Below are 72089 nucleotides of genomic sequence, written 5' to 3'. Positions count from 1 at the left end.
ATCTGTATGCTGAAAACTATAGAAAACTTATGAAGGAAATTGAAGAAGAGACAAAGAAATGGAAAAACATTCCGTGCTAATGGGTTGGAAGAACAAATATTGTTAAAATGTCAACACTACCCAAAACTGTCTACACATTCAATGCAATCCCAATCAAAACTGCACCAGCATTCTTCTCGAAACTAGAACAAGCAATCCTAAAATTCATATGGAACCACAAAAGACCCCGAATAGCCAAAGTAATTTTGAAGAAGAAGACCAAAGTAGGAGGCATCACAATCCCAGACTTTAGCCTCTACTACAAAGCTGTCATCATCAAGACAGCATGGTATTGGCACAAAAACAGACACAGAGACCAATGGAATAGAATAGAAACCCCAGAACTAGACCCACAAACGTATGGTCAACTAATCTTTGACAAAGCGGGAAAGAATATCCAATGGAAAAAAAGACAGTCTCTTTAACAAATGGTGCTGGGAGAACTGGACAGCAACATGCAGAAGATTGAAACTAGACCACTTTCTCACACCATTGACAAAAATAAACTCAAAATGGATAAAGGACCTGAAAGTGAGACAGGACACCACCAAAACCCTAGAGGAGAAAGCAGGAAAAGACCTCTCTGACCTCAGCCGTAGCAATCTCTTACTCGACACATCCCCAAAGGCAAGGGGATTAAAAGCAAAAGTGAATTACTGGGACCTTATGAAGATAAAAAGCTTCTGCACAGCAAAGGAAACAACCAACAAAACTAAAAGGCAACCAACGGAATGGGAAAAGATATTTGCAAATGACATATCGGACAAAGTGCTAGTATACAAAATCTATAAAGAGCTCACCAAACTCCACACCCAAAAAACAAATAACCCAGTGAAGAAATGGGCAGAAAACATGAATAGACACTTCTCTAAAGAAGACATCCGGATGGCCAACAGGCACATGAAAAGATGCTCAACGTCGCTCCTCATCAGGGAAATACAAATCAAAACCACACTCAGATATCACCTCACGCCAGTCAGAGTGGCCAAAATGAACAAATCAGGAGACTATAGATGCTGGAGAGGATGTGGAGAAACGGGAACCCTCTTGCACTGTTGGTGGGAATGCAAACTGGTGCAGCTGCTCTGGAAAACAGTGTGGAGGTTCCTCAAAAAATTAAAAATAGACCTACCCTATGACCCAGCAATAGCACTGCTAGGAAGTTACCCAAGGAATACAGGAGTACTGATGCATAGGGGCACTTGTACTCCAATGTTTATAGCAGCACTTTCAACAATAGCCAAATGATGGAAAGAGCCTAAATGTCCATCAACTGATGAATGGATAAAGAAATTGTGGTTTATATACACAATGGAGTACTACACGGCAATGAGAAAGAATGAAATATGGCCTTTTGTAGCAAAATGGATGGAACTGGAGAGTGTGATGCTAAGTGAAATAAGCCATACAGAGAAAGACAGATACCATATGTTTTCACTCTTATGTGGATCCTGAGAAACTTAACAGAAACCCATGGGGGAGGGGAAGGGAAAAAAAAGAAAAAAAAGAGGTTAGAGTGGGAGAGAGAGCCAAAGCATAAAAGACTCTTAAAAACTGAGAACAAACTGAGGGTTGATGGGGGGTGGGAGGGAGGGGAGGGTGGGTGATGGGCATTGAAGAGGGCATCTTTTGGGATGAGCACTGGGTGTTGTATGGAAACTAATTTGACAATAAATTTCATATAATAAAAAAAATTAAATAAATAAATAAATAAAAATTTGATTCTCTGAAAAAATCAATAAAATTGACAAATCTCTAACAAGACAGACAAAGGAATAAAAGAGAAGCCACATATTACCAATACCAGAAATTTAAAAAGGGATATCATGACAGACCCTGGATAGTACAGGAATACTGTGAATAAGTGGACACACATAATTCTAACAATTTACAAGCAATGGACCAACTGTTTGAAAAGTACAAAGCACCACAACTAACCCACTATAAATAGATAATTTGTATTGTCAAACAATTATTCGGTAAATGGTTATTTCATGATCTAAAGATTCATCACTTAAAAGTGATAAAAAAAATAATAATTAAAAAAAAATAATAATTAAAGCTAAAAAAAAAATCTCCAGTCCTGGGGTGCCTGGGTGGCTCAGTTGGTTAAGTGTCCGACTTCAGCTCAGGTCATGATCTCACAGTCCATGAGTTTCAGCCCCACGTCTGGCTGTGTGCTGAAAGCTCAGAGCCTGGAGCCTGCTTAGGATTCTGTGTCTCCCTCTCTCTGCCCCTCCCCTGCTCATGCTCTGTCTCTCTGTGTCTCAAAAATGAATAAAAACATTAAAAAAAAAATCGCCAGTCCTAGATGTTTTCACTAGAGAATTCTTCCAAATATTTATAGGAGAATTTAAAAATGTTTTACACAATGTCCCAGAAAACAGAAGAGATGAGAACCCTCTCAAGTAAATTTATGAAGCTAATATTAACCAAATAACACACAATGTGAGTATAAGAGAAGAAAACTACAGGCTAGTATCACTCATGAAAATACATGTAAAAGTCCTTAAGAAAACATTAGCAATTAGAATTCTGCAATAAATATAATTATATACCATGAAAAAGTAGAGTTTATTCCAAGGATGTAAGGTTACTTCAGTATTTGAAAATCAGTGCAATCTGCCATATTAATAGTCTAAAGAAAAAAATTATATGATCATATCATTTGATGAGAAAAAACATTTGAGAAAATTCAACACTCATTCATGAAAGAAACTCTCAGAAACGTAGGAATAGAGAGGAACTTCTTAAACTTGATGAATTTAATATTACACTGAATGATGAAAGGCTAACTGCCTTCCCTCAAAGATTACGAATAAGGCAAAGGGGGCGCCTGGGTGGCTCAGTTGGTTGAGCGTCCAACTTCGGCTCAGGTCATGATCTTATGTTTCGTTAGTTCGAGCACCGCATCAGGCCCTGCGCTGATAGCTCAGAGCCTGAAGCCTGCTTCAGATTCTGTGTCCCCCTCTATCTCTGCCTTCCTCTGCTCGCACTGTCTCTCTCAAAAATAAATAAACATTAAAAAAAATTTTAAAGATTAAAAAAAGGAATAATGAAAAGAAATATGTACTCTTATTCAACATAATAGTGGAAGTTGTAACCATTAAAATAAAGAAAGAAAAGGAATTAAAAGGCATACTGATCACAAGGAAAGATTAATAAGACTATCTCAATTTGCAGATAACATAATTATCTACATAGAAAATTTCAAGAAATTAATAAGAAAAGCTTTAATCATCAAGACAGTATGGTACTGGCACAAGAACAGACACTCACATCAATGGAACAGAATAGAGAACCCAGAAATGGACCCACAAACCTATGGCCAACTAATCTTTGACAAAGCAGGAAAGAATATCAATGGAATAAAGACAGTCTTTTCAGCAAGTAGTGCTGGGAAAACTGGACAGCAACATGCAGAAGAATGAACCTAGACCACTTTCTTACACCATCCACAAAAATAAACTCAAAATGGATGAAAGACCTCAATGTAAAACAGGAAGCCATCAAAATCCTTGGGGAGACAGTAGACAAAAACCTCTTTGATCTTGGCCGCAGCAACTTCTTACTCAACATGTCTCTGGAGGCAAGGGAAACAAAAGCAAAAATGAACTACTGGGACCTCATCAAAATAAAAAGCTTCTGCACAGCGAAGGAAACAATCAGCAAAACTGAAAGCCAACCGACAGAATGGGAGAAGATATTTGCAAATGACATATCAGATAAAGGGTTAGTATCCAAAATCTATAAAGAACTTATCAAACTCAACACCCAAAACACAAATAATCCAGTGAAGAAATGGGTGAAAGACATGAATAGACACTTTTCCAAGGAAGACATCCAGATGGCCAATCGATACATGAAAAAATGCTCAACATCACTCATCATCAGGGAAATACAAATCAAAACCACAATGAGATACCACCTTACACCTGTCAGAATGGCTAACATTAACAACGCAGGCAACAACAGATGTTGTCAAGGATGCGGAGAAAGAGGATCTCTCTTGCATTGTTGGTGGCAATGCAAGCTGGTGCAGCCACTCTGGAAAACAGTATGGAGGTTCCTCAAAAAACTAAAAATAGAACTACCCTACGACCCAGCAATTGCACTACTATGCATTTATCCAAGGGATACAGGTGTGCTGTTTCGAAGGGACACATGCACCCCCATGTTGATAGCAGCACTATCAACAATAGCCAAAGTATGGAAAGAGCCCAAATGTCCATCGATGGATGAATGGATAAAGAAGATGTGGTGTGTGTGTGTGTGTATGTATATATATATATATATATATATATATATATATATATATATATGCAATGGAGTATTACTCGGCAATCAAAAAGAATGAAATCTTGCCATTTGCAACTACATGGATGGAACTGGAGGGTATCATGCTAAGTGAAATTAGTCAGAGAAAGACAAAAATCATATGACTTCACTCATATGAGGACTTTAGGAGACGAAACGGATGAACATAAGGGAAGGGAAACAAAAATAATATAAAAACAGGGAGGGGGACAAAACCCAAGAGACTCATAAATATGGAGAACAAACTGAGGGTTGCTGGAAGGGTTGTGGGAGGGGGGATGGGATAAATGGGTATGGGACATTAAAGGAATCTACTCCTGAAATCATTATTTCACTATATGCTAACTAATTTGTATGTAAATTTTAAAAAATAAAAAATAAAATTAAAAAGGATAAAAAAGAAAACTTCTAGAAATACTATGTGAATTCAGAAAGGTCACAGGATACAAACTTAACATTCAGAAAATCAACTTCATTTATATGTACAAGTATGAACACCAAAATTATAAATATACAATACCAAGTACAATCATTCAAAAAATGACATACTTATGTGTAAATTTAACACTATGGTACTGTATTGTATTTGTATTTGTATGATGAAAATGGTAAAATGTTGATTAAAGAAATCAAAGCAGATTTAGATATATGGAAAGACATACTGTGTTCATGGACTGGAAATTGCAACATAGTAAAGATGTTACTTCTTAAATTCATACACAGTTGATCCTTGAACAATGCAGGAATTAGGGATGCTGATTCCTTCCACATACAACTTTTAACTTTCCAAAAACTTAGCCACAAATAGCTTACCGTTGATAGGAAGCCTAACCCATAACAAAAAGAGACCATTAACAAATATTTCTATGCTATATGTATTATATACTATATTCTTAAAGTAAACTGGAGAAGAGAAAATGTTATTAAGAAAATCATACCAAAAAAAAATACAGTTAGAGTACTATACTATCTTTATTAAAAAAAATGTGTCTAAGTGCATATGAGCAGTTCAAACCCATGTTGTTCAAGGGTCAACGGTATAGGTTTAATCCAATTCCCAGACAGAATTTTTATAGATACAGGCAAGCTTATTCTTTATAAAATGTATGTGAAAAGACAAAGAAACTAGAATAGCTAGAAAACCAAAATTTTAAAACAATAATAATGGAGGATAAATCAATCTACCCAATTTCAAGATTCATTGTGCAGCTACAATGAAAGTGTGTGGTCTTTGTGGAGTGACAGACACACAGATTAACAGAAAAGAATAGAAAACCTAGAAACAGACTCACACAAATATGTCCAGCTGACTTTTGACAAAGGTGAAAAGCAATTTAATGAGAAAAGGAAAGCCTTTTCAATCAATGGTGCTGGAGCTGTTAGACATCTATAGGAAAGTAAATAAATAAGAACTTTGACCTAAACCTCACATTTTATACCAAAATTAACCCAAAATGGATGATGGATTTAAATGTAAAATCGTGTTACCTTTTCTTTTTAAAAAAAAGTGTATTTATTTATTTTGAGAGCTAGAGCATGAGCACCAGTGGGGGAGGAGCAGAGAGAGGAGGAAGAGGGAGAATCCCAAGCAGGCTCAGTGCAGTCAGCACAGAGCCCATTGCAGGGCTCGAACTCACAAACCATAAGATCGTGACCTGAGCTGGAATCAAGAGTTGTACTCTTAACTGACTGAGCCACCCAGGCACCCCTGTTACCTTTTCATTGTTAGTAAAAAACAGGAGAAAATATTTGGGATTGAGGTCTAAGTAAAGAGTTCTTAGGCTTGACACTAAAAGTACAATCCATAAGAGGGAAAACTGATAAATTGGGCCTCACAAAAATGAAAACTTTTGCTCTGCAAAAGACCACATGGGATAAAAAGACAAGCTACATACTGTAAGAAAATATTTGCAAATTATATATTTGGCAAAGGACTGGTAACTAGGGTATATAAAGAACTCTTAAAACTCAACAGTGAAAAAACAAGCCATCCAATTAGAAAATGGGTAAAAGACATGAAGATGTTTATCCTTGTCACAGCAGTTGTTTGCAGAAGACTTGAATTTAAAGACTATAAAAATTATATGCAGATATGAACTTCACATGCTGGACAAGAAACCAAAAAAATAAACAGGCTCTACACTGGAATTCCTAGTAATGATGTTATTTAGGACTAAATAATTCAGACTGTTTAGATGCTGAACTAATAAATTATAGGACAATTTCTGTGGGTAGACTAGGGTCTTCCACATATGGCATTCCCAGTGTCAGTCCCAGGAGGGGTCTGAACTAGAAATGTGGGGACTCTGGAGAATGACACTTTTACTGGAGAGATGAAAACCTCTCTTCTCCCTTGAAGCTTCTTGGGAGAATTCAAATATTCCCAGACTGAGCTAGCAAGTGAGAAATCATCCCTTTAGTCATCCTGAGACATGGCTGGTCCTAGAAGCTCTGCCATAGATATAAATTATACTTCCCAACATCACTCTGGTCCACTCCCATGTTGGGTGAAGTTTGTGGAAACTTGCAGCCTGGTCTCTGCTGTGTAGAATTAGAAGAACTGGTTTTTGCTTTGGACTGAGTAGCTAAGGGTACAGAAAGGACCCCTGCCTTCCAACAACAGATCAGAAAGATGGTTAAACATCTTTGTACATCAATTTCCTAATAGTCACTGACAACAGAGGCAACATGTGGTGGCTTTGCAGAAAGCCCAAATGAAAGAACACACAAGACATGCTCCATCCTGCATATCCTCAAAACGGCACCCTTTGGAACACAGGAAAAGTCGGTGGAACATTTGAGAGTGGTACCAATTTTGAGGCAATCAGGCTGTTCTGTGAGACTAGAGCTCACATCACTTGGGTTATTTAGGGGAAATAAGATAATATTTTGTAGTCATTGGTTGTTGAGGCTGGTACATTTGGGTTTCACTAAGTTAAGAGAAAAGCTCACTCTCCCCTTTTCAATAACATAATGTCTTTTCATTAGAAGCCTGAAATAGCCGGGTTTTTCTCTGCTCTTCCATTCCTTTGAAACCCTACTCATAATTAGCTTCCCACAACTCCTAGGTTTCTTCCACCATTACTCATCATCCTGGTCTATTTGTGTTACAGATTATGATTTTCAACCTCCATTGGCTTCACCAAGGTTAGTACCATTTTGTTATTTTAAGTCCATATTGCTAATCTTTGGGGAACATACCTACTTCTCCCTTATTACTATATTTAGAACTTCAAGTAAGTCTGATAATCAAGAACAGACGTTCTTAATCTGAGGTCTTGTCGCTATGGAGATGCATGGATAAAATTCAAGCTATCTGTGATTTTGGAGCAGAAAAAAAAATCTCATCTTTGTTTTCATTAGCTTCTATTAACTTCTATTCATTAACTTCTATTGAGCATTTTCTATTATTAATGCAAGCAACAAATTACAATGAAATAAATGGAACATAAAAGCTACTTTTATACTGCATTCTAATTGTTTCAAGTATCTCAAAAGTCACTTAATGTTCTTCACTAGTTAAAATTATGATTGTTATTAGATGTGCCAATAGATCCTATTATTTAATATGTTATACATAATATCAAATATATATTATAAATTGAAGAAATATTTTGGTAACTATTTCAATCAACATAATTGGTTTCTTCTGTAACCCTATAGTTTTATCCAAAAAAACAAAAAACACCCTTATTCTGGGAAAGGATCCACAAGTTTAACTGTCCAAGGGAATAACAATAGCACAAGAATGATTTAATAGTTTTGGAATAGCCAAATGTCTCTACAACACAATGGCAAAAAACTGAAACCAACCTAAATGCTCAATAACAGAAGATCGGTGAAATAAATTATGATACATACCTAGAGCAGAATATGATGCAGTTACTCAATGTAATATTATAGAACACTGTTTAATGGCATACATGGGTAGGTAACACAACATGTTATATAAAAGAAAAAGTTGTACATGTGATTATTTTTTTGTAAATCAAACACATATATAGTGTATTCTACTTATACTACACATATATAGAAAATGGGTGTCAAGACACACAAAAAAAATGCAAAGGGTTATTTACAGATGGTGGGCATTATCGGTAACCTTTCTATTCTACTCATTTGTGAAAATTTTCTATCAACTTATAATTATTTTTTGCAAGAAAAATAAATAAAAATTATCTTTCAAAGAAATGAAGTCCTGAGAAACAATCCAAATGAAATGTTAATTTCTACCTTTGATCGGCTGTACATTCATTCATTCAGCAAATAAACTTCAGCTCAGTGGTTAATGTTACAGAATGAAGTAATGTTATCTACAGGATCCATTATCATAATGAAAAAAAATCTACTGATTTTCATACAAATCATTTAGCAGCTGAACCAGTAAAAATTTTAATTAATTTAATTAAATTTAATAAATTTATAAATAATATGAATTTATAATATAATAATAATATATAATATAAATTTAAATTAATTTAATGATTTATTAATTTTCTAGGCTGTGGGACCTAAAGTCCAGTCTGTCTTTAGCACAAGTATCAGATATTTATTTCTTTCAAAATTGTGTCCTACCTACCAATAAATAATTTTGTCTTCAGAAAATCCTTTCTGTTTTGTTTTGTTTTTGTTGATTTGAGATTTTGTTTTTCAAGTTTCCTATAACAAATAAAAATAAATTTAGATTCTCATCATACAAATCCTATTAAAAAAAGCATATTTTATAACAACATATGTTTCTGAATTCACAAGGCCCACAACAAAAACTTCTCTTGTTTTCATAATTGTGCCATACTTTAAAATTTTGAGTAATTCTGAATCTTACTGTCACTGGAAAAGATATTCAGTTATTTTATTTTTATATCTGGGTGTTAGGAATTCCAAAATGCTACTGAGATAAATATGCCTATCATACTCCTTATATATTAACATTTTGCTAGCATGTTATATGATAACATTAGCTGGGAAAAATATACTAAGTTTTAAAAATGCTCCTAACTACAGGTTTAAACCTTTACTAAAGGTTTAAAATACAACTCTTCTAAAATTAGACATTGATCTAACATGAAAATGTGAATATAAAGTAATTGGCCTGATATTATTGTTTTTGTTCATAAAAGCACCAGAATTTACATAAGAAATGATGTCATCCCCTCTGAGTAGTCACCTTGGGAGACCACAGGCTAACTTCCTTGACATTTGCCTTTGCACACAACAATTTTAGCATCTTTCTTTTGGACTTATCTTTAGTCTGTTCCTTTTTTATTTTAAAGAAATGTCTTCAAAGGCAGCCAAATTTTGTCTTTTAAAGTTGGATGTGATCTTCATCGATAGCTAAAAGTAATCTAGGAGATGGGGCCCTGGATGCACCAGCTAGAATGAAGTAGATATGAAAGAAGGATTGAGGAAACACAGTGTGACCCTTTATGTTAGGGGTGATATTCCAAGTTTCCAACAAAAGGTATTTCAGGACACAGGCCAATAAAAACAGATGTTACTGGAGCAAGGTCCTGGAGTACCGTAACCAAGATCCAGATAGTAACTTTTTAGTAGCTGGGTTGTGCATTGCTCTAAAGAGTCCTGGAAGACAAAATGTGGCAGTGGGGATAAGTGGGCATTTGGGAGTTTCTGAGCTGTGGCATTTACCAGACAACAAAGATATTTAAGCTATTTTAATGTCCACTGAATACTCCAAAAAGTGAAGAGGCCACTGCTGTTTCTGTATGTCTGGGGCATTGACTCTGAAGGCACTACCCAAGTGTTGTTTGAAGGTGTTAAGAGTGATAGTATTGGAATAAATGTGCAGGAAACCAGGATAACTATTTTGAAGGGCATTGCTTATCTGAATATTTAGAGTCTCTAAATTCTTTAGAACAGGCACCATGTCTTTTTCACTTTTTCTCCCTAGAACCTAACATATTAGCTTGGCATATAGTGGTTGCTTAATAAATATGTGTTTAGTGAATGGCATGTTTGTTAAAGAAAAATAACTTCAAAGTAATATCTCCTATTTAATACCTTTTACAATTTTTATTTTTTAAACCTGTAAACTCTTCATTCTATTAGAGATAACTCTTTTTTGTTTGTTTATTTATTTATTTTGAGAGAGGGCGAGTGAGTGGGGAGGGGCAGAGAGGGAGAGGGAGAATGCCAAGCACAGAGCCAAACATGGGGTTCAATCCCACGAACCACAAGATCATGACATGAGCCAAAATCAAGAGTTAGACGCTTAACCAACTGAGCAGCCCAAGCCCCCCTATTGGAGATAATTCTACAAATTGCTTTAAAGAGAGAAATCTATCAATATTTATTTCTGACTCAAAATACTTTGGATAGCTGCCTAATTCTCTCTGGAAAGCAGTCCTTTTTATTGCTCCTCTAATTCATCACATGAGTTTAAAAGCCACAGGTAAATGGGAACCTGTCTCTAACTTCTTGACCTTCCTGTCATTTCTAGACACAAAGAATTTTCCTTTTAGCAGACAGGACTTGAGGCTTTCTCAAGGCTAGAGTTGCTATACCATGCTGTCAAATATTTACAAGGCTATGGGTATCTCGTATTATGTACTTAATGCATCATTTGCTTCTCCTAACATCCCCTTTTATAGCTGAGAAAATTGGGTTCTGGAGGACCTAAGCAACTTCCCCACATTTGCACAGTTAGTAAGTGGTGAAGATACATTCTGAATTCAGGCAACTTGATTCCAAAATTGAGCACCCTTGACCAACAAAATATAAGAAGGAACAAGAGCTTATTTACCATTAATCAACAGGGTAGAAATTGAAGGATTTCCCATACCTTAGAGCTCTCATTACATTGACTCAAAAAAAGTAGGTTTAGGAAGGGAGATTTCATTTTACATACATTTTACAAGTGATACTGAACACATATGATGTTGAGGAACCGTTCTAGGTTCTAGGAGGGCAGAAAAGAGACCCAGTCTCTTACTGGTTTTAAACATAGTACCTAGAAACTTACTCTAGTCTTCTAGGGCTACTTTTTTCATTACTCCAAATGGGGAGGGAAAAAAAAAAAAACTGAACTCCTGTGTTCAGTTTGAATTTTGGATCCTAAGCAATAATCATCCTTGATGAATTGCATAATAGACATATCTCTAGAGGGGAGGACATCTACTGCTTTCTTCCTTCTGGATTCCCTGGGTGAATATCTGATCACCTTTGACACCCTATGCTTATAACAATAGCAACAGAGGAAGGAGGAGATGGAGGTCACAGTGAAACATATAGACTGTGTGGAACACAAGTACCATATGATCATTCCGTTAATGTGGGCAGCATTTTTCTGTTACTCTGGGATTACCCTGTATAATGATGGTATTCAGAGTCAGTTCCCCACAGGCTAATTATTTCATATATGAATTTTAGGTTTTAGGAGGCATTTCAAGTTATACAGTGGCCTTATGTATTATCATAATTTGGAATAATAGAAACATTAACTGAACTTTGTACCTTCCTTGAATGATTAAGTTGTACTTTAAAGGGAGGTTAATAAATAACCAACAGGAATGCTACTAAAGAACTAAACCATGAATAGTAACCTGTACTAAATGCCTTAAGCAAGCTGAAAAATATAAGAAAACCCTTTTTATTTTATTTTTTTAAATGTTTTTATTTATTTTTGAGACAGAGAGAGACAGCATGAGCAGGGGATGGTCAGAGAGAGAGGGAGACACAGAATCTGAAGCAGGCTCCAGGCTCCGTGCTGACAGCTCAGAGGCCGAGGCTGGGCTTGAACCCACAGACTGTGAGATCATGACCTGAGCTGAAGTCGGACGCTCAACCAACTGAGCCACCCAGGCACCCCAAGAAAACCCTTTTTAACCATAAAGTATCTAAGATGTGCTGTAAGATTGGTCTTTTTTTTTTTAATGTTTATTTATTTTTGAGACAGAGAGAGACACAGCATGAGCAGGGAAGGGGCAGAGAGAGAGGGAGACACAGAATGTGAAGCAGGCTCCAGGCTCTGAGCTGTCAGCACAGAGCCCAACGCAGGGCTTGAACCCACGAACTGTGAGATCGTGACCTGAGCCGAAGTCGGACGCTTAACCGACTGAGCCACCCAGGCGCCCCTAAGATTGGTCTTTTATAAGTAGAGTTGGTGACTCCATCTCATGTCTGCCCTGCTAAGATTTCAAGGTAAAATAAGAGTTAGTAACAACAACAAAACAGTTCTTTTCCATTTTCCTCTAAAACCCAAAATTATCAATATTAAAGTCATCCTAATGTTCTCAATTATTTATTTTTAATTATTTTTTATTCTATGATGAATAGCCTTAAATCTCCGTTTTGAAACAAAGTACAATATAAACTTAAAAAGAAAAGCAAACAGGGGCGCCTAGGTGTCCGCTCAGGTCATGATCTCACAGTTCCAGTTCGTGAGTTTGAGCCCCGCATTGGGCTCTGTGCTGACAGCTCAGAGCCTGGAGCCTGCTTCAGATTCTCTGTTTCCCTATCTCTCTCTCTGCCACTCCCCTGCTTACACTCTGTCTCTCTCTCTCTTTCTCAAAAATAAAATAAGACATTAAAAAAAGATCAGACAAATACATAGGTAAATCATAATCAGGAGATTTCTTTCTTTCACCTGAAGATTTGGTCTGTGGTAAACTAAAATTTTCTTTGGGAGAGATCATGTTTAAGTGACATCATATCACTATGATGTGAAAGAGTGCTTGACTAACAGCATATTTATCTATAAAATAAAAAGTGAGATCTGCCAGCCTTTTCTGAGAGCCAAACGTGCCAGAACTTTCCCTTGTTCTAATTTTGGCCCAAGAACAAACAAGAACCTTTAAAAAGCACCAAAAGCTTTGTCTTTCAAAAGCAAAATGCTGAGGTACATCCATCTTCTACCTTCTGGGAGATAAATCATGTTTAAATCTACTATTTGAAAGAAACCTCTCCCTCACACTCTTATTATACTGCAAGGCAAATAATCAAGTTAGTCATCCAGTAGTCACATAACCCATAAGAATAACATGTTAAAGGAGTTTTGTCAAAGGTATTAGAGAAAACCAGCCCGTTTGTCTCATGGATTGTTTTTGATTTTTCTGATCCTTTAAACTTCCTCTCCTGTGTTTCAGTCAGATCATCAGATCAATAATACCTGATGCTCAAACCTTGAGATTTCAGGCTCAGGAGTGATACAGCACATGCAAAATAGGCATTGCAACACACAGTTGGGCTTTGCGGAAACTATGGCGTAATATCCTGAAAAAAATAGTTTCAAGTCATAAAAATGCAGTGCACTGACCCCCTGGAGAGAATTGTGTCCACGGGTCCGGGAACGATGTCTGTTGTCCAACACCCTCACCCCACGTCTGAGCCCTTGTGCTCCATGTGGTTTTTCCCTCAGGGATCATTATTGGGTTTCATAATGATTAGTTTGTGTATGAAAAAGGAAAGCTCAAGACTATAATTTCATACATACTTAAAAAAAAGCATATAAAGAAAATTCAGTAGTGAGACAAGTAATCTCCTGGAGCCTGCTGTGACCAAAAGTCTACCTGCGAGAAGGCTGAGCTGATAAATGAGTGTCTCTACATGTATGGGGACAAACCACAGAGAGGAAAGCTTTGTGTCCCTTTGGCCTAGAGAGCTCTGCTCTCCTAGTTCCCCACCCTTTCAGACACAAGGAGAGCACCCACAGAGAAATGGAGAGCAGCTGTTACAGCAAATGAGTATTAGGGCCATCAGAATCAGAAATTTAGTGACAAAAATAGGGGGAATATTTCTTTTAATTTTGGCAACCACATACTTAAAGAAATACTTTTTGGTAAAGGTGTAAGTGAAGGGTAGATTGAGGAAAAGTGGAGCTGAAAGCAAGGCCTGGGGGTAAAAAGTGCATCAAGCAGAGAGGACCGGGAGGAGGAGTTAAAGCCACACCAGGAGTTAGAGAGGCAGGTGCGCATACCTGGTAAAGGTTCTTCAGCCTTACACATGCAAAGTCTCCTTTCCCTGCAGATTCCCAAGTCATCTCACCTGGAGACGAAGCATAACCTAGAGAGTAGAAAAACCTGGCTGTAAATCCTGGGTTAGCCCCTCACTCTCTGTGGGACACTGAGCCAATCACTTACTAGTTCTGCACCTTAGTTTCCTCATCTGTGAAGAGGAATAACTATAGGAGAATTAATCCAAGAAAATACCTGCAACATTGCTTGACACATAGCTTAAGAAATGTTAGATTTTCTATTATATATATATAATATTATATTGTATTATATATTATATTATATATATAATATTATATATTATATTGTATTATATATCATATTATATTATATATCATATTATATTATATTGTATTATATATTGTATTATATTATATTATATTATATTATATTATATTATATTAATTATATTATTATTTTATTATATTATCAACACCCATGTCAATATAATTTCCCTTCCAAAACAAACGTGTTCAAAACACGTTGCATCCCCTCCAGCTGTACTTAAGATTTAACGAAAAGGAAAGGTAACTTCCTCTTTTTCCCTTCTTTTAGTAGAATAAACTAAGGAGTTTTCTATATTTTTATTTGTATTCATCTCTGTATTCCTCTACATACAAAAAGTAAATCCTTCAAAACAACAGCATAAACATTAACATCCTTGTGTCTCATAGAGTAGACAGCTTACTAGGGGAGAAGTAGGAGCCTGTGTTCCTTTGGGAACAGAAAATTAAGTGGTAGAAACTGAGAAAGAGAAAGCTGCGGAAAGAAGAAAGGAAATGGCAGAAACAACTGAAGATCGGTCTCTGGATTTTTACTGGGATGGATGCCATTTGCCTTGATAAACACCAAACTGTCCTGCCCAGTCATCTAACATAGTGAGTCTCAACTGAAGATGGTAGTAGGCTAAAAGCTGAGAAATGAAACTAGCGATAGTGCTGGACATATGATCATTAGCCTGAAAGATACAAGTTCAGGTTCAATCAGGTTGTAAAAGTCATATATGTGCCCTTCTTGACTGAGAATGTCTGCTGAAAAGGGTATATATGTGATTTTCATATACAACCCCTCAGTTGAAAGCTTTAACAAGCAGTCATCACCTTTAGACTGAACTAACACGACAGCCTTCGAGCTAGTCTTCCTCATTTCACTATTAACCTGACTGTGGTCCATTCTCTACACAGACCCTGAGTTATCTTTGTAAAATATGAAAGTATATCAATCTCTGATTAGAAACTCTCAGGCAATAAATTCAAATTCCTACCATAACCTGTGAGATCTTGCCTTCTCTGGCCCTTGTCTTCTTTGTAAACTTCTTTTGTACTATCCAAGTTTTCATTAAATAGTGCTACACTTGCATCTCAAGTCCCCTTTTTATTATGGCCTCAGTGCCTTTGCACTGGCTATTCTCTCTCCCTAGAGCTCTTCTCTCACAGCTGTTCACAGTTACCAAGTCACTGCAAATATCACCCCCATTTCCAAACTACTCCATCTAGAGAAGGGACCCCCAAAATTCTCTGATCCAATTTAAGTTTCTTTATAGCACTTGTCACTAGATAAACTTTTTATGCATTTTTCTGCAAGTTTATCTCTTTGTCCTTATCATAACACAGCATCATGAGAACAGGAATCTTGTTATATCCAACGTTGTGCCCGGAGTAAATTGTTAGCTTCCACTAGACTTTTGTTGAACACATAAATGAACAATATGCAAATAGAGCCTAGATGCTAAAAGAAGAAAAGGTACATGTGTCTATGAGAATATATTTCTAAAGGATTGAAAGATTCAAAAGATATTAGGAAAATGATATCTCAGGGATTAGACCTTCAAAAACTTTTGAGCAATGTTTATATATCCAATTGATCAATAGCCTCTGTCTAGTTTCTTATGCCTATAATTCAGGACCTAGCCTCCTGTCAACATTTGAAAGCCTTCTAGATAATCTATATGGAGAAGCTTGGGATAGAAACTCAACAAAGACAACAATCCAGATCAGAAGTGCAGACTCTAAAAACAAGTAAGAAGAACTTTGGGCCTGATAATTCTACTAAGACTCAATCTATAGCAGAATGAAATATTCATGAAAATAAAAAAATATTCTAAAAAAAAGTCCAATGAAAATCCTCTTTCATAGAAATAAACATATATTTAATGCCATTTTAAGCTAACATGAGATTTGAGACTGGAAATAAGTCATTGATCTTGTAAATAAAAATTTTGGCACAAACACAGTATCTGTTTGGAAAGTTTACATATCTATATTTCATAATTAGGTTCATGACTTATTTTCCTCATGTGAGGCTAATTCCTCTTGGACGCTCAAAGCAAATCTTGTTTTAAAAACAGGTCAGTGTTCTCAGTTTGCACTGATGTTCAGATAACTAGTTGTTTCAGACATAACTTTTAAGTAGCCAATAATAAAGTATGTGATATTAAGTTTTATTCAAATATTGATGCCATAACAAAATGCTAAGACTCTGGTGTTCACTTCACCTGATTGTTTTCTAAGGCTGTAGGCAATTTAACTCAGAATTTTCTGAGAGGCCTTTTAAACATGAAGATTCATGAACCCACTTCATAAAGTTTTGTTGCTATAGATCTGAGATCCAGGAATCTGTATTTGTTTAAAGGGCTTCCAAGGTGTTATGGAGACCTGCCAGGCTTAGAAAATAGTGATTTTAACCCAGCCTCCAACTAGGATGAGAACGCTTTCATACACATTCCTTGTTATTCAGATATGTTTTGAGTTCTTCCAGAATGGGCAATCTCATCTCCATGTAGTTTGTTCACCTTTATTGGAAAGGTCTGATTGTCAGAAAGCTTTTGATTACATTAAACTGAAATGGGTCTGCCAGTGATTTCCTCACATAGGTCTAGGGCTGCCCTCTAGCATAACAATGGTCATTATACACCAAAGCCCTTCATACATTTTAATATAGCTTTCAGGTCCACACAAGTTTTTCTTCTACTGCTGAACAATCAGCTTCCACAATTACTCACAGATCCTTTATCATCCAAGGTACCCCTGTGTCCCCCACCATACCATCCATATTCTCTTTTCAGAGCCTTCTCCTCCACCACTGTCAGATCTAGAGTCCTTAAAACAACTATGAACCACTTGACCCTGCATAGCAATGCAGCAACATGTTACCAGAGATCATAGGGAACTGAAACATTTCTTATACTGTTGGTTCTCAAATGCTGATATACCAAATGATGCCACAATGTGAGGACATTGTCACCAGTCCTTGATGAAATGAGAAAAGTGACTAAGTTCATTCACTCTAAAAGACTGTACTTTTTTCTCATACTATATCCCGCTCCAATCCTTTTAAAATTTAATGTTTTTAATGGAACGATAAGGGTCATTGGTTGGTTGGCTGGTCTGTTCTACTAGAAAGTCAGCTATCCTAGGTTGATGAGCCCCATTTCTTTAAAAGTTGTATTGTCCATAAAGACCAAAATCTGGGAACCACTGCCCTAGCTTTGCCTCCCTTGGTGACATACTAGTAATCTCCAATCCAACTTTTGTTTCTAGAACACTAACCACATCACAAGCCACAGTGCTTCACAAATCATTAGATCATTAGAATCAATGGAGTTTTATGAAAACACAGATTTCCAGGGCACACCATCAGAAATTATGGTTCAGGAAGTCTGAGGCCCGGTATCTGCATTTTTAAAGGTCCCCAAATGATCCTGCTGATCATCTAGGATTAGAAAGCTCTTTCATGATGTGCATTTATTCAATGGCTCTTTTATGTATTTATAACTTAATATCACCAGGAAGCAGGGTTGATTAGGAAAGCAGGAGTCTGGTCAAGTGTATTAAAGCAGCCAAGCAGATCTTGATATATAAATATTTAGCCTGCTCCCTCCTTAGGTATGAACACATCTGCAATTGTTATCCTTCCTTTCTTTTTTAGCCTTTCCCTTATCAGGCCAGATTCTTTGGTTTAAGTTTAGACCTACTAGCTCTACCTTCCCAACTCCACCCAGTAAACTGACCCAAACACCCTTGGGTCATATCAAGATTCCTTCTAAAAAGTAGTGCCAAGAATTGGATATAATATTAATACATAATAGTCCCCTTAATATGGACTCTTAACCAAACTCTGTTAATATAGCTTCAGATCACCTTAACTTTTATAGAGGCAGCCACACACTAATGTTATTTAAGGTTTGGACCAATCCATACTATCTTGTTCCACCTGAATTCAAAGAAGTTCTCCTTCATTCATTACAACTGATGCTTACAAATACAACACTTCAAGTTATAAATTTTTATCACATTTCCTTCAGTATATTTTCAACAGATATCATTTTCAATTCTAATTTTACCATCCAACATACTCTCTTTTATAGAGAGTAATGAGCTTTATGTAAAGTTGAGAAATACAACATCTTAGCTGTCGTTCAAATAACTGATGACATGTTTTTCAACAGAGATAGCAGAAAATACAGTGAATCTTGTTGATTCTGCTTGGAAGTAGCAAATGTCACCCCTCACATTCCATTGACCACAGCAAGACACAGCCAAGACTGACACTGATGGGGTGGGAATTTTTGAAAACTAGGGTCATATGTACCTTTCTCCATTCTTTTGAATTTTTTCCTCTGTTCTCCAAAATTTCTCAAAGAATATGGTAGCACTATGATGATATCAATGAGATTGTTTATTTCCTAAAACATAATTTGTCAGGATCTGGGAATTTGAATTCATCTAAAATATTTGTTATCATTAAACTCCTCTCATTGTATATATCATTGTATATATCAATGACCTCTTAATGCAATGGTCCCTCAATGGTACCAGCTTGAAGATCATTCTTCTTGGTATAGACAGAAGAAAAGCGGATGTGTAGTGTTTTCTTTTAACATGATACCATCATTCTCAAGCAATGGACCTATAATTTTCATCTATCTATTGCTCTGAAAATAGCACTAAAATTTGCTGCTGCTGTCTCTAGTGGTTTTTGTGAGCCTCAGCTAATCTTTGGCTTTAACTCTCTTGAAATTTTTGTCCTAGTCCCTTGTATTCCCCTTAGTTATGCTCTCCCATCCACAATTTACACAGATATATTCCAGCTTTATCAGACTAGTTCTCTACCTGCAAATATGCCAGGTTCTCTACTGCCTCCCAATTTTCTTTCCATTGAGAAAATTTTGAATTATGTGGCCAGAATTTCATAATTCAACCTTCCTCATCACCATAGAATTACACTCATTTCTTGAGTCTCTTCTGGAAAATGTCTATTTTTCAAGAAAATATGTAATCAGCTTTTATTTGATACTCCACCTTCATTCTATCAAGGGTTTTAATTTTTATTTTTTTCATCATGATAAGTGTACTCTATAATCCCCATCCCCTTCCCCCATGTTCTCACTCCCCTCCCCTCTGATAAACATCAGTTTGTTGTCTATAGTTAAAAATATGTTCCTTGGTTTCCCTCTCTCTTTCTCTCTCTCTCTCCCTCTCCCTTTTCCTTTGCTCATTTGTTTTGTTTCTTAAATTCCACATATGAGTGAGGTCATATGGTATTTGTCTTTCTCTGAATGATTTATTTCACTTAGCATTATACTCTCTAGCTCTATCTATGTTGTTGCAAATGGCAAACTTTCATTCTTTTTTATGGCTAATAGTCCACTATATGTATATACCACTCTTTATCCATTCATCTACCGAGGGACACTTGGGCTGCTTCCACAATTTGGCTACTGTAAATAATGCTGTATTTGGATGCATGTACCCCTTTGAATTACTGTTCTTGTATTTTTTGTGTAAATATCTAGTAGTGTAATTCCTACATAATAGGGTAGTTCTATTTTTAATTTTTTGAGGTTTTCTTAATGGCATGATACTAAGAGGCAATATAACATAAAGGTTAAGAACTCAGTCTCTGTGGTTGAAATTTGAATCTTGTTTTTGTTTGTTTGTTTGTTTGTTTTGTTTTGTTTTGTTTTGTTTTGTTTTACTTAAATCAACAAAGTCCTAGGAATATAAAACACAAAATCCTACAAATGAGTGAAATGAAGAACAGAAGACTGCAGTACAGAACAGAAGGGGACCACAGTGAAGGGCAGAGCCTAACTTTCAAAGGGAGTTTGGAAAGTCTCCCAGGTCAGAGCAAGTAGGTTATAGTGACAGTAAAAACAGGGATATCACTGAAAGTCCTTCAATAAAGTAGCTGCACTAGTTGTCTCTCTCTCTCTCTCTCTCTCTCTCTCTCTCTCTCTCTCTCTCACACACACACACACACACACACACACACAAACCACAGCCCAGGATCTCTGCATGCACAATAAAAGGCAACACAGTGTTCATTCCTCCAAGATAAAAACAGTGCAGGCACCTAAAGGAATTGAGTAAGCTTCCTGGGAAAAGTACAGGGTGCTACTATGAGCTCTGATTTCCCAGTCCCTTACCTACTCACCCTTAGGCAAATCCTGCAGATAATAAACTCTACCTACAAACAAAGAGCCTTCAATTCAGAGAAGAGACATCATGAGGAAAGAAACTTACCTAAACAGCAGCCAAGAAAACTTGCAACCCAGACCTGGAATAATCAACCTAAACATGTAGCCTAAAATAAGCACTAATAAGCAAGGACCACCAGACATATGAGGAAAACTAACAGTATTAAAGAGAAAGATCTAGATAAAATCAGAGTTATAGACTCAGCAGAATATGGTGGACATGCAAGGAACTGAAAAAGTCTTTCTTTTTAAATTTTTATTAGAATATTCAGAAGTTTGTAAATGATGTCATAATCTTAAAAACAAGAACAACAATCTACAAAAATGGGAAAGATCACAGTAAGAACCAGCTCTTAAAAATTTTTTTAAACATAAAAATCAAAAATTCATAAAAGAGCAGTACACATTTTTAAAATATCATAATATAGAATGAAAAAATAAAAAGATGAAACATATGACAGAGAAGATAAGAGACACAAAGTATCAATCCACAAAGTTCAATGTTCAGAAAAATAGGGGACCAGAAGGAGAATAAAGAAATTGGAAAAAAAATAAATTATTAAATAAAAAGGAATTGGAGCACATAAGTGGCTCAGTCAACCAGTTAAGCCTGCAACTGTTGAATTTGGCTTGAGTCATGAGATCAAGCCCTGCATCAGACTCAGTGCAGAGCATAATGCCTGCTTGAGATTCTCTCTCTCTCCCTCCATCTGCCCCTACCCCACTTATTCCCTCTCTCTTTCTCTCTCTCTCTCAAAATAAATAAATAAACTTTTTTTAAAAAAGGAATAAAATGCAGAAAGACACAAGACATCACACTGAAAAGGTCACTGAATATTTTCACCATCTTACATAGTATTGAATCAATGGATACATTTAAATTTGAGGGAACAAGAAATAAAACATACTATTATTATAAATGAAAAAAGTAACAACAGAAAGCCTAAAATTAATAATATAATACCCAATATTGGGAGAAAGAATGGAAGAAAAGTTGAGTAGTGTTTCAACAAGTTAAATCTACAACATTCACAGCAGAAAATCACCAATAATAATTAAAATTGGTTAATCAATAAATAAGTTAATAGGTTATATTCACTATAAACACAATAATAAACAAATGACTATGTTTATATCAGAAACCATTAAAAAAGTTAAAAGTGATTTTAACTATGAAGAATAAGATTTCCAAGACAGAGAACAGTATATTTTGCCACTGAATCTTTACAGTAGGTGATTTTTTTTATCGTTTCATTCTCTATTCAGGTTAGCACTTTTTTGTGTAACAGAAAGTCTTAGGCCTATATAGACAGCAAGTAATGAATCATGTGACAAAATAGTATGACCCATGGCCGGGGTCTATGGGAGAATGCAGACAACCCCAGGTGGAAAAGTAGATCACTGACTAGGCTGACCAAAGGTGAATGTCATCCATTGGGTAAATACAAAGGCATCTGAGTCTCCTTCCAAAACCCCAGGCAAGAATGTTTTCAGCTTGACTGAGCTGCCAAGTTTCCCATACCTTAGTAGAGTTGAGATTTTTCATTGAATGCCATTCTGCCTCTATCAAGCTCAGGTTTCAGTACCTCTAATAAGCTCCACCCTTGTGTTAGAACTTAAGGATATAAAACATGATATTTTCATAGTTGTTTTTAACTTGAGTTGAAATGTTTACTTCAACAAAAATGTCCGTTTGCCTGCTTCATGCAAGGCACCATGGGAAATACACATGTAAACCAGACAGATTGGGTTCTCTCAGGCAGTTGAAGAACCACTAAAGTGAGAGAGACTTGTACGCAACTAACTTTAATGCAAGACCAAATGCAAGTGAACTGGAGCATAAAGAGGGAAGAGAGAGTTTCCAGTTTAGGAAGGGGTCAAGAAAGACTAAATGAGGAACTGTCATAAGTGAGCTGAGATTCTGGCCCTTGCGTCAACAGGATGCCTTCAGGCTAGTACTGTGATACAGCTGTGACTTGGGACGCAATCTGAGAGTGATATTATCTGAGTTGTACCTAGCCAAAGACAATGTCGGTATCTCTAGTTTGAAGTGGCTCTGAATTTCCGTGAGTTAAATGCTACATTCAATCCAAACACCTTGCTTACCCACACATGTGCATTTTCCTTGGAAGATACAAACTGGTAAAGTACAGAAGTCTGTGTTGTAGTATAAGTGAACCAGAACTCATTCATAACTCCAACTAAATCTAAGTTTCTGTGTTGTTTCTATTTTTAATAGCATTTCTCAACATATGTTCATGTCCATGTGTTTACATTCTACCCTCAAATCCAGAAGATTGAACCAGAGAATGTTAAAATTGGAAAGGATCTTGGCTATTAATCAATATAATCCTATCATTTTACAGATGAAGAAACTAGGCCAAGATACAGTAAATATGACTTCCCAAGCTTTCGTAACCACGAAAAGGAAAGACTGGACTTGAACCAAGTTTTGGAATACAGGACCAGAAGCTCTTTCTCCTGGATGCTATGCCAAAAGAAAAATGAGAAGATGGAAAAAAAAATCAAAGATGATAAAGAAACAAAAAGTAACGCTTAATTCAGTTACTGGAAAACTGGCAATAGATCTAGAATATCAGTGTTTCTGAAATAAATTCCGAATAACTTTTAAGGGATCTATTTTTCTTGAGATTTTTTTAAAGTTTTTATTTATTTATTTTGAGAGAGAGAGAGAGAGAAAAAGAAAAAAACCAGGGATGAGCAGAGAGAACCCCAAGCGGACTTTGAGCAGTCAGTACAGAGCCCAATAGCGGGGCTCAAACCCACAAACATGAGATGATGACCTGAGCTGAAATCAGGGTCAGATGCTTAACTGACTGACCCACCCAGTTGCCCCTTTTGATATTTTTTTCCACTTGGACAATATATATTGGCTACCAAAATACAAATATTTCTTTTCTATTTTAATTAATTTTTAAATTATTTAAATTATTAAATAATTGTTAAAAAAATAATTTTTGCTCTGTTAAATATAGGGAAATGGTAATTAGCTAATCATCCATTACATATCATTTTTGTTTCATCAAAGCAAAAATAGTGGGGTGCCTGGGTGGCTGTCAGTTAAGCATCCAACTCTTAATTTTGGTTCAGGTCATCATCTTGCAGTTTGTGAGTTCAAGCCCCATTTGGGGCTCTATGCTGACAGTGCAGTCTGCTCGGGATTCTGTCTCTCCCCTCTCCCTTCCCCCTCCCCCCCAGTTCATGTGCTCTGTTTTTCTCTCAAAATAAATAAACAAATAAATAAATAAATAAATAAACAAACTAAAAAAAAAATAGGAATTAGTTTTAAAATAGGTATTCTAGAGCACCTGAGTGGCTCAGTGGGTTGAGCATCCAACTCTTGATTTCGGCTTAGGTCATGATCCCAGGGGGGCATGGGATCAAGACCCATATTGGGCTCCACGCTAAGATTAAGATTCTCTCTCTCTCTCTCTCTCTCTCTCTCTCTCCTTTTTCTCCTCTCCCCTGCTTGCACTATCTCTCTAAAAGTAATTAACTAAATAAATAAAATAGCTACTCTTGTATTTTTAAAATAGACTATATTAGAACAAAGACTGTATTATATTTGTTCATTACTATCAGTATATCATATCATTGCACCTGGATTATAGAATATACTCAATAAATAGTAGTTGAATAAATAAATTAATTAATACCATATTGCATTGGAATTCTCCGCCAACCTTTGTAAAGCACACATTATGTCCAATACTTCTATGGTAAAAATCTGATATGATACCATTATTTGGATGAGTTCAAAACTTTGCCTACCCTTGATAGAAAATCAATACATACTTTCCCAAAGCAGACTCCATGATTAAAGGCCTTCCTCTAGACCCAGCTGTAAGTAAATCCCAGGTGAGGCCACAGCCTGTATAGAAGTAGAACACTGCTACTGCTTTCCTCTCTTCCTTACCCCAACCTGGGGGAGAATTGTGGAGGTAAAGCTCACACCTGTTTCCACACCCTGCTCCTAAGCTCAAATAAGGACTTCTTGACTAGCCAAGAGTCTCCAGTTCAAATCACCAGAAACCTTCTCAGTAGTGCCCTAGAGACCACCAACAGGCTAACTAGGAGACACGTTAGGAATCGTGGAGGGAACTTATAACCCACAGGGCTGTTTGCCAGGGCATAAGACATGGAAGTATATGTCAGAAAGACAGAAGAGTGGGCACCTCGGTTGCTCCATCAGTTGAGCATCCAACTCTTGATTTCGGTTCAGGTCATGACCCCTCTGCCCCTCCCCATGATCTCTCTCTCTCTCAAATTAAAATAATAATAATAATAATCTTAAAAAAATTAAAAACTAAAGAGAAAAGAGAGGACTTAAAAAGTTTTATCAAGAATATTAAAAACCTCCCTGTGGGAGTTAATGATGAATAGATACTAAATATAAAGGCATTTATTTAATAATGAAAACGTTTTGCAATGTTATGCATATAAATAAGTTAACACAGCTCTTGTTATTTTCTTCATCCATTTTACAGAAATGACAAAAATGTTTTGAAAACTGATGTCACTGAGGTTTTGTAATTGTTTAAAAAACAACAAATGAAATGACTACTTCTAATCTTTTTTGGTATGTTTATACAACAAAAAAAGGAATGTTATAAATAGCCTCTACCTTGTCTGTTTTAATGGCTGCATATTTACATAAGTAACTATAAATGAAATATTACACTTGATCTTTTTTTTCAACTATTTGTATGTAAAGTCATTTAAAGTATAAAATAATATTTTCCCCTATTCTCCTAGTGAGGACATAACCAAAAACAAAACATTGAGACAAATAAAAACACAGGACAAGAGTTAGGGAAATCGTGTTCTTCATAAACCGGCTTCTACCACTGAGTCACCAGTGATGTTCTAGCTATCTGCACCTCACTTACCACCATCTGAGAAACAGACCTGAATCACAGTGATGCAATGGAAGGATATAAGGAAAACCAGCAAACAGTGGTTTACAAGCCTTGCTAACTTCCTTGTAAGGTTGACTATGGCTCTTCAAGACCATTTGATGCCCCATGTCCCACGTCCATCTCAGAAGGTGACAGCAACACCAGGAAGAAGGCAAAAGACAAGGGCAGGTCTTGATGCACGTGTTCTAGAAACTCATCAGGATTTGGCCACACCCAAGGAAGGAAAACTTGGCACTAACTCCAGAGAGAGAAAAATCCTGATATATAAATTTTGTGCTTTTCTAATGAAATTGAATCAAGGACTAAAAGTAATCTGGAAAATTTCAGCCCAAATAAAGATTTTTAAGAGATTTCTTTCAGGGAATGGAGAAATAACAACTTGCCCATTTTATAAATGTGAATATATTTCCTGTTGTGAATATTGTAAGACACCCATTCCTACTTCTCTGATGGCAAGAAGAGAAAACATCTACAATAAGGGTATAAGAAAAAGAAAAAGAAAAGCAGGATATTCAGTAACAACTTCGTATATAGACATACATTAGCATATAGAACAATTATCTTGAATAAACTGATCATTTGTTTAGCAGTTTGGCTCTTTTGTACTTTAGCAGTTTGGTACTTTTCCAGTAGGCTACAGGATGGATTGCTGAACTTTCCAGCAAGGTCAGGGGGATCTGTTTGCTCAGTAGGTTGATCCGAGCTGGATTTACTTGTTCCTGCAACCACTGTTCGCATGAAGAAATTACACTTTGAAAATTTTCTTCAACTACAGTAATTAAATGTTTCCATTGAGCTAGTGATCTATTTTACCTGAAATGTGAAAATGCTTTATTTTGTTTTTATCTCAAACATTCTTTACCTCAGCAATTTTTTTGTAAACATTTTCTTTAATGTGTCCTTCCTTTTCTATTCTCATTTTTCAAATTTTCCCTTTTCTCATTTTAACTTTTTTTCTTTTTTTCACTTTCTAAGTCAAAAAGAAGTAAAAATGGAAATAAGCAGAAAAGCCTCCCTGGAGTAAATGCTTGCAGCATGACTTTCCCAATACAGTCTTCCACATGCAGGGCAGATAAAGAAATAAGAGGCTGAGAGTTGTGAAGAGACACTGGCTCCTGGCTCATATTTTCGAAGTTGGACCTTTGATATTACCACCCAAAGACGCTCTACATAGTGTCAGAGATGGGCCACAATATTAACAGAAGACATTTATCTCACTACTTTAGATTCACGGCCCAATGCCTGATTGTACCTCTTACATACAGTCTCCTACAATACAGTCTCCTATATATATATATATTCATATTTGTATCCTATAATTGCTAATAAATAACAAAAAAAATTTAAACTGTATTGTTTTCTGTATCAAAGGGATAATCTGTTAAATGTAAGTATATGAGAATGTTACTTTGCATAATCCTGTTTAAACACTTCCTCATTCTAAACTATACCTAGAGCCTCAAGAAAAGCAAGAAGAGGCCTTTTCAAACTTTGGGATAAGCTGGTCACAGATTATACCAAATGTGTTATAACTCTGAACACGGTTCATGCCACAGAATTCTTTTTTTTTTTTTTAATGTTTTTAATGTTCACTTATTTTCGAGAGAGAGACAGAGAGACAGAGTGCAAGCAGGGGAGAGGCAGAGAGAGTGAGACACAGAATCTGAAACAGGCTCCTGGCTCTGAGCTGTCAGCGCAGAGCCTGACACGGGGCTCAAACCCACGGATCGAGATATCATGACCTGAGCTGAAGTCAGACGCTTAACTGACTGAGCCACCCAGGCGCCCCAGATGTCACAGAATTCTTTATCTCACTTTTATATTCCAGCAACTCGAAACCACCTACTGTTCTCTAAACATGGCAAGCTCTCTCCTGCTCTTGGACATGTTATTCCTTCTCCCTCAAATATCATTCTCTACTTAATCTTACTTCTCTCCCAAGAGTGATTCAGTTCAACTCCACCTTCTCTGTGTGACTTTCTCTGATAACCCCTACATTCATTCACTTGCCAGGCACCAAACTAGATGCTAAGTTGGCAAAATGAAAACACCACACCTGCCCTCAAGATGCATGCATGACACGGTAAAAAGGGGTACTTCAGGGAACATTTTGTGATAGGGGCAGGAAGAGGGTCAGGGAAGTTTTCCTGGATGAGGTAACAGCTGAATCAAAATTTGAAAGAGATGTAGAAATCACTTAACAGAAGAAAGGAGGAGGGGAGGTCATTCAAAACAGAAACTGTATTTCTGTTAGGCAAGAGTGGGGAGAAAGAATGCTGATTGAGTTAATATGCCATTCAAGGGAGTTCAGAGTTGTTGGTTTTTTTTTTTTTTTTTCCTTTACTGCAATAGGGATCCTTTTAAGCAGAAGAATGAGATGATCAGATAAATCTATCAGAAACTATAGAGGGTGCCTGGGTGGCTCATTCAGTTGGTTAAGCATCAGACTTTGGCTCAGGTTATGATCTCACAGTTTGTAAATTCAAGCCCCACTTTGGGTGAGCTCAAGCCCTGCTTCTCTCTCTCTTCTCTCTTCCCCTCTCTCTGCCCCTCACTCACTCGCACTCTCTCTCTCTAAAAAAATTTTTTAATAAAAAAAGAAACTGTAGAGATCATATCAGAAAGAACAAGGCTGGAGCAGTCAAGAGACTTATTTGTAAAGGAGATAATGTGTGTACTTAGCATGGGAATGAAGAACATGAAAGAGAATTTGACAATTTGAGAAAAATAACAGAAGTGAAATACCTTGGTGATAGATTGGGTGTGGTGAATAAGGCATGGGAAGTAGTCAAGAGGGAACCCCAGGTTTCTCTGCCTTCTTGCTGGGGTGGACAGTGGGACTTTCACTGAGATCAGTAATTCAGGAGGAGGAACAAGAGGTGATTGGCTCAGTTTTGAATATGTTGAACAGGAGAGGCCTGTGGAACATCCACGCTGAGAGGCAAGTGCTCATTCCTCTGTGTGTCCACTACCTGTTGTATTACCTCTTGTTACCACGCTGGGATTGCCTATCTTCAACCTCTAACTTAACCGAGACAGGAAGGACTGTCCAATCTAAACAAACCATCCCTTCAGGGTGCCTTCGGTGAGCCCATGCTTCCCATTACAAAAAAGGCTCTCCCATTTTCCCTGTCTCTCATGAGACCAATTCCAACTCAGAACAAATATCATGTAAGGGCGGAAGCCCATCACTCCTTCTAGAGACAGCAAAAACATGCAATGAAGAAAGAAAGGCTATTTTCCCTCTATTTTAATTCAATTTTAAATTCTATTTCCCACCCATTTTCAAAGGGACCATTGTTTCAGAAGAATTGGGTACTTTCTAAGGTAAATAAATAGAGTGAATAACAATCTTGTTTAAGATTCCAACTTATTAACAGAAAACATGTGTAGACTTAAGCATTAAAAATAAATATGCCTTTAAAGATGACCTGGAAGGCTTCTTACCTGCCAAGAACAGAGTTCAAGACCTCAGAAAGTCTGTTTTCCCAGAAACAGTAGATTATATTGCTAATGATGGCAAGGGCAATAAACCATAAGTTTTTTTTTTTCTCCCTATAATTTTGGTACTATTTAGGTGAGTTTTGTAATAGACTGAAATAAGAGAAGTACTCTCGAGAATGATCTTGGGTTGTGAAAATTGGGTCTATGATTTCATCCTTTGGGAGAATGTTTTCAGTTCCTGCTTTTCTTTCCAGACATTTACATTTGACATGATTTCTTCTTATATTTGAATGATAGTTCAGTGATCTTGGTTGTGTTGGTATGCACAAATATAAATTAGAGCATTTTCTATCATACATACTTTAATTGGGCATTTTTAATAAAGTGTATAGTTCTTTCTTTCAATGTCCTTATTTATTCCAAAGTAGAGGAGGATTTCTAAAGATCGTTATGAACCAACATACAGCAGAATGTCTCCAAATGGACCAGAGGGAGTGGCAGACCAGGTGCAGGTCGGTTTGTCGAAGAGAAATTGATGCTGTCCTCTGCATTCATTGACTTGTCTGGTTTTCATAGGATGAATAAACAGATGAGTCAGTTTCTCCTTCTTCTAAGGGACTTTACATGATTAGGGTCAGAAACTCAGCAAAGAAAAATCCTCTCTCGTTTTATAAGGGCGAGATGATGAGATGCTACAGTGATTCATTTCAAAGGTGCTGGCTGTTTTCAAACAACTGCTGAGAAACCTTGCTGTTCCCTGAACTTGGGAGGTTGGTTCTAGCACATGCACAAATTCTGCTTGCCATATGAGCAAAAGTGAGATCATACGGGTTGATGCTGGCAGAGTCTCTGAGAGTGCAGTAATTCATGCTGTCAGTTACTATCAGCAGCAATTTGCTTCTGGATTGGTTCCTGTGAGCACTCATGTGAGTATTCTGCACAAAGGACCAGAGTGCAATATTCTTTTGGATTTCAGGGACTTAGTGCAGTTTCAACATATAATCAAAAGTGCCACGTAGTTCACCACCTCGCATTTTGTTTTAAAGAGACAGAGGCTTAAAATGTGATTCCTTTCTTCTCTCCAAAACAGGAAGTTGATGGCAATGTGGAACTATCTTTAGAGCAATCTGTTGGTGCTTCAGTGGAATCTATCCAGTTGGTAAACAGTAGAGTAGTTTGTTTGTTTTTTTAACTAAATGTCATTCCACTGTCTCCACAACAATAAAAATCAGAACTTTGTTTAATCATAAAACTTAATTTATTAGAATCAACTCTTAGTTACTATATGATAGAGATGATCAACTCTTACTAACTATAGGGTAAATATGATGAGACATGAAAAGATCCCTTGAACTGCTTGGTATTGTAATAGCATATTCTTCCAAATTAAGTACAATTTCCACAAAGTTCTGTGGCAGAGAAGTTTGGATGCTGCAGCCCTAGCTTACAGGCACAATATTAACAAATCTCTGTGAAACAATAAAACTTCACTGACTTCCAAAGAGCTTTGAGATATTCATATCCCTCTTGCTACCAATCTATCTACTAGTCTCTTTTTATTTAAAGAATACTTACTATTGAGAATTCATGGGATTCAGGGTTATGGAGCAATCCTGACCAGAAAGGGTATAGGAGGAAGGAAAATGTCGTCCTTGTGTCTGAGAAATGGTAGTTCAGTTTCACTCAGAAAAGTGAAGGGTATGCCAAAATCTCAAGTGCCACTGTCACTGACATATATATTTTTTGGTATTAACCTATAATCTCTCAAGTGTTCCCAGTTGAAAGATTTCTTCCATATTATATCCAGCTCAAAAATCCTCAAAACCTTAGCATTTTACATGATTAATATTACTTAGCCATAAAAAAGGATGAGATCGTGCCACATGTGACAACATGGATGGACCTAGAGGGTATTATGCTAAGTGAAATAATTCAGACTGAAGAAGACAAATACCATATGATTTCATTTATGTGTGGAATCTTAAAAAAAATGAACAAACAAAAAGCAGAACGAGGTGTGAAAATACAGAGAACAAACTGATGGCTGCCAGTGGGGAGGGGAGGCTGGGCAAAATGGGTGAAGGGGAGCGGGAGACACAGGCTTCCAGTTATGGATGAATTAAGTCATGGGAACAAAAGGCACAGCATAAAGAATACTGTTAATGATATTGTGATAATGTTCTATGGTGACAGATGATAGCTACACTTGTGGTGAGCATAGCATAGTATATAAATTTGTCAATCACTGTTGTACACCTGAAACTAATGTGACATTGTATGTCAACTATACTCAATAAAGGAAAGAAAGAAAGAAAGAAAGAAAGAAAGAAAGAAAGAAAGAAAGAAAAAGAAAGAAAGAAAAAAGAAATGAGGGTAGCCAAAAATAAAAAAGAATTGATGTTTATTATCTACTTTCCCTTGCCTCTAGAATATAGACAGAATGAAGGCAGGTATTTCTGTCTGTTCACTGATGTATTCCCAGTGCCTAGAATAGTGCATGGCGCATAGGAGGTATTTAATAAAAATGTGTTGAATGAATGAATATTTTCTTTTTCTTCAGCTCTAAAGTCCTACCTCTTTAACAAGTCTTACTAGACCCTCTGTTATTGACTTCTGCTCATTCTGCTAGCATCCTCTCTCTCATTTTATAATTGTGCTTGTGTGCTATATAATTCGGCCAAATGCAGATTATATGTGGTTTCTTAAATGTACCATGTTCTCTCTCCCTGGAGGCCTGTGCACACGTTCCTCCATGTCGAAGACTTTTCTCTCCTGCTCCCCTGCTCCTTTCTCTGGGACACTTCTCTTTGTTCTTCAAGATCCAATTTAGAAGTCTCTTATTTCAGAAAATCTTAACCTGGTCTCCAAAACAGAGATAGACAGGCTCCAGTATCCTGTGTTTTCCATAGCAGCACTTACCCATTTGGACTGTCATTGCTGTAAGGCAGTGACATAACTAGAGGCATACTGGTATTTGTGAAATTATCCATCAGTATTTAAGTTTCAAAGGAACTCATAAGGAAATTAGCACTGAACCCTTAGAAGTGGCATAAAAATATTTTAAAAGAATAATCAGGATGTACTGTAATAAAGTCAACAGTGTGAGAACACTATCGCATTTCTAAAACTATTGAGTAGAAGCATCACTCTAGACTAACCATTAAAACATAAATAAGCAGCATCTGTGTGAAAGCTAACAGACTGTTCCATAGTTGCCTTTTGTTATCCAAGTCTTAGCAAAATGTCACTGCCTCAGAAGGGACATAGCCAACAATCCCATGTAGATCTACCCCGGTCACTTTTTATCCCATTGCTATGCTTACCACCTTCATTACAAGTCTATGTCTTTGATATTATCTTAATCATTTCTGTGTTTACTAGGTTTTTAGTTCTGCCCTTCTCAATAATAGTCTTCATGAAAACAGGGACCTTGTATGTCTTTTTCAGTACTTTTCATTCGCAGAACTTACATGAGTGTTTGACATTCTAGCAGATGGTCAATAAAATTTTTTTTAAATGAATGTACAACAAAGAACAATTATCATCTTGGCTAGTAGGATGGTTTCACTGGCACTGGTTGCTTGCACTTCACCAAAAATTCACATGTACCAGGAGGTTCTTATCAACTAAAGAATCCTAACCAATGGAAAACTACTATTGTGTATTGTAGTGACTTCATTAACTCAAGTGTGTTATTTTATAATTAGTTTATACTCCATATCCTGAGGATTATCATTAGAGTACTAATAATAAATGTACTGAAAGTCTTGTTTCATAAATTTGAAAAGCTTTCATTGGTTTTCTTTTGGTTTGATACATGAAAAGATATATCTGAACCTAAATGGTTTTTTGCATAAATTAAAAATCCAGTCAAAATGTGTTGTCTCCTCACATGAAAAAATGCTCCACATCACTCATAATCAGGGAAATACAAATCAAAACCACAATGAGATACCACCTTACACCTGTCAGAATGGCTAACATTAACAATGCAGGCAACAACAGATGTTGGCGAGGATGCGGAAAAAGAGGATTTCTTTTGCATCGTTGGTGACAATGCAAGCTGGTGCAGCCCCTCTGGAAAACAGTATGGAGGTTCCTCAAAAAACTGAAAATAGAACTACCCTATGACCCAGCAATTGCACTACGAGGCATTTATCCAAGGGATACAGGTGTGCTGTCTCGAAGGGACACATGCACCCCCGTGTTTATAGCAGCACTATCAACAATAGCTAAAGTATGGAAAAAGCCCAAATGTCCATCACTGGATGAATAGATAAAGAAGATGTGGTATATATACAATGGAGTATTACTCGGCAATCAAAAAAGAATGAAATCTTGCCATATGCAACTACGTGGATGGAACTGGAGGGTATTATGCTAAGTGAAATGAGTCAGTCAGAGAAAGACAAATATCATATGACTTCATTCATATGAGGAATTTAAGATAAAAAACAGATTAACATAAGGGAAAGGAAGAAAAATAATATAAAAACAAGGAGGGGAACAAAACATAAAAGACACTTAAATATAGAGAACAAACAGAAGGGTGCTGGAGGGGTTATGGGAGGGGGGGATGGGCTAAATGGGTAAGGTGCATTAAGGAAGACACTTGTTGGGACGAGGACAGGGTGTTATACATAGGGGATGAATCACTGGACTCTACTCCTGAAATCATTGTTGCACTGTATGCTAACTAAGTTGGATGTAAATTAAAAAATAAATTAATTAATTTTAAAAAATAAAGCTGAAGTTAAAATTTAATAACATTTTTTAAAGGCAAAAAAAAATGTGTTATCTTCCTATTGACTTGATAGGAAACTATTAATATCAGTTAGCCTAGATGAATCTGAAATGAATAGAAAAGGATTAATTGAGGAGGAAAGTTTTTGAATTTATAGAAGGTTGAAAATATTTAACTGTGTACTTGGGTGAGATGTTAGAATACCACACACCCCATTCGGGAAACCAATTATAAGGAGTATGAATGGTCAGATCCAATTAATTCTACAGTAAAACCATGTAATTACAGCTTTTACTCATTTTGATTGATTAGAAAGAGAAGATTAATAAGATTACAAATCATGAGCCAGAAGAGAGAAATTGTATTACCTCTAAAAATTTTTAAACACATTAGACCAAAAAAAGTGTCCTAATTTTAAATTACCAACTCTAACTAGGGAGGAAAACGCATCAAACTAAAATATAACCTGTGTCTAAACATTAAACTTTTATAATTCAACTAGAGGTAGACTTGCCATACAGAGAGATGATTGTGACTTGCTTTTCCATCCCCTCACAAGGAAGAGCAAGAGTGATCTCAAGTGCATGGAGAGGGGAAAGAATAATTGCAAACAACCGGCATAAGATCTTGTTCACAGCTATGCAACAAATGTCTGTGGATTGGTTAGTTAATAAACTGTGCAAATTGGAGGATGAACTTCATAGCAGTAACCTGACCTGCTAGTGTGTGGTCCAGGAAGAATCAGAACCAGACTTCCTTTATTGAAACAGAACCAAATAACCAGACCAGAGGAAATTGCTAAGTTTGGGCAGCCCAAAGAGACTCTCAGGAATCTCAATATCTCTCGGCATAATGTCCTCTGTGCTATTATGCTTGATAGCATGCCCTTTATCCAGAGTCTCTGAAGTGGCTACCTTCATGAGACTTGAGTTCAAGATGAATCACTTAGTAGGCATGTGACTTTAAAAAGTTAACCTCTCAGGGTGTCTGGGTTTCTTAGTGGGTTAAGCATCTGGCTCTTGATTTCGGTTCTGGTCATGGTCCCACCGTTTGGTTTGTGAGTTTGAGCCCACACTGGGCTCTGTGCTGACAGTGTGGAGCCTGCTTGGGGTTCTTTCTCTCTCCTTCTCTCTCTGTGCCTCCCCTGCTTGTAGGCATGTGCGCTCTCTCTCTCTCTCTCTCTGTCTCAAAATAAATAAATAAACTTAAAGAAAACTTAAAAAAAAAACCCATTGACCTCTTCAATTTATATTCCTAAACTATAGGGGCACCTGGGTGGCTCAGTCAGTTGAGCATCTGACTTCAGCTCAGGTCATGATCTCACAGCTTGTGAGTTCGAGCCCCACACCGGGCTCTGTGCTGACAGCTCAGAGCCTGGAGCCTGCTTTGGATTCTGTGTGTGTGTGTGTGTGTGTGTGTGTGTGTCTCTGGCCCTAACCCACTCACATTCTGTCTCTGTCTCTCTCAAAAATAAATAAACATTAAAAAACATAAAAATAAAAATAAATTCCTAAACTATAACAATGAAAAAAGAAACTCAAATACCTAATAGATTTTTCATGTTCAAAACAGCAACTTACATAAAGCCTTTTTCATATTGTAAAACTTCCATGCAATGTAAATTACTATCTCATGTATCAAATAGTTACCAATATCCTCTAAATGCTGACATAATATCTATCTCTTCTAGACACATTTTCAGAATTTCTGGTATTAGTATTTGAGGGTATTCCAATTGGGTTACTATATTATCTATTTTACGCCAAATGTTAAACTTCTGCAATTTAATTAAAATTCCTTGTCTAGACCTAGGCATCGCTTGCTCCATTGCTCCCTTCTCAGTACCTGCTCTGGGTGTCCCTGAGGGTGTGCGGGCCAAGGGTGGGCCCAAAAAGTAGGAGGCAGAAGGGAACCAGGTATGGGCATCTAAGTGTCTTAGCACCACAACAGTGGTTAGAACTGGGAGAAGGAGAAGACTGCAAAGATAGGCCCAGGAGCAATGGTGTCCAAAGAGAAACAAGGGGTGAAAAATGTCAACATGGAAAATGCCCAACAGGAAAATGAAGGAGAAAAAGAGAGCCCCATGCAGGACAGAGAGGAATTATGCAGTTTGGGAGGGAGTGAAGGCCAGAACTGTGGAGGAAATGTCAACCTGGAGTGAGTGACATGACTTGTCCCTAATTTTTGATAAGCCATACCTAACAAGCATATTGATCACAATGAAGTGGGAGATGTTGTGGGAAAGTTCCTAGGACAGATGAAGTAAATCAGAAGAAAGAGTAAGGAGCAGCACAGGAGGCACTTCCAAACTCCTGAACCTGATAATTATTATGACTTTTGCCTTATACCTTGAATGCTAAGGTTTCCCTGAGGTTAATAACATGGCCTATGTTCTATAAGCTTGTAGTTTAGTGATTTACTTTTTCTGTAAACCTTTTGGTGTTTCCACTTAAGAGTTTGTAATTATTGTTTTGTCTCAGTGTAAAACTTACTGTCCATAGGGCAATTTCACCCAGTTTTGGGAAAAACTATTCTTTTCATAATATGATATTAATAAAGCAATTTAAAAAGCAATCTTGGGAGGGGTGCCTGGGTGGCTAGGTCAGAAGGGCATGAGACTCTTGATCTCAGGTTGTGAGTTGGAGCCCCACCTTGGTGTAGACATTATATATATATATATATGTGTGTGTGTGTGTGTGTGTGTGTGTGTGTGTGTATAATGTAGAGATTAATATATATATATTTTTAAAAATTCCTTGTCAATATCATTATTCCAGTGACAATTTTTGTTGTACTTTTTGCAAATTGTTCAGGTTTTATGTCATAGTACAGAACACATTTGACATTCATGCAGACCCTTGTTAAATCCCACAACTGCAAATAGTATAGTAATATAGTATGAAATTTGTACCATTTTAGGTGCTGCATTACCTCCAGTTTAACATCTCACTCTTATCAGTTCTTGTGCAGTAGATCTTTGTCACTTTTTGGGGCCACCCCAAATCTTTTGAACATCTTGAGCAATCTCAAGCTTTTTTGTCACACTTCCACAAAGTAGAAGCCAGAAACTCACTTTCCTAGACACCAGGTACCTATTTTACTATGACTACCAACAAGAAACATCCCCCTGCAACTTGGATTCATAAGAGAACACTGTGAATTCATAAGCAGAAAACACCTAAAATTCATCTTCTGGTGAGTATAGTTGGATAGGTGCCCAGCATTTGGGTGCAACCATGGTAGAAATTCTGGCATCCACTGACCAGAATCAGCAATGGCAGTTATGGTGTCTGTGTTGAGTAATGATGGCAGTGTGGCTTCAGCTGGAGCAATCAGTAGTCTCCTTTAGGCACTGTTCCTGAATGCATGGCCTCTAAGCCTGATTCCTTGGCTCTTCTAGAGAATCTATGAGCTACACGATATTCTTTAGTAAATTCCTTTTCTGTTTAACTGAAAAGGAATTTGTTTTTTGCAACTTAAACAACAAATATATATGACTATGAATTATTATTCTGTGTTTTTTAATTTATTCTGAAATATTTAAGACATGTACAAAAGCCATTTCTTTCTTACTCTTAGAACTTTTCCATACACATCCATCACTGGAGGTAGCAACTGGCCTTCTTCTTGCAGAAAGATGGTCAACATTTTACAAGCATAGAGGCCTATAAACAGAGATGGAAGGGCACTGAATTGGTGGTGATACTCACTCACTTCCTAGGAGACTTGCTCCCACATTCCAGCTTCATATGTGGAATTCATACTTTAGATGCTGGATTACTCTAAACCAATTACATTTGGGATCACTAATGAATAATCTAGAACATCATATTCAATAATCCCAATGGTCTATACTACTAATACAAAACCTGCAATTAGGTTTATTAATTTCTTAGAAATCTGAATGCATGGAGGAGGACAAAAAGTTTGGGACTTTCATGATCTACCTTCTTGTCTACACTATTTAAATCAACCCCATGTGTGCCAATGTTACTCTGCAGTTAAGCTATCTACAGTTAAGTATTCAACAAACTTTTTGAAAATGAAAATAATTATAAATTCCATCATTTTAAGATACAACTCAGAAGCTTTCCCTTCTAAAAGAAGATATTTGTATGGAACACAAGTCATTTGCTTTGGTGGCTCCTGAATAGCCTGTCAAAGCAGAGAGCTGTCCTAGGACACAGAAATTGAGACATGACCTGGAGGACACACTGCTAGAAGGATGGACAGACCCACTGCTGTGCAAAAGGAGACTCATTCTGGCCCAAGAGAGCTGATTGTTGAATTTTCAAGAATTTCTCAAATAATTTGTGAAACACTGCCATTATTAAAAACTAAATCATAGAAATTTACAACTAAATTCATGAAAAATAAACATAATAAATTCTCAAACATATATTACAATAAATCAAAAAAATTCAAAAATCATCATTTTCTTAATTATTTTACTACATTTATTGTTATCCCTGCTCTTGGGGTTATTTACATCTACTGTATCTGAATGGAGAAAATACTGTGTAATGGGGTGCTGCTGCACTTTTCTCCCCAATTGCGTATGTCGTATGTCGTTGACACCATGCTTAAGTATTTATACCATGGAAATTGACAAAAGCTACCAGTCAGGGCTTGATTGATTGTTTTGTTAATTTTCTAGATTTAAGAAAGTGATGAGAATGTTAATGAATAATGAAAGTGAGAAAATGTGAAGAATGTAGATTAAATCAAAAAGGTGTCATCTTTATGAGTAACTAAAAACAAACAAAAAAACCCAAAAAGCTTCAGGAAATGTTCTTACAGTATTCAAAAATTATTAGCTACTTCAGCATCCATTCATGCCATAGATGAACTGAAATTCTGACGCAGGTCTTCGCTGAGTCATCCTTGTTTTATCTGTTAACTCACATGAAAATACAAGTGATGTTCATGTCAAGAATATGTTCTTTCATCAGTTGCAACCATAGGTTGGCTAAGAATACTAAGAATACTAGAATACTAAAAATCAATAAGAGCAGTCCATAAGAATCAACTGACTAATATGAAATTTACAATAAAGAATATTTATACTTTGTTATTTGTAACAAATCTTTTATATATACCAGAAGACTTTATAATAAATGTATGTACATAATCATGAATTTATTTCCTTGGCAGCACACCATGGGGTAGATGGGCATTTACTTAGCAAGGGAAAAAGAAAACTTATATACCCTAATCAGTACTTAAAAAAAGAAAAAGAAAGGGGATGGAAGGAAGGAAGGGAAGCAGGACTGGAGGGAAGACATAAAACATAAATGGAAACAATACATACAATTGATTCTTACATTATATGACTCTTTAACATTCTTAGTATATTTCCATATAGACTTAGTCCATCTCTACCCTCGCACCCCCCCCACCCCTGTCACACACACACACACATTCTCACCAGTGAACGGGCCCTCAATCCAGCTGTGCCTCAGGTTTCTGCTCTACCTTTTTTCTCCATTTCTTCTGTCTTCCCTTACCACCAACCCAAAGACAATGTTCCTTTACCTAGTGGGAAAAAAGACTGAGGAATCTGCTGAGTTGTCAGATTTCCACTCACACTTTCTCCTCTCCTATCACCCACTTGCCTGACCACTCTCAGAGCCTTTCATTTCTCCTCAGCCACTTCTAATCTTCTCAAAATCAAAATATTTATAAATATAACCATTAAATGGCAGTAACTTCAGTACCAACCCATGTGTACATCCCTTCTCCGAATTCTCAATTTTCATGTCTCACCAAGTCTCCCTTAGCCTTCCTCATGTCAGTCCTGGACCATTCCAGGATCTATTTCCCACTATAACACCTGGTACTTCTTCCTAACTCACAGACTCAGTGCAAAAAGAGAGAGAAAAATGGAAAATATTTAATCCAGGCGTATAACATTTATTCACATTCTTGGCCAACCCAAGACAGGACTGCAACCAGGTACCATTTGTTTGCTTCTTTGTTTGTTTTGTCTATTTCCTCTACACACCCTCCTTCTGCTTTCTGGTTGATCATGTTCTTCATTAAAACTACTTCCAGACTGTGGGAGACCATGTCTGTCTGTTCTCTTCTGTGCCCCCAATGCACAGAACAAAACAGAACTCGGTGAGTCAACCATCTTCCTGATCTTATCTTGTAATGCTTCCTCCAGCAAATCTTACTCCTCATGGGTTCTACTGTTTTAGATTCTGCTAGATGATGGGCTAGCCAGATCAGTTGTCCAGACTGGAGCCAAAATGAGGTTGTACCCTGAATATAGCTTCATTTTAATCCATAGGAAAGAGTACTTCAGCTCTTTCCTTTTTATGGCAGTTGACACTCTATACCTTATATTATATTTATATACGACTATGTCTCATCTCCCACACATCTCTGTGAGCAAAGGACTGATATATTTACTTTTTCTATATTCTACATAGCTTGTACACAAATGTACTCAATACATTTTATCACTTGAGTAAATTATACATACATCTATCTATCTGTCTACCTACCAATCAATTGGTAGATAAGAGTTTAATAAGGACAAATTAATAGAAGAAAAGTAGCATTAGAAAGGAGGCTACCTACTGTCACCACAGGTAAGGTTAGCCCTACCTACACCAGCCTCCCCAGGTAGGGAGAGAGGAAGGCACACAGCAGAAGGTGCTAATGCAAAGGGTCTCCCAAGTACCTAGACTGTAAAGAATAAGCATGGTCCACATCCTCTCTGCTGTTTAGCTCTGAACATGTTGTGGGGATTTCATTAGCATTTTAAAAAAATTACAGTATATTCACCACAGTGGAATCTCATGATTTAATTTTTTTCTTTTTAAGTCTAAAGGTAAGTCCACATCACACTTTAGCTGGGTCCTAGACTTTTGCCAGTTTGAGCACACCTGGCAAGCAAAACAGCTGGCTTGAACAACTGAAGGTCACAAAATGCAAAATTATGAATGCTACTAAATCTAAGCATTAATCATATAATCAGGGTAATTAACCTAACTTTCAACACACAGACTGTGGCATGAAATAAAAACAACTGCCATTTATTCTACATTCTCCTCACTAAGGGCAGCATTATCTACTTAAAGTAGTGCTGACAATCATTTTCATGAAATACACATTTATCAATCTTTCATAGGAAATCTCTTGTGATTAACTGCAGCATCTACTTCTGCTTACATATCAGATGTCAGTGCTTACGGCACATTCATATGATAAATATAAACCATAAATCGTCAAATGTGCTGTCACCAGTGTTCTCATAACAGTAACCCTATGGGAGAGAAGGCCGCTGTGGCAGAACTGTAATTTACAGTCCTTACCCAAGACAGAAACATAAGATTCTTGATTTTTCATTTCCCGTATAATTACCGCCCATCCCCCTTAATCATATTATAATAGATCCTTAAACATAATGTGAGTAAAGACCTCTGGTCCTGAGAGCAAATGAAATGATGGTGAGGGTGGCATAGAGATGCAGTTATTAAAAACAGGTTAAACAAGGATCCTCTTAGCATTTCAGATCGGCAAAAGAAGCAGTCAAAGGCTGTTGCTGACAGACACAGATTGTATGATAAAAAAACAATAAAAGGCATTGAAATAAAATTCACTGTAAGTCTTCCCTGGATCAATCTGTGCTTACCAATCCATGACTGACTCTTTTCATGGTCTCCCATCTCTTTGGTTAGTCATAAGTCTTTCCAGGATACAGACTGGATATGGGTGGCTGCAAAGGTATGGCAAGATCCTTTTTAAGTTCTAGTTGTCATGGTTAGGCCAGTTTTTGTCTTGAGATTTTATTTGGTTTTTGCTTGTTTGTTTGTTTTTCCACTGGTATTATATTTCAAGAGCTGCAGTTTGTTTCTTTTGTGCAATTTTTGCCCTGGGAAAATTAAGAGTAAAGATTATATATGGAACCAATTGGAGACTTCCTTGATCAAAATCTGTTCTTTAGATGAATGGTTATTATTGCTGTCATGCCCTAAATCCACCTGCTTGAGTAAAGAAAACATTTAAAATAATCAGCTTATATTATGTTTACAGGATATGACATTTTGATTTGTATTTTTTATGCATCTATTTCTGTAAACACCATGGCTTGCACACAAAGGCTCAGAAAGTAAAAAATGCTAACATAACACAACCAAGAAAAGTGAGAAAGCCAACTGCTGGTGTATTGGGCTGAAAATTTTTGAACTCAGCTCTCAGCTGAAGTTCTCTTTATGAACAATGCTTTTGCTGGCAGTTTCATGCTTCTCGTGTGTAGCCAGCTCCCTGCTGCCATGATGTTGTGAGTGTGGCATCCGTGGCACCCCGACCTGCTGTCTGAGTGGTGTAACAGAAGGATGGTTTAGGACATCAGGCCTCTAGAGCCAGTGAGTATGCTTTTGGGAGTATGTCTTTTGGGAGTTTTCTAAGAGGTTTTTCCAAATTCAAAACATCCATGGTCAAATTAGGACAGCCTTCTCAAACTCAGAGAATATCCTTCTGGGAGATTTGCCAGATCAAATCCTATCATCCAAATTATAAAGCTGGAGCAACCTTAGAAATTATCTAGTCCAAGCCCTTCCTTTACAGATGAGATAATCACGACCCATGGAAGTTAAGTGGCTTGCTGCTGATCACACAGATAGGGCAAAACCAGACAAGATTCCAGGTCTTTCTGGTCCAAGAACAGTTAAACGAAATGTTCTGTTATAAATTGAAAATAATATGTCTTAATTTTGGAACTTAATAGTTTTTTCAAACCATTCGAAGGAGGGGGTGTGAACATAATCTAATGAAATCAACAAAAAACAATTCAAGATACAGTAGAAGATTTTTCACAAGGCAGTACACAAAAAATTTCCAAATGAACTGCATAAACAGTTTTACAACACACATATTATTTTACTAGTAAAAGTATAAAATATATTGTAAGACTTACAGTATTCAAATAATTTTTATAGGTAGAGGAATTTTAACAAGTTTAAGGCCTTTGCTTTGGCAACTAAACCCAGTGACATGCAGTTTAAAAATATCACAGAAACTAGGTTTGAGGGGATTGTGCCCCCCAGGGGGGCCTTTGAAAAGAAGGTGTCTGAGAAATTCCAGTCAATTCATCAAGTAGCATAACGAGATGGTGAATAATAAACTTATTTATCTAGTCCATCATTATGTTTAATTTTTGGACTTTGAAAAAGAGACACAACCAAGATCAGAGAGTGGTTTAAAATATTTTATTTCTTCAATGCCAACATGCTTAATTATTTCTCCTAATTGGAGCTCAAATTCAGAGAGTTATTTGAAGTTTATTCATCATCCAAATTACGTATAACTATTTTTTTTTCTTCAGAAGTTTGTACCATTTTCAAGACATCCACACATTTCTCTAAATTAGGTGAAAGAGACAGAATACTAAAGAAATGAATGTGATTATAGGCAATGAAATCACAGGCTGGAGAGAGATCAAGTGAAATCAATAGAAAATAAATTTCCTGACCTGTGTTCCTTTGAAGGCTGAAGTAGGAAAAGAGTCACTACAGATACATTTCTGTCAGTCCATTTTTAACAATTCTGGTGCTGCCCAGGCATCATATCATCTCATGAGTTAGTCCTAAGACCATAATGACATAGGCTATTAGGCTTCAGGAGTAAGTTCAAACAGCAATGTGTTAATATTTAGTCACACGGTTGCCCTAATTAAATGGATGCCTTCTTGGAGCTTCAGTGAGTGATTCCACAAGTTGGAAAGACAACCTTGAGAATGTGTAAGCAATATGTCAGTAATCCGTAACTGGAGGCTAGGGCTTAATTCTGGAAAGCTCCAATGACCAACATGATACAAAATATATTTAATAATATTTACTTTCCCTGTATGTTAAAAGATCAAAAACTCCCCCTTCGAGTTGATAAATAGCTGTGGTTCCATACCCCCTCACACATCCTTCAGTGATTTCTCTCGCACTGGACTCTCTGCATCCAGAGGGATTGTGCCTGGCACAAGGCCCAGTTGCAGCTCTAGGTCATAGAGTGTCAGATACTTTGAATGTTACTGCTGGTAGAAGTTTCTGAAGCCATACAGAGGCCACAGGGGACTTAGGTTTGAACAAGAAAAGTCCTAAGAGGGTCTTACCCAGGTTGAGGGGAAGGTGGCAGAGAAGAGTTGAGGAGAAAGAGGGTTTAACCTGACTATGTGTCACGGAAAGCTGCCTGGGGGCAGGTATGGGGCATCTAAGAGGCAGGCAGGAATGTAGGAGAGTAGACCGGGCCCCTCACTGACTGTGGGAAGTGACACAGCATGCCCAAGGCAAGAGCCACTGAGATTTCCTTCTATACACACCTCTCCCAGTCCTTAATAATCCCACGAGTTTTTATGAAAATTTATGTGAAAAAAGGTCTGACAAAACATGAAAGGGAAAATTTGTCTTCTTTTTTAAAATTTATATTCTTAACTTGGCCATGACCATATTTCCCATTATTTCCCTTCAAGCTGAATTTGTTATGAAGGTATGGAACCAACCAAACATACTACTTATTTAAAACTGTACAGCCTCTCATGTGTGATGGGCAGGGACCATCCATTGCTCTGGGAAACAGGCCACCATTATCCCTTCCTACTAGTTCCTATCATTCATTTTTTTTTTAATGTTTATTCATTTTTTTGAGAGAGAGAAGGCGTGCACGAGTGGGGGAAGGACAGAGAGAGAGGGAGATACAGAATGTGAAGCAGGCTCCAGGCTCTGAGCTGTCAGCACAGAGCCTGAAGTAGGGCTTGAACTCAGGAACCCCAAGATCATGATGTAAGCCGAAGTTGGATGCTTAACCAACTGAGCCACCTAGGCTCCCCCTATCATTCTTTTTATAAGGAAACATCACTCATCTCTTCTGTAACCAAGAGTGGGTACACACATGTTGTAAGACTTTTTAAATTTAGATATAATGTTGGTTCTTGTCCATAATCCCTATCCACAATACTAAAAAATGAAAATAAAATTTAAAAATTCCTTAACTCATCGGCAGCAAAATCTGAACTACGGAGAAGAGATCAATCTCCCATGCAGAAGAATACTAAATAATTCAGATGCTCCACCCTCTAGGACAGGGAACATAATCCCCCACTCCTTAAGTACAGGTCATGCATAGTGACTTCCCTTCCAAAAACACAGAATGAAAAGGGAAGAAAAATGTGTAGCTTTATAGTGGGGAAATAAGACAAAAAATACCACAGCCAGGTAATCAAGGTAACATTAACAGTGATAAGTCATGCTAATAGTACGTACCCTTCAGATGTGATGAGAATGGCACTCTCCCTCTGTGGTCAAACCCATAACCCCAGTCTAATCTTAAACCATCAGACAAATCCCAACTGAAGCATAGTCTATAAAATATCCGACATAACAACAAAATGTAATGGAGTGGCCTAGATGGAATCAAGGAACAGAAAAAGGATATTAGGTAAAAATTAAGAAAACATGAATCAAGTATGAACTTTAATAATAATGTATCAGTCTTGGCTCATTAATTATGGCAAATATGCCACAGTAAGGTAAGATGATAACAATATTTAAAACATAGGGGAACTGTGTACTATCTTTGCAATCTTTCTGTAAATCTAAAACTGTTCCAAAATATAAAAATGTATTAAAAAAAAAATAAACTGCCCTGGATTAACATGAGGCTATGTATGCTTTTTACTTATCACATAGTGATCAACAGGTTTTGCTATGAAAATACCAATGTATTTAATAACATGGCCCTGCCTCAAATATTCCCAGTGTAATGCAATATATGGTTTATATACGTATTTCTAAAATCCAAAAAAAGGTATTAATTCGGGAAACATCTGGCCCAAAGGTTTCAGATAAGAGACCATATACCTGAAATACTGTTAGTGCTAATAATGTAATTAGTAACGCATTTCAGTTGTATGGCAGCTTTAGTAGACATTTTCAGTTTAGCCTGAAACTCTAGCCAAGATTGATAACAGTGATAGGAATTTTTGGTTTACTATGTTTCATACAATTATGTTTATATAATAATCTAATTGGACCCTTAAAATCTGTAAGAAGGAATTCTTACACATATTTTTGAAGGAGGTTAAGTGAGGTTCAGAAAGGTCAAGTTGTTTGCAAGCAATGTGACTGAGAGTCAGATATAAAGGGCCCTCCCCTGACGTTTTCAGGACCCAACATAAGGGTACAAATGATAGTTCCCCAGCCCAGTGCTCTACCCTGTCTTTCTTCCCACCCTACATCTATCCCCTTCAGGCCGCATTCTGTGAAAATTTGGACCATCCTGCCAGCTTATCTCTGGCCCCAGTGTGTTCCCAGTAGCCTGGGCAAGGAATCCAGAATTCTGAGAGCACAGGGACAGTGGTTTCAGGTTGGCATGTGTTCTTGGCCACTCAGAATTCTCTCTCTATGAGGAGGGCTGTGTCTATCAGAGGGTCAGCGTGAAGCCTCAAAAATGGGAATCTAGGGCCTCACCTCAAACTCCAGATATAAAGGTTATAAGGCTGGTATTCAAATTCATGTTTACCTGACTCAAATGTTCATGTTCTTGCTACTATAATGTGTCATCAAGGAAAAAACATGCCTAAAGACCACAATATCAACCTGAAAACTGATTTTTGAAATACATTGTATTGGTAAAATAAGGAATATCAAAAAAAGAATATCTTAAGGTCTAATATTCATATAGAATACTGGCAAGAGAGACTAGTTACAAAGCACTCTAACTCAAATTTCTAAAAAAAAAAAAAAAAAAAAATGAAAATCTTAGATCCCTAAATCACAGAACTTTGAGTTTTAAATACATTCATCGAGGACCTTCTGTGTACCTGGCAGCCTGTTTGGGGACTGGCTCCTGTCTAAGGGGCACAGATTCTAATGAGGCAAATTATTTCTCCCCACCAATGGGAAAGGGGGAAAGACTGCACAAATTCCTCTGAAATTCAGAAGTCACTTCTCTATTTACAAAACATTCTTTAATAACAAAAATAGCTGATTTCTTACACTGTCTGCATTTGTCAGTTTCTCTGCTGAGTGCACGTGGCTTGGATGGTGAATAGATATAAAAACTAGAGACATGGAAAACTTTGGCAATTTACATTGTACTGTCCTTTCCTGGTCTTCACAGGGAGCATATTTTACCTCTCTTTACCTCCTTGGGTTGACTCTGTACATATGACTACTAGATGTGTCGGCAATGTAGATTCTGTCTCCCAATCAGATAGTTCCTTGAAAGCAGGGGCTGTCGGTTAGACCTCACTTCCTGGGAGTCCCCACAAGCCTGGGTGCCTTACTCCCTGCCCCAAAATGCTTCATCTCCTGGTGGAGACCGAGTGCCAGCTGGAACACCAGCAAGGCTGGGAAAGTGCCATCAGCACAGGCACTCGCTGAGGTCACCGTCTGCTTGGGATCTCAGCTTTAAATGGTTGAGTCCACATTCCTGCAGAGACTCTCCCCAGGCCTTCTCTAGGCTGCCTGTTCATCTTTCTGCTCTTTTTATTTCCTGAGTGAACAAACTTTTGCCAGCAAAGGCAAACCACATTTACAATCATTGTGTTAAATTGAGAAGGTATATCTGCCCCTAGTGACAGAATTGTTGACATCTTACCTCTATTATTTTGGATGGCATGCTTACAAGTAGCCTTTTCTCAGCCTTACACATAAACAAAGCCCTAGAACAAGTTAAAAGGCTTTCCCTCCCTCCCGGGACTGTCAGGGGAGGAGCTCTGTGTTTCTTTCCCCAGCTGTCCCTACACTCCATAAAAGGTCACCAGCACACTAAAAGAGACTGCTTGTCATGGAAATTCTCAGAAAAGGAGAATGTTATCTGGGACCATCAAGAGCTTGAGGGCAGAGGATGGGAGCTTCCTCACTCTTTACAGATTTTAGATCTTACCTTTTATCAAAGTGGTTTTTTTCCCCAACAATGATCAATTAAGTCTTAAACCTCAGTGAAGGAGGTATTTATCCTGTTTGTAGATGTGGCATTAAACTCAGTGCCCTGAACAAAGAATGAAAATACCTTTGGTTGAATCCACCCAAATGTTTCCTGGACGCTGATCATAGGATTCCACACAAACTTTACACATGCTGTTCCCTCTCCCCTGGATTCTGCAGGCACCTCCCTCCCCCAACTCCCATGAAACACAGCACAACTGACTCTTTCTGATTCATTACCATTTCCTGAAAGGTCATCCTTGTTGAGCTATCTAACTAGGCTCTCTACCACTAAAACCCCTCCCCACTATTCTTTAAGAACATAGTTTCTTATATACTATATATATATATATATATATATATATATATATATGTTTATATATATGTTTGAGAGAGAGACAGAGAGCATGCAAGCAGGGGAGAGGGGCAGAGGGAAAGAGAGAATCCCAAGTAGGCTCCACGCTCAGTGAGGAGCCCAATGCTAGGCTCAATCCCACAACTCTGGTATCATGACCTGAAGGGAAATCAAGAGTCAGATGCTCAATGGATTGAGCCATCTAGGTGCCCCCCATATTTTATATTTTACTCATTTACTAGCATATCCAGGTTAAAGGAACCTGGATCAGTATGTCATGAACCCAAAGTGATTTATCCTCTCCCACTTCTGGGAGATTTAGCCTTCAAATCTGCTCAACTTCCTATGTTCTTCACTGTTGGGAAGATAATGAAAATATCCCACCAGTCCCATAACTGTCCTAGTCACTTCCCAGTCATAAACAAATAGTCCCTTTTCTTGGGTGACTTTAATATCAAGACTCTAAACCTAAGATAATCCACAATTTCTCCCCTCTGCCAGCTCATATCTCCTTCAGGCTTGACAGCTTGTCGAGGAAGCCAGCCTTTGTCAGCTTTCTCACTTTACCTCTTCCCATCCTGGGCCCTTTCAAGGTGGGGCAGGGGATGGAGGAGGATAGGGGAAGACAGATCTAACTTGTCAGATTTGGCTGTAATCTGGAGTTGATACCTCTGCACTTGGCAAACACCCAAGCTTCCCAATCCTGCTCTTTGTGAAGTTTTCAGAGGCTCCCATCATAGCAGATGTCTTACCTACAATTGCCTTGCTAGGCAAGACTCTTTCTGGTTGGTCCCATAAGAATTTCCCCCTCATTCCCATTCAGCTGCCCCATTCCAGAGGCCTATCTTTTTCCAGTCACCTCATCCCTCCTTATGGTCCTCTTTGTCAAGTTACCTTCAAGATGACCCTGTCTGGTCTTGTCTCAGTCAATTCTCACCCAGTCAACTTTAAAAGTACTGGCCACTCCCAATGGAGCCATTTTTTTTTTCTCTCTGCTGCCCTACCATATCCCATTCCTACCCTTACTATGGCTTCTGCTTTGAAATGCCTCAGATATCAGTCCTTAAGTCCCAAAACTCCACAAAACACAAAACAGTGCTCTCTCAGACTGGTTCCCTAGAAGCCTCCTCCCAACTAGGTTTGAAGTCATCCCCTTCCTGAAGTGAGGACAACTACACAGCACAGTGACAACTCTTTTTAAAGAAATTCAAACAGCACTTGAATCTCTCAGCATACTAAGCCTTCTCTTCAATGCCCTGAAGGTGGATGATGGGTTCAGGCTGGCAAAACCAGTTCTGAGGTACCCTTTTTTCAAATCCTGGAGAGGTAGTCTAGCACTTCAATTTAAAAAGCCAAAGAACCTGACACCTACTGCTTTGTTCTTTGGTGCCTCAGCCGAAACTGAGACAGAAATATCCTGTTACTCTTGTTTGTGGTCATTCTCCCCATTAAGCTATGAACTCCAGAAGGGCAGGGACCTTAGCTGTTTTATTCATCAATGTATCTATCAGAGCAGCCTAGGAGAATTCCCTGTGTAGATTCCCAGCGGGTGCTTAATAAATGTTTCTTGAAATAATGAATATATAATAAAATAAAAGTGGTGATGACGCAGATACCACTTTAGTGAAAAATAAAAAAAAAAAAAACTGAAGAGACTTTCATATTAATCAATAAAATATCTGATCTTGAAATAAATTACCTTGTGATTCCCTGTCTTGAAAGAACCTCCTGAAAGACCGAAGTCTAAATCTTAGACCAACAGTTTTCATTTTAAGCCAAAAAATGCCTGAGGCACAGACAACAAATGCTTACACAAGAGTTAACAGATTGGATGCTGGCTGATGATGCTAATATCAATTCTTTGTCTAGACATGCAGTGCCAGTTCTGCTGACACATTCTTCCAGAGCTTTTTTGCAGGATGTGAAACTGGCCCCTGGGTCAGTGATATTCAGAATTAAGCCTGAACTCTGCAGAGAAAACTCTTCCACGGGACTCCAACCCCCCATACTCTGCCCTTGATGAATTTTTACCAAGCTCTCTTCCACAAGGACAGGTGGAGAAATGGGGAGGCACCACTGTATTTTATTGAGATTGATGCCACATCCTTCTTGTCACTAGGTAAAAGGGTGGGAGGAGACAAAGAAGCTGAAAAAGCAAATTTCTCAAGATTCATTCCATGGGAATCCAACCAACTACATGGGGGTGAGGGTATACACAAGGGCTACTACCAAAATAGCCTAGCAAACACCCTCCCTACACAAACATTTCTTCAATCCATCAGTAAGGTAGTGGGTAGGAGGAGGTGGTTTAGAGTTCAGCCTCCAGCTCTGGGAAGAATGGGAAGCAGGGTTGTAGAGAGAGCTTGGCCTTACAAGTTTGTTCCTGCTTTGCACACTCAGCCTCCTCATAGCCAAGCCTTATTCCATAATCCCCTTCTATGCTCTTCAGCAGAGCTGATGTCAGAGAAAAGATCACAGATGCCAAGTGAGAACCAAAGAAACTGTCTCTCATAGCAATTGCACAATTGCATTTAAAAATAAATCTTTAAAAGAATGCTAATTTTGGTTATATTAAGATTTATCTAAGGAGGATCCCTCCTCACACAAATATAACAGTTTCAAAATTCTGCAATAGAAATTGAGACCTTAGGAAACATCTGTTCTGATGCCTCACATTTTACAAGTGAAGACACTTGTAAACTTCGTGAGAGGTTATGTGACATGACCAAGATCACACAGCTCTCACTGAAATCTGCTTCTTCCAACTGTAGTGTCTTGCTTTTTCCAATTCATTATGCTGCTTTCTGTGTATACGTAAGCCCGTCTTCACCTATCCCAGGTATGGAATTGCAGCTATACTTCTGAAATGGATCAGATGAATTAATTTAAATAGTCTCCAATTTTTATAACTGCACATCATGCTATTGCTCTAGCAAATATTAACATAAGACAGCGTCTCTACCTTCAAAAAGTTAACTTCTAAGTTACACAAGCTGCTTTGGCCTGAGCATTTAAACTAAAGTTTAATCCTAACTCTGCCCCTGACTCACCAGGACGCTTTGGACTAGTCACAAAATTGTCTCAGTTTCTTCATCTGCTCATTGGGAAGAATAATGCTGATCTGTCACTTGTTAACTTAAAGGAGCTGCCAGTCTTGTAGCTACTAAATAATTGTGTGTGTGGAGGGGGAAATCCTATAAAGATTCTAAGTATAAACTGAGACTATGTAACAAAGCCATCAAAGTACATAACTCAGATGCTTTCTAACAATCATGACATATAGAATTTTAGTTTACCAAAACAGACAGGTGACTGCTACCAGTCAAGCACATTCCTGCAAAAAACCACCTCTTCGCCATATTGTTTCAACATATCAGAGATGTTAATCAAACCTGTAGAATTTAAGGAACAAAATTGAAATGGATATTGGCCTCAAAGCTAGTGAGACTGGGTGTGTAGCATGTTACAAAGGTTTCATCTGCCAAATAAAGTCTTCTCATCAGCAGAGGGAAAAAGGAACTGCTTTCCCATGACCAAAGAGTCTCTATGTGGCTGGGAATCCTGTTCGCCACTATCAGTTTTTGTGGGAGCACCACAAAAAAAGAATTCCAGACAAAGGTAGGCAACAATAGTAAGAGGCAATCCGATGAATAAATTAAACCTAAATTGTGGTTTGTTTCTCACTGACAATATTCTTTACTATATTACCTAATACTCATCTAACAATGGGATTTGTACAGATGGGATAAAAATAAATTCCGTTCCTTTATTTTCAAAAATGCCCACAAGATGATTTTCAAAGTCCTGATACTACTTATTGCCAATGGAATCCAGCAGCATAATTGCTTTAATAATTACCGAAAGAATTATGTGCTTGGCAAAATTGGCAAAGAAAAAGAGATGGTATCTTATTTAATCAGTCCTTAATAGAACAACTAAAATGGCCTAATAACGAGGGTTTACCAAATTATTTGTAACAGGAGATGAAGTTTTCACAATGAATTTTTCTTGAGATAATGGTATCATTAGACACTGTGTTTAATGCCACACAGACAATTAGGAATAAAACAAAAAATTACTCAGAAGAGAATGAATATTTTTTAAAGGAATAATAATGTTTGAATAACTATAAGCAGAGGTGTACATATGGGTTTGAGGGCTCATGGGATTCTTTCTACATCCAGCTCTGCCTAACCACAGAACATGGACACTAAAGTTAGTCGGGTGCCATAGTGGAGATAGTTAGGGCTTACTAGCTAACTGTGTCCCCCCGCCCTACATTTCCCCGCCTAATTTGCAGTTAGGTGGGGGTCATGCAACTAGTTCAGACCAATGGACTCTGAGAGAAGGGAACCTGAGTCACTTCTAGGCTGGGGCAGTTAAGAGCTGATGTGGTTTGCTTATCTCTTCTCTTCTCTCTTCCCCTGCATCAGCAGAAAAGAGGTACACGTTCCAGATGCTGTAGCCCCTACAGAGGAACGCTACTGACTCATATTGGACTTGACATAAGTAAGAATAAACCTTTGTTGTGTTAAGCTAATGAGATTTCAGGGGCTCATGTTGTAGCACTAGGATTAATTACTCTGACAAACATAAAGGCCCTATGTTAATATGTTCATGGTGGCCTGAAACTTAAATTTATACTATTGACACTAGGCTTTTTAAAATACTATTAGAGGGAAAATAATATATTTCCTTCTTTTTTCCTCTTTTCCTCACTCTTTCTGGCCCTGCACAGTCTAAGGCAGTGGTTCTCAAAGTGTGGTTCCCAAGACCATTAACATCAGCATCATCTGGGAGTTTCTTAGAAATGTCAATCCCCTGGCCCCACCCCAGGCCTGTTTACTTAGAAATTCTGGGAGTGTGGCCCAGCAATCTATATTTTAACATACCCTCCTAGTAATTCTGGTGAACACTCAAGTTTGAGAAACAATGAACTGTCTAAGGTAACCTTTCCTTGAGTCCACCTGAATGTGATCAAAACGCAGCTATTCTTCCCCTTTATAAAATATGCATTCGGGCAGATTTTGAACTTCCCAGGCCTTTTTATGCCCCTGTCTTTTTTTCAAATGTCAGCTTTTATATTGATTAGCTATAAACAGATTTACTATAGCAGATTAAAGATAACTGCAACATCTTTGTCACTACCTCCACTGAGAAGTGAAGTCTTCTTTCCTCACCCCCTTTGAATAGACGTTGGACCTGTGACTGCTCCCGACCAATAGAATGCAGGGGAAGTAAAGTCGTGCACCCTTTAGGCTAGCCTTTAAGAGGACTGGCAGCTTCCACTTCCTGCCTTGTGAAATCCAGCAGCCATGCTACAGGGAAGCCTAAGTAGCCATAAGGAGAAGCGTGGAAGGCCTTGAGGAGAATCAAGACCCCCTCCCCCCCACCAGAATGCCCCCACTGAGCTACCTGCTGATGGCCAATATTACCTGTCCACTACTATCTTGGCCATCTTGCATGCTCTGGCCCAGGTGAGTTCCAAGATAGCTGTATCCCCAAGTGACCTCATGTGAAGCAAAAGGACTCAGCTGAACCCAATCAGCCCAGAGAATGAGGAGATATAATATAATGATTGTTGTTCAAAGCCACCAAGTTTGGGGGAAGAGGAAAGTTAAGAAGCAATAAAGAATCAAAACATTCACTTTCATTGTTTTTGAAAAGCACTATCTAAGTCAAATTTCAATAAGGTCTGATTAACCAAAATTCTTCTGTCTCAGACAAACTGACTCCTTGGCTCCTTACAATGGTGTTTTCCTAATATTTCCCTCTCCTTAGGCTTAGCTACAATAATAGGCAGCTTCTCCATCCTCAACTCTGAAAGCTTGCAAGGATTTCTCTACTAACTATCCAAGAAGTTTCAAACGGAGATCTGAGTCTTTTGCCTCCCATATCCATTACTATCAAGGAGAAAGAAAAGGAAATAGAATCAGTAAGTTTATAGCCTCATCAGAGGATCTCAATATAGTTGGGGGAGGAGTCAGATTTTACTACCTAAATAAAAATTTTCCTTTCCACATTCACCCCCAAGTATAGTCATCAAATAAGATTAGAACCTGGTTACCAGAAAGCTTATAGCTGCAAAAATCCTAGTTTTGAATTTTTTATTGAAAGAGATACTTGCAAAATGAAAGAAAACTAATATTAAGTGTTCATATCCACTAAATTATGGCTAAAAACAGCTTCCTTCAACGGGCTGACTATTACAGATACATAACAGAATTTAGGAATGAATTATATAAGGCTAAGAGTCAAAAACTAAGCATTCAAAATGTAAGTACATTCCCAGAAGCTATAAATAGCAAAGGACCAAACTTGCAAAGAAATTGCACCCAAAAACATGATGCTGGGCAGTAAGCTCCTAGACAGTAAGTAACATATCTTAGCTCTCTATCCTCATGATCCAACACCATGTTTGGTATATGTGTTTATGAATAAATAAATGAATGAGAGTCACGCAAAGGAAGAAACAAAAGAGAACAAAGTGAAGAGGAAGGAGTGATAGGAAAAAGAATCAAATATAAATCCCTCTAGGAACAGATATCACTGAATTTTTCAAAGGTGCTTTCTCAACTTCAGCACTCTGATACATAAGCAATTGGGATATAAACCTTGGTCAGCACATGTAAAACACAGCAGCTAAACAGGCCCTGCAGCTTTGAGCTCCCAAGGCAAGTCAGACCTCAGCAGAGGAGCAAGGCTTTCAGCACCTTAAAAGGAACTAAAGGAAGGAAAGTTCTCACACTCCTTCCAGACCAGTCCCTAACATCTTTAAGAGAAAGGATTTGGTAGTCATTTCATAATAAAAGGGGTCACCTGGAATTAAGAGGAAATCAATTCTATATGTACAGAAGCCTCTCTCAACCTGGAACTTTTAATACTCAAAATTCTTTTTTTTTTTTAGTTTATTTATTTATTTTGAGAGAGACACAGACAGTGTGAGCAGGGGAGGGGCAGAGAGAGAGGGAGAGAGAGAGAATTCCAAGCAGGCTTCGCAATGCCAGTGCAGAACCAGACTCAGGGGTTGAACTCACAAAACTGTGAGATCATGACCTGAGCCGAAACCAAGAGTTGGACGCTTAAGCACCTGAGCTACCCAGGCACCCTGATACACCAAAATTCTTGATGGTAACTTTCAAACATTAAAATTTCCACACTCCACACCACAAAAGGGACAGATTTTCATTTAGGACAATAGTCATATGCTAACAGTCATGGTTGTTGTTTATCAGCCATTAAAACAACTATTTATCTTTTTTATAAATTTCTTTTCATTATTTAATTTTATATAAGTTTATTATTTAAGTCATTGCTCATTTTCTTACTCTAATCCTCAAAGACCATCCTATCAAGTATATGTATATAAATAAACATTTATTTATATATATTTAAATATAAATATTTATACTTATAAATATAAACATTTATTTATATATGTTTAAATATAAACATTTATTTATATATATAACATTATATATATGTTTATATATATATATTTATATATATTTATATATATTTATATATATTTATATTTGCCATGTTTTACAATACATCAAATCAAAGAGTCAAATTTTGGACCTGTAAGAAAATGTTTTTTACAAGCTAATCCCAATCATTTTATAGATAGAAAAGTCTGAGATCTGCAGAGTTGAAGTAACTTAACCTTGTTAGAGTAAGTAGTTACCAAAGCACTACTGCTGATGGATAAATTCATCCTTCAGCAATCATGAGGGAAATAGGCAGCTTGGCACTCTACCAGTCCCAGGGAGAACAAGGATGAAAATGGAGTCACTCTGTTATTCTCTTACATGTATTGCCTATATATCCATCCAATGATTTTCTAGCATATTCACTGAATTGTATTATTTTCATTTATAGCAATTTACCTTTAAGTCATTATAATACCTTTATTTGGACACAGGGGCAGATAACATAATGTCCTTTATGGAAACTCAGACACTGTCATGTTGACTGATATTTCAAAGAGTCTGACAAGTAAGTCAGTGGCACCAGTGCCAAATGTCAGGGTCTGTACTTAATCCAACTAGATCACACTATTAGAAATAGATATCCTTTTGAATGTCTGATTGGATTGGATTAGGTAATAACACAATAACTAGCAAGCAGCAAGAGACAATTAGTATGCACCTCATGAAGGTGTTTTGGATGTGCTTCATTTTGAAAGAGGAATGTGAGGTTGCCAAATCTCAGACAAGTCATGTTTATTCCTGTATCTGAGCTGCTGAATGATACAAAATTTTCTTGAGTAAATTTTTAAATCTTTTTCTGGCTGCAACTCTACCCCATCTCTGCTCACATCAGTGCATTAAAGGATATACAGTCAAAAGCTCGCTGTGGGCTTCAGAAGAAGAAAATAAATTCAACGACAAGTAAAAACAGGAAGTGCCATCCTAGTATAATTTAACATTCACAGTTTTCAAAGTCTGATAAGAAACTCAAATTCCCACACTCTGCTCAAAGGAAAATACTATCTCTTTGCTTAATCTGGCTTTTATTCTGTATCTGTAAAACATGGAGTAAACCGATCTGGCAATTTTATGCTCAATTTAGTCAATGTAGTGCACAATTCAAGTTTCAAAACATAATATGATATAGCCAGTTGGGTGTTTACATTTACCAAATTAACTAGATCATTGCTAAATCATTTCCCTTTGTTCTTTTTGGGTATTTTCCTAAGCATGGGAATGTATGGGATGTACCTATAGTCACAGAGGTGACAAACAGTTATTCAAGTTGTCAAAAGTTGAATGTACACCCCCCCCCCCAAAAAAAATCAGCATGTAAAGTGGCCTGATGCCCACATCAAATACTCCCCTACGCAGCCTCCTAACATGACTACACATAGTCCCTTGGCCCTGTCTCAATGTGGCCAAAACCACATGCACCTGGGTCATGGGGCTGTAAGAGACAAAACTCATCTATTATAAGCCACTATCTCTATTAATAACTTGAATTCATCTTCACAAACTGTAGGGCTTCTCAGGAGGGCACAGAATAAATCAACAATACCAAAATCAGCAAGACTATACATAGCTATGGCGATATAAGCTTAACAAGATCAAATATTTTTAAGAGCATTTGATTAGGCTTTCTGGGGTGTGGGGTGGGTGGCTGCTGTTGCTTCTTCAGGTAGATCAGCTAACTCTACCTACCTGGGAATGGGTAAAGAGCAGTACTCTTCCTATTCTGCATTAATCAAATCATGTTTTCTGGAGGAAAAGATGAACTTTATACTGGTAGTCACATAGAGACACTATTGTGATGCATCTATGTTATGTGAATGGAGAATGGGTCTAATTGAAGAATTCCAACCATTTCTATGCAGCAAGGGAGGTTCAGTTGCTAGATCTCCAAACTTTTCAAGAGAAGTCAGAAATTAAAACTTTTGTTATAGATTTTCCTGACTTATTTTAACATCAAGAGACCAAACAAAATAGGTCTATACTTAGTTTGGCCAATGACCACTGGTTCAGATGTCTTATATACACAGGGATTTTTATTTACTTTATTTTTTAATGTACTCACTATATACTTATTTGACCAATCCTTATTTATTTATGACGATCCCAACATTAGTTTGATTCTACACAATTTTCTTGAGTCAACTGGCTATAGTTCCGCTATGTGCTAACTAAGGAAAATCCACCTATGAATAAGATAACATTTCTGACATCAAAAAGACACAGCAGAGAAAAGTCAGGAAGTAAGGTGTGTTGTAATAAAGGAGTGTATTCAGGATAAATGGGATGAATTTAGGGAGTTAATGATGGCAGATGAAGTGAAAAAGACCAGGTAGCAAAGGCCTTATATGCCATGGAGACGTGGATACCAGCAGCTACCATTTACTGAACACATAAAATGCACCAAACCCTGTGCTTGTATTGTGCCTATACTACCTAGGTTAACTCTCATACCAACCTCGATGAGGAAGGAACTATTATTATCTCCATTTCATAGATGAGGAAACTGAAACTTAGAAAGCTCAAGTAAACTGCCCAAGAACATGGCTGTATATGGCAGAGTCAGAATCTGGGCTCACAACCTGTATCTAATTCCAAAACCTATGTTTTCAACCACTAGGATATTGCTAAGGAATTTGGATTTCAGCCTACAAGTAATGGAAGACAAGTGAAGAATCTTAGGCCCACATTATCCTATTCCGTTCTAACATTCCATGAGCTAAACAATGGAAAATATGATTACTGTTTTATATCTGGAGAAATCAAAAAAGGATAAGCAACTCAAAGCAAGGAAAACAACGGTCTCCCACCACACAGATAGCTCAATTTCTAGCCCACGACTAATTCTGGTTTTATATGGTTGGCAAATATTACCTTTTAAACACTTGGTATGCTTTCAGCAATCATACTTCTTCAAATTCAGAAATTCCAAGAGCACATTCCCAGTTAAATCCTCTTGTCAGCAGAACCTTAGCTATTTCTAGCCAAGTTCTTCCTAATTTGTGATGTAAATCTGAGAAATACAAAATAATTACTGGGACAAAGGACAGCAGTCATCAACCTCTGATCTCTGACAACTGTGTGTGTAGGACATACAAATCCCATCTGAGTGTCATAATGAAATAATAGTATACTAAGAATTTACATACTAGTAATTTAATAACATTCCTTGGGTTGACTTATAATTGCTGTGAAGCATTTAAGCACTCAATCTTCCAAGTTATGGCCATAATATTTTATTCATGTATGTGAAAGTTTGTCTCCATCAAGTTTCCCTGCAACAAAATTTAACAACACTTTTATTATACAGGTCAAGGCTAATAGTTAAAAAGAGATTACTTATTTATAACAGTGCTATAACATGGTTGGGTCAAAGCTATGACCAAGATATTTCTTTGCTCACAAAATAAAAAAGTTGCATAAATGGAAATATATTCTGGTCACTTTTGTTCCCCAAATATGTCACACAGCTAGAGAGTGTAATTCTAATGCTTTCCAGAATGAAAAAATACAGTAACTTTCTCCATAAAAGATAAATAACGACCACTTGTTCAGCACTTATAAATATGTCACAAAGATCCTTTGAGAAAGGAATACTACACCAACTTTTTCAGAGAAGCAAATTGAGGCTCAGAGAGGTAAAAGAACTTTTCGAAGATCAAAAAACTAGGAAGAAGTAATCCCTAGAAATTGAACCCAGAAAAATCCTAAGTCTATATGTTTGACTGCTTGGAAGTCTTACACATTGGAGAGAAAAATAAACGAAGAATGGAAGAAGTGAGTGATACAAAGCAGCTCAAGGTTTATCTAGATTATATATAATCCTAGATTTCCTAGATTATATAATCTAGGAAAATGTTGGGAGGGGCGCCTGGGTGGCTCAGTCAGTTAAGTGTCCAACTCTTGATTTCAGTGTAGGTCATGATTTTACAGTCATGAGATCAAGCCCCATGTCAGGCTCTGTGCTGGGTGTGAAGCCTGCTTAAGATTCTCTCTCCTTCTCCCTCTGCCCCTCCCCACTCTCACATGCTCTGTCTCTCTCTCTGTCTCCCCCCCACCTCTCTCTCAAAAAAAGTATTGGGAAACAAGTGTAAGATGTTTATGAAAAGAGAACAAAATATAAAGATAAATTATAGAATGGGGAGATCTGCAAAATCTGTAACAAGCAGAAAACTAGAGATAGAAGGGAAATTCCTCAAACTGATAAATAACCTCTACGAAATAACTACAGCTAACATCATACTTACTGAAAAGATAATGGATTTTTTGTCCCTTAAATCCAGAATAAGATGAGAATGCGCCCTCAAAATTGTCCAGGTCATCAAAAACTAGGAAAGTCTGAGAAACTTTCATAGCACAGAGAAGCCTAAAGAGACATGACAATTAAATGTAATATGGTATCCTGGGTGGTATACTGTAATAGAAATAGGACATTAGAAAAAACAACTAAGAATATCTGACTAAAGTATGGGCTTTAGTTAATAACAATGTATCAATGTTGGTTCATTAATTGTAACAGATACACCATACTAATGCAAGATGTTAATAACAAGGGAAATGGGGCAGGGAGGATGAGGGTCATATGGGAACTTTCCATACTATCTTCATAATTATTCTGTAAATCTAAAACTGTTCTAAAATTAAAAGTTTATTTAAAAAATACAAATATAAAATTGCTAGTTCTAAAAGATAAAGAACTATAAACTGAAAAGAAGAAAACAACTCAAAATAAGAATAAGCAAATGCTATGAGCAGGAGAAAAATCCAAATGGCTATAAAATTTAAACAACCAACCAAAAAAACAAAAACAAAAATAAAAACAAAAACAAAAACAGAAAACAAAAAAAGCCCAACCGCATTGACCCCATCAATGGGCAAAAGGTATAGAAATTAAAACATGATACTCTTTTTTAAACATCAGTTTAGCCTACATTTAAAAACGTAAAAACATCCTTGGGGTACCTGGGTGGCTCAGTCAGTTAAGCATCTGACTTTGACTCAGGTCATGATCTCACGGTTCATGGCTTTGAGCCCTGCGTCCAGCTCTGTGCTGATAGCGCCGAGCCTGGAGCCTGCTTTGGATTCTGTGTCTCCCTCTCTCTCTGCCTTCCCCTCCTCAGCCTCTGTCTTTCTCTGTCTCTCTCTGAAAAATAAATAAATATTAAAAAAACTTTTTTAAGTAAAAATATCCAGTGTTTAGAAGGATGTAGGAAAATGGACATATTGCTGATGGAAGCATGATTGCTAGAACCTTTCACAAAGTAACGTGGTGATATCCATTGCAAATAAGAAATGCATATACATCTTGACCCAGCAATTATCTTTCGGGAATCTATCCTACAGCATTAAAAGCACCAGAATGAATGGATATATTCAAAAGAGGTCTAACTGTAAAATTACAATAATGTAAAACAGTATTTTTAGTGGTTAAAAAAATTAAAAGCAAATTTAATGTCCATGATAAGGATAATGATTAAATAAACTATAATATATCCATACTATTATGCAGCTACTAAAGAATATGACATATACCTATTAACCAGAGAGATGCTATGATGTAATTTTAAGTGGCAAAAGAAAATTACAGAATAATATACCTAGTAGGAAAGTAAAACCCTCTACATGTGTCTCTATGTTTAAATATTTTTGGAAGACAACACACCTGGCTGAGTTACCACAGGACAGTGAAGTTCTGCTTTAGACTTATTCTCTTATTACTCCTCATACATACAGATAGTAAAATTAAAATAAAATAAAACTTCAAACATAATTGTCCTATGTTGACTTAGCTGCACTATATTAAAAAAAAATTAATGTCAGAGCTTCAGAAAGTATTGACATGATCACTTTCTAGAAGCAACAGTGTAACACAGTAAAATGAGAAGATATTCTCCATGGGACCACAGTAACCTATTTTCTGCATCAAGAGAAAAAGCACCAAGTTATTTATTTTTATCAGTGACCTACATAAGCGGATTGAACCCAGTAAGTCTGCATTTGCTTCCATATGTGTGCAATTGTTAATTTTCTAGAAGTTGGGCAAAGGATGCAAATTGTGACAAATTCGGAGAAACAGCATTTTTGAAAATAAAACGAAGTCCAGTATATATGAGTATCAAAACATACACAGGAGAACCAAAAACAATAATTTCAATCAATAACCATGACATCAATAACCATGGGTAGCATCTGAAACCAGAAGTCCAGTCAGCAAGAGTTGGAAGATATAATAAATATATATAAATCCAACTGGGTAACTCTAGAAAGAAAAAGCCAGAAAAGAGAAAAGCTAGCAGAACATTTATAAACAGCTCTGTTAAAGCTTCATTCAGCAACACAGATGAAAGATGGTATCTGAAGCTATTCAACCTAACCATTAAACATTTGGCTATATTTAAAATCATATACTGTTTGACACAAAGCAATGCCAATGCATGTTTTGAAGGAAAGGGGAGAAAAGAAGAGAAGGACAGAACAAGGCAATTAGAAGAAAAGTAAATGATGAGAATGTTCAATAGAGAAACAGTTACTCTTAAATTTGAAAAACTGTAAAAAGGAAGAATTTCTAGAGTTTTTGTGGACTGAAAGAACAAACAAATAAAACTACAGTTTTCTTGCCAACCTGGTTATCCCTAATCTTGCAAATGGAAGGAAAAGATGTCCCCCTCAGAGTAAAACTCCAAACAGTGAGTTTTTATGAGAAAGCTTGAAGCACACCCACTGGACTCCATAGTAACTTTTCTAGACAAGTGGATGAAAGATAAGATACTACAAGGAGCAAGGCACAGAGGAGTCTACATACCAAATAAGTATATCAGTGTATTTCAGATTAGAGGTTTGGAAACATTAAGACAACAAGCAAGAGTCAGGCCCCAGACACAGAAAAATTATAATGATTTCTCTTGTAACCAGGCCTGTCACATAAGGGGTATATATTAACTCCCCAGCATCTCACAAAGGAACATAAAACGTCTTGAAAGCCTTACTTACACCCAAGGCATTGGTTTCGGCAAAAAGAAGAAAGAGTAGAAAAGAACAACCTGTGACCCAAACAAAAGAAAAACTAATATTTGTAGATTTGCAAATGTATACTCTGATTAAAAAGCCACTTTTTTTCTTGTCAGAGATGTCTCAAAACTCTCCTGAAAAAAATAGAGTTTTTCCCCCAGAAACTTGAAGTTTCTCACAGGAAGATAATTTTGAGAGAAAAGGGTGTGAAGAAGATGCAGAGGGGGCACCTGGGAGGCTCAGGTGGTTAAGCAACCAACTTCAGCTCAGGTCACGATCTCACGTTTTGTGGGTTTGAGCCCCACGTAGGGCTCTGTGCTGACAGTTTGGAGCCTCCTTCAGATTTTGTGTCTCACTCTCTCTCTGCCCCTCCCCCACTCATGTTCTGTCTCTCTCCCTCAAAAATAAAATAAATGTTAAAAAAACAAACAAACCCAGATTAATGGGAGGACTACTGGAACAGGAATCAGGAAGTTGGGTTCTAATCTTGGCTCTGCCTCTGAATCACTGATGGACCCTTGAGTCTAACATTCTCTGTAACATGAGAGAGGTGAAGTATCCTACTGCAATACCCCATGTATTATAACTGAAATGTGTTTTGCTTCATGTTAAATGGAAACTTGCTTATACCTATGGTTCTAAGTTTGAGACAGTTTCCCATATTTTGCTTCAAAACGTAAGGGTATAGTCAAATTTTAGCCAGATGATTTTATATACATTCTTGTAATATTTTAAATTCTATACCTAGAACTGCAGTGGTCCAGGCCAGTGATTTTAAAAACTTGTTTTAAGATAATGAACCCATTGGTCATCAAGTTTATTACAAAGGGGACTGATGTACAAATAGAAAAGGAGAGCTTCTTGGGGTGCCTCAGTGGTCAGTCGGTTGGGCATCCAACTTCGACTCAGGTCATGATCTCACAGGTCGTGGGTTTGAGCTCCATGTCAGGCTCTGTGCTGACAGCCCAGAGCCTGGACCCTGCTTCAGATTCTGTGTTTCCATCTCTCTCTGTCCCTCCCCCACTCTTACTCTGTCTCTCAAAAATAAATAAACATTAAAAAACATTTTTTTAAATTTTTTGTAACGTTTATTTATTTTTTGGGACAGAGAGAGTCAGAGCATGAACGGAGGAGGGGCAGAGAGAGAGGGAGACACAGAATCAGAAGCAGGCTCCAGGCTCTGAGCCATCAGCCCAGAGCCCGACGCGGGGCTCAAACTCACGGACCGCGAGATCGTGACCTGAGTCGAAGTTGGAGGCTTAACCGACTGAGCCACCCAGGCGCCCCAACATTAAAAAACATTTTAAAAAGAAAAGAGGAGCTTCTTTATTGAAGACAAGGCAGGGATATAGGGAATGAGGGTGAGGAAGAGTAGAGTTCTTCTTCCTCTAATTCCCCAACTGTACTTTTCCAGAGACCCTTAAATACTGCCACTGAGAGCCCAAGAAAGTCAACATTCTGGGACAGCTTATCACAAAGGACTAATGTAGGTAATACATATTAGAAACAAAGGTTGAGGAATACAACTCCATTTAAACTACCGCAAAACCTCTGTTTCTATAGTAGGGAAACTAACATCATTTGGCCTTCACTTGGTGTGAATTAATCACAAACACAAATGCAAATGAGGGCATGAAAAGGCCACTACAGCACTCTGTGATAATGTGGGTTTCCAGGGGATCCACAATATGCTCAAGTGAATTTTTTCAGAATACTATGAAAATTAAAATACAAATACATACCCAAATATGTATTAGAAGGGTATTAACCAGTAACAGGAAAACATGGAAGAATAAAAGTCACTGGTAAAGGTAAATATATAGTTAAAATTAGAGTATTCTAATAGTAAAATGGGGATAGGTAAATCATTTATAATTTTAGCATAAATGTCAAAAGATAGGAGTACTAAAAATAAGTATAATAATTGCTAAGGAATATACATTGTAAAAAATGTAAATTGTGAAATCAATAACATAAAATATGTGTGGAGGACAGTGTAAAAGCATGCAGTTTTTGTGTGTATTTGAAGTTAAATTATTAGTTTAAAATAGACTGTTATAAATATAAGATGTTTTGTGTAAAGTTTATGGTAACCATGAAGCAAAAAACAGTAGTAGATACACAAAAGATAAAAGAGAAAGGAATCAAAGCATAGCACTATAGAAAAGGAGAAGAAGAAGAAGAAGAAGAAGAAGAAGAAGAAGAAGAAGGGGAGAAGGGGGAGGAGGAGGAGAAGAAAAGAAAGAAAATCACAGAAGAAAACAAGAGATAAAAAATGGGATGCCTGGGGTTCAGTTGGTTAAGTATCCAACCCTTGATTTCAGCTCAGGTTATGATTTCACAGTATGTGGAATTGAGTCCTGCATTGGGCTCTGCACTAACAGCATGGTACCTACTTGGGATTCTCTCTCTCTGTCTCTGTCTCTCTCTCAAAATAAATAAACATTAAAAAAAGGGAGAGAGATTTAAAAAAAAAATGAACAATGAATTACAAAGCAACCAGAAAATTATTAGCAAAATGGCAATAGTAAGTCCATTCTTACCAATAATGACTTCAAATGTAAATGAACTAAATTCTTCAACCAAAAGACACAAAGTGGCTAACCAGATAAAAAACAAGTCCCAACTATATGCTGTATACAAGAGAATCACTTCAATTTTAAGAACAAACAGACTAAAAGTGAAGGTATAGAAAAAGACATTCCATGCAAATGGAAACCAGAAGAATTCAGGGATAGCTATATTGATACCAAACAAAATAGATTCACTGTAACAAGAGACAAAGAAGGTCATTATATAATAATAAAGGAGTCAATTCACTAAGAGGATGTATTTGTATATATTTATGCATGCAAAAATAGGAGCAGCTAAATACATAAAGCAAATATTACAAGATCTGAAGAGAGAAACAACAATGCAATAACAGCAGGAGACTTTAATACCCCACATTCAACATTGGATAGATAATCCAGGTGGAAAGTCAATAAGGAAACATTAAACTTAAATTATATGTTAGGCTCTGGGCACCTGGGTGGCCCAGTCGGTTAAGCATCTGACCTCGGCTCAGGTCATGATCTTGCGGTCCATGAGTTCAAGCCCCATGTTGGGCTCTGTGCTGACAGCTCGGAACCTGGAGCCTGCTTCAGATTCTGTGTCTCCCTCTCTCTGTCCCTCCTCTGTTCATGCTCTGTATCTGTCTCAAAAATAAACATTAAAAAAATTTTTTTAAAAATTATATGTTAGGCTTGATGACCTAACAGACATATACAGAATATTCCATTCAATTCCATTCAATTCTAATACACATCCTTCTCAAGTGCAAATGGGACATTCTCCAGTATAGATAATATTTTAGTCCACAAAACAAGTTTCAATAAATTTAAGACTGAAGTCATATCAAGCATCTTTTCCAACCACAAAGGTGTGAAACTACCAATCAATTATGAAAAAAAAAACTGGAAAATTCACAAATATGTGGAGATTAAACAACATGCTCCTGATAACCAATGAGTCAAAGAAAAAAATCAAAAGAGAGATAAAAAAAAATTTGAAACAAATGAAATGGAAATACAACACACCAAAATTTATGGAAAGAATAAAAAGTTTTTAAATGATAAACAAACCAGACAAACGTTTAGCTAGACTAAGCAAGAAAAGAGGACTCAAATAAAATTATAGATGAAAGTGAAAACATTACAACCAAGATCACAGAAATACAAAGAATAATAAGATACTGCTATAAACAATTATACACCAATGAATTGAACAACCTAGGAGAAATGGATATATTCTGAAAATGATGCAAACTACCAATACTGAATCATGAAGAAAGAGAACATATGAATAGACAAATTACTATTGAATCAGTAATCAAACAACTCCCAAGAAAGAAAAATCCAGTACCAATGTCTTCACTGGTGAATTCTACGAAACATTTTAAAAACGAACAAATACCAATATTTGAGGAAAAAACTTCCGAACTCATTATATGAGGACAACATTACCCTGATAACAAAGCCATACACAGAATATATGAGGAAAACAAAACAAAAACAAACAAACAAACAAATACAGGCCAATATCCCTAATGAATATAGATGTAAAAATACTCAGCAAAAATAAACCTGGAGGGTATTATGGTAAGTGAAATAAGTAAAAGAGAAACACCATATGATATCATTTATATGTGGAATCTAAAAAACAAAACAAACGAACAGAGAAACAAACAGAGACAGAATCATAAATACAGAGAACAAATTAGTGGTTGCCAGAGGGGAGAGGACTAAGGGATGGGCAAAATAGATAAAGGGGATTAAAAGGTACAAACTTCCAGTTATGAAATAAATAAGCCATGGAGATACAAAGTACCATGTAGGGAATACAGTGTATAATATTTTAATAACATTGTACAGTGATAGATGTAACTACACTTACCATGGTGAGTATAGTATAACATACAGAATTGTCAAATTACTATGTTGTATACTGAAACTAATGTAACACATGTCAATTATACTTAAATTTAAAAAAGAGAGTGAGACAAGATGAGGATAAAAAGGCAGATAAAAAAAAGTTTTCAGCAAAATATTAGGAAAAAAACTTCAACAGTACATTAAAAAGATCATACACCATGATCAAGTGGTATTCGTTCCCAGGATGCAAGGATGGTTCAACATCTGCAAATCAATTATATGATGCAGTGCATTAACAACATGAAGGATAAAAATCATATGATCATCTCAGTAGATGAAGAAAAAGCATTTGACATCATCAACATCCATTTATGATTAAAATAAATCACTCTCAACAAAATGCGTATAAAGGGAACATACTTCAACACAATAAAGGTTATATATGACAAGCCCAGGACTAATATGATACCCACTTATAAAAAGATAAAAGTTTTTCTTCTAAGACCAAGAACAAAACAGGGATTGTCATTTTTATTCAACACAGTACTGGAAGTCCCGAGCAGAGGACTTGGGCAAGACAAAGAAATAATAGGCATACAAGAGGAAAGAAAGCATTAAAGCTGTTTCTATCTGTAGATGGTATTATATATAGAAAATCCTGAAGATTCCACCAAAAAACTGTTAGAACTAATCAGCGAATTCAGTAACATTGCAGGACACAAAAGCAATATACAAAAAACAATTGTGTTTTTATACACCAACAATGAACTACCAGAAGGAGAAATTAAACATTCCAATTTACAACTGCATCAAGAAGAATAAAATACATAGAAATAAATTTAACTGTGAAGAGAAAGACCTGTATACTGAAAACCATAAGACACTGATGAAAGAAATTAAAGAAGACACAAATAAGTGGAAAGATAGTCCATGCTCATGGATTAGAAGAATTAATATTGTTAAATTGTCCCTACTACCCAAAGCAATCTACAAAATCAATGCAATCCTTATCAAAATTTCAATGAAATTTTTCACAGAAATGGAAAAAACAATCCTAAAATTAGTATGGAACCATAAAATATACCAAATAGCCAAAGAAATCTTAAGAAAGAAAAACAAAGCTTGAGGTATTAAACTTCCAGATTTTGAACTATATTACAAAGCTATAGTAATCAAAACAGTGTGGTATTGGCATACAGACAGACACATAGATCAACAGAGCAAAATAGAGAACACAGATACAGGCCAGGCATATATAATCAATTAATTTGTAACAAAGGAACCAAGAATATACAATGGAAAATGGACAGTCTTTTCAAAAAATGGTGTTGGGAAAACTGGTAGCCATATATAAAAGAATGAAACTGGACCTCTATCTTATACCATACACAAAAATCTACTGAAAGTAGATTAAAGACTTGAACATAAGACCTAAAATCATAAAGCACCCAAAAGAAAACACAGAGGTTAAGCTGCTTGACATCGTCTTGGCAATGACGTTTTGGATTTGACACCATAAGCAAAGGAACAAAACCACAAATAAATAAGCAGGACTACATTTAACTAAAAAGTTTCTGCACAACAAAAGAAACCATCAACAAAATGAAAAGGCTACCTATGGAATGAGAGAAAGTATTTGCAAACCACATATCTGATAATGGATTAATATCCGAAATACAACAGGAACTTATAGCAACACAACATACAACCCAATTAAAAAATGGACAAAGAATATGAATAAATACTTTCCTAAAAATAAAAAAAATACAAAATACAGATGGCCAAAAGGTACATGAAAAGTCATTCAACATCACTAATAATCAGGCAAATGCAAGTCAAACTGCAATGACATATCAGCTCACACCTGTTAGAATGGCTATCATAAAAAAGACAAGAAATAACAAATGCTAGTGAGGATGTGGAGAGAAGGGGAACTATGTACATTGTTGGTGGGAGGAATGTAAATTGGTATAGACACTATGGAAAACCGTATAGGGGTTCCTCAAGAAATAAAAACAGAACTACCACACAATCCAGAAACCCCACTTCTGAGTATATAACCAAGGGTAATGAAACCATTATCTGAAAGAGATAATCGGTACTGCCATGTTCATCACTGTATTATTTACAATAGCTAAACCATGGAAACAGCCTATATTTCCAGCCATGGGTGAATGGATAAAGAAATTGTAGTATATACGTACAATGGAATATTACACAGTCTTTAAAAAGAAGGAAATCCTGCCACATGTGAAAACTCAGATGGATCTTGAGGCCATTGTGTGAGGTGCAATAAGCCAGAGAGAGAAGGATAAACATCGCATGGTATCACTTACAATGAAACCTAAAAAAAAAAAAAAAAAAAAAGTCAAAAGTCAAACTCATAGGAACAGAGAATAGAAAAGCACTTGCCAGGGTCTGGGGGCTGGAGGAAATAAGGGAATGTTGGTAGAAAAGTAATACAAACTTTCAGTTATAAGATAAATAAAATCTTAGTATCTAATATGTAACTCAATGACTGTAGTTGATAACATTGTATTGTATAATTGGATGTGGTAAGAGTAGAACTTCACACACACACAAAAAGGCCAATATATAAGGCAATGGATCTGTTGATTAAACTTAATAGAGGGAGTCCTTTCACAGTTTATACATATAAAATCATCATGATATGCACTTTATCTTACTATTTCATTTTTCAATTATACCTCAATAAAAAAAAACAGAAAAAACTATTAGAATTGCAGATCCAAAAGAAAATGCATTTCACCGTCTAGAGTTCTACTAAATTCTCTCTGATTAAAACTGATTTCAGGAAGGACGATACAGTTTTATTTTTCCTTCTCAGGACTCTCTAAGTTATATGTCATATTTTTGAAAAGTCACTTAACTTTGGAGGTGAAGAATGATTAACTGGCACAGACTTCAAGGACAAATACATCAACAGCCCATTTCAGCCCAATCTGCGTGCCTACTAGGATTCAGCCATGGCTGGACCCTTATGGCAATAAGAAGAATTGCTCCCCATCCTATCAGAGGTCTATTTACATTACTCAATTTTTAGGAAGTTCGTTTGGTGTGGAAAGCAGAAAAGATCTATATGAAAGTCAAAATATGGGATAGGCTCAGATTTCTCTGAGCCATAGGAAGAGACAAGTGGGAAGCCAGTGGTTTTCAAAGGCACAAAAGGACATCCAAATAAAGAATCTTTTTCACTCAACCAATATGTATGGGGTGCTTATTATAAAATGACAATGGGAATACAACTGTGAAAAAGCCACAGGCTCCCATCTCTGATCAGAAGAGAAATAGCATGTAAGTAAGTTATAAATCTTAACAAGTGCTACAAAAAAAAAAATAAATAAATAAAGCAATGTGGTAAACAGGGACAATTTTCAATAGAATAGAAAGGGAAGACCTCCACAAGGAGGGATATTTGAACCTACATGGAAGGATGAGAAGATGGGGATGGAATGAGAAGGAGAAAGACATGTCCAGAAACAGCAAGAACAAAAACCCTAAGGCGGGAGAAATCTTGGCACCTCTCAGGTATAGGCAGGCAGGGTGGTAGAAGCCTACTGAGAGCAAGTGGTACTGGGTGAGGGGCCAGCTACTCTCCACCACTGCAGGAGTTTGCATTCCATCCTCAGATTTATGGGAACTCACTAGAGGATTTTTAAACAGAGACTTGATTTTATTTACTGTTTTCATAGATCACTCTGCTATGGAAGGAGCATGGCAAGAGTGGTGAAAGGGTGGTTAGAATGGAGATTACAATTCTTGCAGTTATCCAGGAAGGAAATGATGGTGTTCTAGGATCAGGAATAGTAGTGATATAGAAGACAAGTAAATGACTTCAAAGCTTATTTTGGAAACAAATACAGAATTCCTTTTGGGTTGGTTATTGAAGGTAAGAGGAAAAACATAGTCAAGAATGAGTCCTAGGCTTTGGTATACGTGTTGGGATGTATGGTAGGATTTCAATGGGGACTGAGGGAGAAGTTGGTACAACATTGGGAGCATATAACTTGAGATGCTGACTAATGTTACCCAGACATCAGCTGGAGGTTCTCTAATTTCTGAGATTTAGGTAGTACACCTTTGAACCCTCAGTTCTATAGTATGAGGAGAACTAGAACTCCTCAAGATTTCTTTTTTTTTTCCACAAGGGTTTAGAATTTCACCATTATCCTGTGTATCTGCCTCCTGTGTCCTCATCTTCTACCTCCATTCACCCCTGTCAACACTTCAACCTCTTTTTTTTTCTTTCATTTTTTAAAAATATGTGTGTGTTTCCTTGTTTGGTACATTTATTCATAACACAACTAATGGCATTGTATATAACGTTATAGGGTTGGCATACTGATTTCAACTAAGCATAGTTAATTGTAAGGGATGCCATATAATGCCACATTCTTGGGGGGAAAAAGATAATTAGGACAATAATATTACACTTACTACTTTTTAGAAACAGCTGTGTAACATTTGGGATTATATATAAGTCTTTATGCTTGTCAAAGCCATGGTACATTTTCTAAATGACTTCAGGTTTTCACTGGAGTCCCTGTCACTGAAGTCACATTGTTCTTAGAACACTTAATGTAGAAAAACATCTCTGATGTCATTCTAAACCCAATTATTTTCAAATGGTACTAGAAATGGTACCAAGTTCTTTATTTCATGCATTCCTGTGCCAGTGACGATCACTCTTATATCAAGGTCTTCAAATTACTGTGAACAATTTCTTCCCAATAAATGCAGTGACTCATGATAGCTCCTAACAGGAAGCATGTCCTGTTATAATTTCTGCTTCAACTCATCTGCTGCAGAATCAGCCAAAGGCCGGAGAAGCAGGACATCCCAGCTTCTTGAAAGAGACCTATGGCAAACAATATGTGCTCCTGTTGATAGTTGCCTCTCTCACCCATAAGTTCACAAAACAAATCCACTCATATCCACTCCATTCAGCATC

General features: G+C 37.0%; 1 long non-coding RNA gene and 1 pseudogene across 2 annotated transcripts; one reads left to right on the top strand and one right to left on the bottom strand.

Annotated features, from left to right (window-relative positions):
- Positions 1–35929: 35929 nt before the first annotated feature.
- Positions 35930–36283, top strand: LOC102971580 (annotated as a pseudogene).
- Positions 36284–39353: 3070 nt separating this feature from the next.
- LOC102971863 lies at positions 39354–60700 on the bottom strand. 2 transcript variants are annotated; one of them, XR_006208739.1, is made up of 7 exons: positions 60660–60700; positions 59945–60063; positions 58847–58972; positions 58572–58710; positions 43412–43525; positions 41573–41812; positions 39354–39465 (listed from the first exon to the last, which is right to left on the bottom strand). It is a non-coding gene; the product is annotated as an uncharacterized LOC102971863 (long non-coding RNA). The 2 variants fall into 2 exon arrangements; XR_006208740.1 differs by lacking the exon at positions 43412–43525.
- Positions 60701–72089: the final 11389 nt, after the last annotated feature.

Source organism: Panthera tigris, chromosome A1 (assembly GCF_018350195.1).
Source record: "Panthera tigris isolate Pti1 chromosome A1, P.tigris_Pti1_mat1.1, whole genome shotgun sequence".
Classification (NCBI taxonomy): Eukaryota; Metazoa; Chordata; class Mammalia; order Carnivora; family Felidae; genus Panthera; species Panthera tigris.
This window is presented reverse-complemented; position numbering and strand designations above follow the sequence as displayed.